The sequence below is a fragment of the Rattus norvegicus genome, chromosome 2 (assembly GCF_021556685.1).
Source record: "Rattus norvegicus strain SHRSP/BbbUtx chromosome 2, alternate assembly SHRSP_T2T, whole genome shotgun sequence".
NCBI classification, from domain to species: domain Eukaryota; kingdom Metazoa; phylum Chordata; class Mammalia; order Rodentia; family Muridae; genus Rattus; species Rattus norvegicus.
The window spans coordinates 49,785,798-49,857,886 of NC_141535.1; the positions used below are offsets into that span (position 1 = coordinate 49,785,798).

Below are 72,089 nucleotides of genomic sequence, written 5' to 3' on the forward strand. Positions count from 1 at the left end.
ACACAATCAAACAGATGAAGGAATTAAAAATGGAAATAGAAGCAATCAAGAAAGAACACATGGAAACAACCCTGGATATAGAAAACCAAAAGAAGAGACAAGGAGCTGTAGATACAAGCTTCACCAACAGAATACAAGAGATGGAAGAGAGAATCTCAGGAGCAGAAGATTCCATAGAAATCATTGACTCAACTGTCAAAGATAATGTAAAGCGGAAAAAGCTACTGGTCCAAAACATACAGGAAATCCAGGACTCAATGAGAAGATCAAACCTAAGGATAATAGGTATAGAAGAGAGTGAAGACTCCCAGCTCAAAGGACCAGTAAATATCTTCAACAAAATCATAGAAGAAAACTTCCCTAACCTAAAAAAAGAGATACCCATAGGCATACAAGAAGCCTACAGAACTCCAAATAGATTGGACCAGAAAAGAAACACCTCCCGTCACATAATTGTCAAAACACCAAACGCACAAAATAAAGAAAGAATATTAAAAGCAGTAAGGGAAAAAGGTCAAGTAACATATAAAGGGAGACCTATCAGAATCACACCAGACTTCTCGCCAGAAACTATGAAGGCCAGAAGATCCTGGACTGATGTCATACAGACCCTAAGAGAACACAAATGCCAGCCCAGGTTACTGTATCCAGCAAAACTCGCAATTAACATTGATGGAGAAACCAAGATATTCCATGACAAAACCAAATTTACACAATATCTTTCTACAAATCCAGCACTACAAAGGATAATAAATGGTAAAGCCCAACATAAGGAGGCAAGCTATACCCTAGAAGAAGCAAGAAACTAATCGTCTTGGCAACAAAACAAAGAGAATGAAAGCACACAAACATAACCTCACATCCAAATATGAATAGAAAGGGAAACAATAATCACTATTCCTTAATATCTCTCAATATCAATGGCCTCAACTCCCCAATAAAAAGACATAGATTAACAAACTGGATACGCAACGAGGACCCTGCATTCTGCTGCCTACAGGAAACACACCTCAGAGACAAAGACAGACACTACCTCAGAGTGAAAGGCTGGAAAACAACTTTCCAAGCAAATGGTCAGAAGAAGCAAGCTGGAGTAGCCATTCTGGTATCAAATAAAATCAATTTCCAATTAAAGGTCATCAAAAAAGATAAGGAAGGACACTTCATATTCATCAAAGGAAAAATCCACCAAGATGAACTCTCAATCCTAAATATCTATGCCCCAAATACAAGGGCACCTACATACGTAAAAGAAACCTTACTAAAGCTCAAAACACACATTGCACCTCACACAATAATAGTGGGAGACTTCAACACCCCACTCTCATCAATGGACAGATCATGGAAACAGAAATTAAACAGTGATGTCGACAGACTAAGAGAAGTCATGAGCCAAATGGACTTAACGGATATTTATAGAACATTCTATCCTAAAGCAAAAGGATATACCTTCTTCTCAGCTCCTCATGGTACTTTCTCCAAAATTGACCATATAATTGGTCAAAAAACGGGCCTCAACAGGTACAGAAAGATAGAAATAATCCCATGCGTGCTATCGGACCACCACGGCCTAAAACTGGTCTTCAATAACAATAAGGGAAGAATGCCCACATATACGTGGAAATTGAACAATGCTCTACTCAATGATAACCTGGTCAAGGAAGAAATAAAGAAAGAAATTAAAAACTTTTTAGAATTTAATGAAAATGAAGATACAACATACTCAAACTTATGGGACACAATGAAAGCTGTGCTAAGAGGAAAACTCATAGCGCTGAGTGCCTGCAGAAAGAAACAGGAAAGAGCATATGTCAGCAGCTTGACAGCACACCTAAAAGCTCTAGAACAAAAAGAAGCAAATACACCCAGGAGGAGTAGAAGGCAGGAAATAATCAAACTCAGAGCTGAAATCAACCAAGTAGAAACAAAAAGGACCATAGAAAGAATCAACAGGACCAAAAGTTGGTTCTTTGAGAAAATCAACAAGATAGATAAACCCTTAGCCAGACTAACGAGAGGACACAGAGAGTGCGTCCAAATTAACAAAATCAGAAATGAAAAGGGAGACATAACTACAGATTCAGAGGAAATTCAAAAAATCATCAGATCTTACTATAAAAACCTATATTCAACAAAATTTGAAAATCTTCAGGAAATGGACAATTTCCTAGACAGATACCAGGTATCAAAGTTAAATCAGGAACAGATAAACCTGTTAAACAACCCCATAACTCCTAAGGAAATAGAAGCAGTCATTAAAGGTCTCCCAACCAAAAAGAGCCCAGGTCCAGATGGGTTTAGTGCAGAATTCTATCAAACCTTCATAGAAGACCTCATACCAATATTATCCAAACTATTCCACAAAATTGAAACAGATGGAGCCCTACCGAATTCCTTCTACGAATCTACAATTACTCTTATACCTAAACCACACAAAGACACAACAAAGAAAGAGAACTTCAGACCAATTTCCCTTATGAATATCGACGCAAAAATACTCAATAAAATTCTGGCAAACCGAATTCAAGAGCACATCAAAACAATCATCCACCATGATCAAGTAGGCTTCATCCCAGGCATGCAGGGATGGTTTAATATACGGAAAACCATCAACGTGATCCATTATATAAACAAACTGAAAGAACAGAACCACATGATCATTTCATTAGATGCTGAGAAAGCATTTGACAAAATTCAACACCCCTTCATGATAAAAGTCCTGGAAAGAATAGGAATTCAAGGCCCATACCTAAACATAGTAAAAGCCATATACAGCAAACCAGTTGCTAACATTAAACTAAATGGAGAGAAACTTGAAGCAATCCCACTAAAATCAGGGACTAGACAAGGCTGCCCACTCTCTCCCTACTTATTCAATATAGTTCTTGAAGTTCTAGCCAGAGCAATCAGACAACAAAAGGAGATCAAAGGGATACAGATCGGAAAAGAAGAGGTCAAAATATCACTATTTGCAGATGATATGATAGTATATTTAAGTGATCCCAAAAGTTCCACCAGAGAACTACTAAAGCTGATAAACAACTTCAGCAAAGTGGCTGGGTATAAAATTAACTCAAATAAATCAGTTGCCTTCCTCTATACAAAAGAGAAACAAGCCGAGAAAGAAATTAGGGAAACGACACCCTTCATAATAGACCCAAGTAATATAAAGTACCTCGGTGTGACTTTAACCAAGCAAGTAAAAGATCTGTACAATAAGAACTTCAAGACACTGAAGAAAGAAATTGAAGAAGACCTCAGAAGATGGAAAGATCTCCCATGCTCATGGATTGGCAGGATTAATATAGTAAAAATGGCCATTTTACCAAAAGCAATCTACAGATTCAATGCAATCCCCATCAAAATACCAATCCAATTCTTCAAAGAGTTAGACAGAACAATTTGCAAATTCATCTGGAATAACAAAAAACCCAGGATAGCTAAAGCTATCCTCAACAATAAAAGGACTTCAGGGGGAATCACTATCCCTGAACTCAAGCAGTATTACAGAGCAATAGTGATAAAAACTGCATGGTATTGGTACAGAGACAGACAGATAGACCAATGGAATAGAATTGAAGACCCAGAAATGAACCCACACACCTATGGTCACTTGATTTTTGACAAAGGAGCCAAAACCATCCAATGGAAAAAAGATAGCATTTTCAGCAAATGGTGCTGGTTCAACTGGAGGGCAACATGTAGAAGAATGCAGATCGATCCATGCTTATCACCCTGTACAAAGCTTAAGTCGAAGTGGATCAAGGACCTCCACATCAAACCAGACACACTCAAACTAATAGAAGAAAAACTAGGGAAGCATTTGGAACACATGGGCACTGGAAAAAATTTCCTGAACAAAACACCAATGGCTTATGCTCTAAGATCAAGAATTGACAAATGGGATCTCATAAAACTGCAAAGCTTCTGTAAGGCAAAGGACACTGTGGTTAGGACAAAACGGCAACCAACAGATTGGGAAAAGATCTTTACCAACCCTACAACAGATAGAGGCCTTATATCCAAAATATACAAAGAACTCAAGAAGTTAGACCGCAGGGAAACAAATAACCCTATTAAAAAATGGGGTTCAGAGCTAAACAAAGAATTCACAGCTGAGGAATGCCGAATGGCTGAGAAACACCTAAAGAAATGTTCAACATCTTTAGTCATAAGGGAAATGCAAATCAAAACAACCCTGAGATTTCACCTCACACCAGTGAGAATGGCTAAGATCAAAAACTCAGGTGACAGCAGATGCTGGCGAAGATGTGGAGAAAGAGGAACACTCCTCCATTGTTGGTGGGATTGCAGACTGGTAAAACCATTCTGGAAATCAGTCTGGAGGTTCCTCAGAAAATTGGACATTGAACTGCCTGAGGATCCAGCTATACCTCTCTTGGGCATATACCCAAAAGATGCCTCAACATATAAAAGAGACACGTGCTCCACTATGTTCATCGCAGCCTTATTTATAATAGCCAGAAAATGGAAAGAACCCAGATGCCCTTCAACAGAGGAATGGATACAGAAAATGTGGTACATCTACACAATGGAATACTACTCAGCTATCAAAAACAACGAGTTTATGAAATTCGTAGGCAAATGGTTGGAACTGGAAAATATCATCCTGAGTGAACTAACCCAATCACAGAAAGACATACATGGTATGCACTCATTGATAAGTGGCTATTAGCCCAAATGCTTGAATTACCCTAGATCCCTAGAACAAACGAAACTCAAGACGGATGATCAAAATGTGAATGCTTCACTCCTTCTTTAAATGAGGAAAAAGAATACCCTTGGCAGGGAAGGGAGAGGCAAAGATTAAAACAGAGACTGAAGGAACACCCATTCAGAGCCTGTCCCACATTTGGCCCATACATATACAGCCACCCAATTGGACTAGATGGATGAAGCAAAGAAGTGCAGACCGACAGGAGCCGGATGTAGATCGCTCCTGAGAGACACAGCCAGAATACAGCAAATACAGAGGCGAATGCCAGCAGCAAACCACTGAACTGAGAATAGGTCCCCTATTGAAGGAATCAGAGAAAGAACTGGAAGAGCTTGAAGGGGCTCGAGACCCCAAAAGTACAACAATGCCAAGCAACCAGAGCTTCCAGGGACTAAGCCACTACCTAAAGACTATACATGGACTGACCCTGGACTCTGACCCCATAGGTAGCAATGAATATCCTAGTAAGAGCACCAGTGGAAGGGGAAGCCCTGGGTCCTGCTAAGACTGAACCCCCAGTGAACTAGTCTATGGGGGGAGGGCGGCAATGGTGGGAGGGTTGGGAGGAGAACACCCATAAGGAAGGGGAGGGGGGAGGGGGATGTTTGCCCGGAAACCGGGAAAGGGAATAACACTCGAAATGTATATAAGAAATACTCAAGTTAATAAAAAAAAAAAAAAAAAAAAAAAAAAAAAAAAAGAATATTAAAAGCAGTAAGGGAAAAAGGTCAAGTAACATATAAAGGCAGACCTATCAGAATCACAACAGACATCTTACCAGAGACTGTGAAGGCCAGAAGATCCTGGACATCTGTCCAGACCCTAAGAGAACACAAATGCCAGCCCAGGTTACTGTATCCAGCAAAACTCTCAATTAACATAGATGGAGAAACCAAGATATTCCATGACAAAACCAAATTTACACAATATCTTTCTACAAATCCAGTGCTACAAAGGATAATAAATGGTAAAGCCCAACATAAGGAGGCAAGCTACACCCTAGAAAAAGCAAGAAACTAATCGTCTTGGCAACAAAACAAAGAGAAGAAAAAGCACACAAACATAATCTCACATCCTAATATGAATATAACAGGAAGCAATAATCACTATACCTTAATATCTCTCAACATCAATGGTCACAACTCCCCAATAAAAAGACATAGATTAACAAACTGGATACGCAATGAGGATCCTGCATTCTGCTGCCTATAGGAAACACACCTCAGAGACAAAGACAGACACCACCTCAGAGTGAAAGGCTGTAAGAAAACTTTCTAAGCAAATGATCTGGAGAAACAAGCTGGAGTAGCCATTCTAATATCGGTTTTCAACTAAAAGTCATCAAAAAAGGTAAGGAAGGACACTTCATATTCAACAAACGAAAAATCATAATTATCTATGCTCCAAATACTAGGGCAACTACATATGTAAAAGAAACCATATTAAACCTCAAAGCACACATTGCACCTCACAAAATAATAGTAGGAGATTTCAACACCCCATACTCATCAATGGACAGATCATGAAAAAAAAATTAAACAGAGACATAGACAGACTAAGAGAAGTCATGAACCAAATGGACTTAACAGATATTTATAGAACATTCTATCCTAAAACATAAGGATATACCTTCTTCTCACAACCTCAAGGTACTTTCTCCAAAATTGACCATATAATTGGTCATAAAACAGGCATCAACAGATACAGAAAGACAGAAATAATCGATGCTTCCTATCAGAACACCACGGGCTAAAGCTGGTCTTCAATAACAATAAGGGAAGAACGCCCACATATATGAGGAAGTTGAACAATGCTCTACCCAATGATAACCTGGTCAAGGATGAAATAAAGAAAGAAATTAAAGACTTCTTAGAATTTAATGAAAATGAAGGTACAACAGACCCAAACTTATAGGACACAATGAAAGCTGTGCTAAAAGGAAAACTCATAGCGCTGAGTGCCTGCAGAAAGAAACAGGAGAGAGCATATGTCAGCAGCTTGACAGCACACCTAAAAGCTCTAGAACAAAAAGAAGCAAATACACCCAGGAGGAATAGAAAGCAGGAAATAATCAAACTCTGAGTTGAAATCAACCAAGTAGAAACAAAAAGTACCATAGAAAGAATCAACAGAACCAAAAGTTGGTTCTTTGAGAAAATCAACAAGATAGATAAACCCTTAGCCAGACTAACGAGAGGAAACAGAGAGTGTGTCCAAATTAACAAAATCAGAAATAAAAAGGGAGACATAACTTCAGAATCAGGGAAAACTCAAAAAATCATTAGATCCTACTACAAAAGTCTATATTCAAAAAACTTGAAAATCTGCAAGAAATGGACAATTTCCTAGACAGATAACAGTTACCGAACTTAAATCAGGAACAGATAAACCATTTAAACAACCCCATAACTCCTAAAGAAATAGAAGTAGTCATTAAAGGTCTCCCAACCAAAAGGAGCCAAGGTCCAGACGGGTTCAGTGCATAATTCTAGCAGACCTTCATAGAAGACCTCATACCAATACTATCCAAACTATTCCACAAAATTGAAACAGATGGATCACTACCGAATTCCTTCTATGAAGCCACAATTACTCTTATACCTAAACCACACAAAGACCCAACAAAGAAAGAGAACTTCAGACCAATTTCCCTTATGAATATCGACGTAAAAATGCTCAATAAAATTCTGGCAAACTGAATCCAAGAGCACATCAAAACAATCATCCACCATGATCAAGTAGGCTTCATCCCACGCATGCAGGGATGGTTTAATATAAGGAAAACCATCAACTTAATCCATTATATAAACAAACTGAAAGATAAAAAACACATGACCATTTCATTAGATGCTGAGAAAGCATTTGACAAAATTCAACACCCCTTCATGATAAAAGTCCTGGAAAGAATAGGAATTCAAGGCCCATACCTAAACATAGTAAAAGCCATATACAGCAAACCAGTAGCTAACATTAAACTACATGAAGAGAAACTAAGCAATCCCATTAAAATAAGGGACTAGACAAGGCTGCCCACTCTCTCCCTACTTATTCAATATAGTTCTTGAAGTTCTAGCCAGAGCAATCAGACAACAAAAGGAAATCAAGAAGATACAGATTGCAAAAGAAGAAGTCAAAATATCACTATTTGCAGATGATATGATAGTATATTTAAGTGATCCCAAAAGTTCCACCAGAGTACTACTAAACCTGATAAACAACTTCAGCAAAGTGGCTGGGTATAAAATTAAATCAATAAATCAGTAGCCTTCCTCTACACAAAAGAGAAACAAGCCGAGAAAGAAATTAGGGAAACGACACCCTTCATAATAGACACAAATAATATAAAGTACCTCGGTGTTACTTTAACCAAGCAAGTAAAAGAACTGTATGATAAGAACTTCAAGCCTCTGAAGAAAGAAATTGAAGAAGACCTCAGAAGATGGAAAGATCTCCCATGCTCATGGATTGGCAGGATCAATGTAGTAAAAATGGCCATTTTACCAAAAGCGATCTACAGATTCAATGCAATCCCCTTCAAAATACCAATCCAATACTTCGGAGAGTTAGACAGAAAATTTTCAAATTCATCTGGAATAACAAAAAACCCAGGAGAGCTAAAACTATCCTCAACAATAAAAGGATTTCAGGGGGAAATCACTATCCCTGAACTTAAGCAGTATTACAGAGCAATAGTGATAAAAACTGCATGGTATTGGTACAGAGACAGACAGATAGACCAGTGAAATAGAATTGAAGACCCAGAAATGAACCAACATACCTATGGTCGCTTGATTTTTGACAAAGGAGCCAAAACCATCCAATGGAAAAAAGACAGCATTTTCAGCAAATGGTGCTGGTTCAACTGGAGTTCAACATGTAGAAGAATGCAGATCGATCCATGCTTATCACCCTGTACAAAGCTTAAGTCCAAGTGGATCAAGGACCTCCACATCAAACCAGATACACTCAAACTAATAGAAGAAAAATGGGGAAGCATCTGGAACACATAGGCACTGGAGAAAATTTCCTGAACAAAACACCAATGGCATATGCTCTAAGATCAAGAATCGACAAATGGGATCTCATAAAATTGCAAAGCTTCTTTAAGGCAAAGGACACTGTGGTTAGGACAAAACGGCAACCAACAGATTGGGAAAAGATCTTTACCAACCTACAAATGATCTAAGGCTTACATCCAAAATATACAAAGAATTCAAAAGTTAGACCACAAGGAGACAAATAACCCTATTAAAAATGGGGTTCATGGAAGAGCTTGAAGGGGCTCGAGACTCCATATGTACAACAATGCCAAGCAACCAGAGCTTCCAGGGACTAAGCCACTACCTAAAGACTATACATGGACTGACCCTGGACTCTGACCTCATAGGTAGCAATGAATATACTAGTAAGAGCACCAGTGGAAGGGGAAGCCCTGGGTCCTGCTAAGACTGAACCCCCAGTGAACTAGATTGTTGGGGGGAGGGTGACAAGGGGGGGAGGATGGTGAGGGGAACACCCATAAAGAAGGGGAGGGGGGAGGAGGTGTTTGCCCGGAAACTGGGAAAGGGAATAACACTGGAAATGTATATAAGAAATACTCAAGTTAATAAAAAAAATGGGGTTCAGAGCTAAACAAAGAATTCACAGCTGAGGAATGCTGAATGGCTGAGAAACACCTAAAGAAATTTTCAACATCTTTAGTCATAAGGGAAAATGCAAATCAAAACAACCCTGAGATTTCACCTCACACCAGTGAGAATGGCTAAGATCAAAAACTCAGGTGACAGCAAATGCTGGCGAGGATGTGGAGAAAGAAGAACACTCCTCTATTGTTGATGGGATTGCAGACTGGTACAACCATTCTGGAAATCAATCTTGAGGTTCCTCAGAAAATTGGACATTGAACTACCTGAGGACCCAGCTATACCTCTCTTGAGCATATACCCAAAAGATCCCCCAACATATAACAAAGACACGTGCTCCACTATGTTCATAGCAGCCTTATTTATAATAGCCAGAAGCTGGAAAGAACCCAGATGCCCTTCAACAGAGGAATGGATACAGAAAATGTGGTACATCTACACAATGGAATACTACTCAGCTATCAAAAACAATGACTTCATGAAATTCATAGGCAAATGGACGGAACTTGAGAATATCATCCTGAGTGAGGTAATCCAATCACAGAAAAACACACATGGTATGCACTCACTGATAAGTGGCTATTAGCCCAAATGCTTGAATTACCCTAGATGCACAGAACACATGAAACTTAAGAAGGATGACCAAAATGTGAATGCTTCACTCCTTCTTTAAAAGGGGAACAGGAATACCTTTGGGAGGGAATAAGGAGGCAAAGTTTAGAACAGAGGCTGAAGGAACACCCATTCAGAGCCTGCCCTACATGTGGCCCATACAGATACAGCCACCCAATTAGATAAGATGGATGAAGCAAAGAAGTGCAGGCCGACAGGAACCGGATGTAGATCTCTCCTGAGAGACACAGCCAGAATATGGCAAATACATAAGCGAATGTCAGCAGCAAACCACTGAACTGAGAACAGGACCCCCATTGAAGGATTCAGAGAAAGGACTGAAAGAGCTAAAGGGTCTTGAGACCCCATATGAACAACAATGCCAAGCAACCAGAGCTTCCAGGAACTAAGCCACTACCCAAAGCATATACATGGACTGAACCTGGGCTCCAACCTCATAGGTAGCAGTGAATATCCTAGTAAGAGGACCAGTGGAAGGTGAAGCCCTTGGTCCTGCCAAGGCTGGATCCCCAGTGAACAGGATTCTTGAGGGGAGGCCAGTAATGGGGGGAGGATGGGGAGGGGAACACCCATAAAGAAGGGGAGGGGAAGGTTTAGTGGGATGTTGGCCTGGAAACTGGGAAAGGGAATAACATTTGAAATGTAAATAAGAAATACCCAATTTAATAAAGATGGAAAAATATTTTAAAAAAGCAAAAATATAGAAAGTGGAGGGAACAACGAATGTGGGGAGACAGATGTGTTAAGTGAGAAAATATATAGTTTCCCCTCCCAAATATTCAGAAATTAACAATGATATTCCAAAAAGTAAATAAATAAATAAATAAAGGTGTGCAGCACGAATAAATAAAAGAAAAGAAAAAGGAAATGGTCAACTAATATGAAGTTGTAGGCAACTAACCCAAGGGTAAGAACCCAATATAGTTTATGTATGAAGAGCATTTATAAAATTATATAAAATGAGCATAAGTATTAATTCATCTAAAAGAAATGTTAGAATAGGAAAATTAGTATATGCCAATCCAGACTGTGCAAGCAATAGAAAATCAAAAACATTTATAGCTAGAGCAATACCTTCAATATAGTTGCGTTCCTTAATACAGTTACAAAATTAGAGCGGAGAGGGAAAACACAGAATCATTATCATTCTTGAGGGGTGAAAAACTCACTAAAAGAAAATCACCATGATTAACAATGTTTAAACAAACATTACATCTTCTACGCAGTCTCAGGACACTTTCGCATCTTATGCTGTAGACATTTACCTGTATATCTGATGAAACTTCCTTTTTATCTTCCTGATTGATCCTTAGCCTTCACACATGCAGTTTCTGCCTCTTTTCAGCCCTATGTGAAATAAAGCTTTCAACATCTATCTTCTCACACTTACCAAAAAATATTGGAAGGAATGGAAATCTGCAGCTGGTACGGGTGAGGGGTGAGAACCATCTCGAGGTGGTGCCAGAGACCTGGGGAGGCTCCCAGGAGACAGTGCATCTGACCTTAGCTGAGATGCAGAGCACTGGGGAAATGGAACCTGAAGAGGCCACCTTCTAGAGCCAGGCAGGACCATCAGTGGAGGATAAAGACACAACCCAGCCACAAAACTTTCCACCCAGAATTTGTCCTGTTCACATGAAATGCAACGGAGCAGACTGAGGGGATGGCCAACTAATAACTGGCTTAACCTGAGACCCATTCCATGGGCAAGCACCAATTCCTGACACTATTGATGATACTCTGTTATGCTTGCCCACAGGAGCCTAGCATACCTGTCCTGGGAGAGGCTCTGCCCAGCTGCTGACTGAGATGGATACAGAGTATCCTCCCCCACCCCCAGCCAAATATTGGATTGAGCTCTGGGACGCTAAGGGAAGAGTTAAAGGAAGGATTAAGGGTCCTGAAGTAGAGAGGAATTACACATGAATACAGAGTAAACTACCTTGACTTTTGAGGGCTCTCAGAGACTGAGCCACCAACCAAAGAGCATACATAGGTTGGACCTAAGCCTCCGGACACATATGCGGCAGATGTGCAGCTTGGTCTTTATGTTGGTCCGGAAACAGCCTGAGCAAGAGCTGTCCCTAAAGCTGTTGCCTCTCTGTGGAATCCTTTCTCCTAACTGAGCTGCCTTGTCTGGCCTCAGTGGCCAGGCCTAACCCTGCAGAGACTTGATTCATCAGGGTTGGAGGATAACCAGGAGAGCCTCCATCCTCTCAGAGGAGAAACTGGGGGATGGGATAGGAAGGATTGACTACCGGGATGCAAATTAATTAATTAATTAATTAATTAATTAGGGAAAAAAGAAAAGAAAATTTCAGCCAGAAATTGTGGTACATATCTTTAATCCCAGCATGCAGAAGGCAGAGACAGGCAGATCTCTTCAAGTTTGAGGCCAACTTGGTCTTCAAAGCTAATTCAGGCACTACAGAGAGAAATTCTGTCTCAAAAGTGCGTGCGTGTGTGTGTGTGTGTGTGTGTGTGTGTGTGTGTGTGTGTGTGTGTGTTTGGTGGGGAACTGATTAATCTTTTGAAACTATTGTGAGCCACCAAGATTAGACAGCCTAGCATTTCTATTTGTACTATTAGATTTCATTGTCACTTACCTTAATGGGCCTGCCTTAAAGACACACCTATAGCTCTTACACCATGCCGTTGTGCACAAAGCAAACTACAATGAAGAGATTCTATATGATATTTCTGTTTGTTTGTTTGTTTGTTTGTTTGTTTTTCCTTGTACAGACCCCAAGAAGGGCAAATTATGGAAGGCAGTTTTCATGATTTTTCTCCTATCAGAAATCTAGGATGCAAAACAATATACCATCTCATTCCCCAAGTCTTTAGACTAGCCCAACGTCATTTTACAACATGCAAAAGTGCCTGGGTCCTCATCTGAATTTCTACGGCCCATTGATCTGTTTGAATTTATTGTGGTGTTCAAACGTGCTGCTTTTTTTCGGGGCCTTTCACTGAGGGTTTTTTTTAATGATACACAGGATATGGGATATTACCTTCCGATGAAACATCAGATTCCAGCCCAGCGTCAACAAAACCGAGCACACTGCTAACCTCTCCAACAGTTTTACAACATGCCACACTTTTTCTCCCTCCTAAATTTTTGCCTAGACTCTTGTAATTATTGGATAAGTACCTCTCCCTGCTCACTTTTCCTTTGACAGCTTACTTCTAGCCTCTGGGAGTTGAATGTCTAAGTGGCCTGTCTGCTTGGATTGTGGAATCTTTCGACTTCTTGAATTTAGCCAAAATTCGGACAGCCATAGGTGTGAGAAAAAGAAAAATGTCTTTGGCAAGTTCTAGCCTTCCAAACCATCTAAAAGTACTAAAAGGAGCAAGAGGCTCTGGGAGAGTCTACCCTCCCTCAACCACCTAAAGGGTTAAAGACATAACAGGCCCTGATACTTCAGCCACTCTTCATGAACCATGGTAACTGGACGCAGTGAACGCATGGTTATCAGAGTAGAGCCTCACAGAATCACTACACTCAATAAATGTCCAATAACAATGGTGAAGACTTAGATGGACTATATTTAAAATATTTCCCCCTAATTCCCCTCCTAAATCTGGCTTCCATCTTTGCCTCTTTATGGTATCCAATGACCTCCATTCAGCCAAGTTCAAAGGCATTTTCTCGGCCCTTATCTTCCTTGATCTCTCTGATGTGTGGGGCACAGCTTTTCATACCTGCCCCTTTGAAGGCTTCTGGCTTCAGTTCCTGAGACGTTTCTATTGTCTTTTATTTCTCCTCATCGACACCCAGATCTCTTCCCTTATTTCCCACATTTAGCAATGTCCTTCTCTCTTCTTTATGCCTTTCCTGTCACTTTTCTTCCAACAGAGCTTTGGTGAAATGTTATATCAGTTGTGTCTCCCTGATTTTTTTATTCAACACAGATCCTTTTGTTTTGACTGTCATGTAAGAGAATAACTTCCAGATTCCCCTCCCCCAACACTCATCTATTCCTTTTGGTATAGTGTAGAGACATGAAGAGCAAATCTAAATTTAAGTACAGAGATTCAGGATAGAGCTTATACATATATGTGTACTTGTCACTTTCCTGCCCTCCATGTCGTTGAAAGGTGTTCTCTCTGTGTGTTTCTCTCTCTCTCTCCCTCTCTCTCCCCCCCCCCACTTCCCTTCATAACATCTATTCAGACCTACACATCACAAAAGGAAATGCTCCATGAAGGCAAGAACTTTTTTGTGCATTTTTATTTAAATAGTATATGGGAGAATGAATGACACATCGCAAGCACTAGCTAGTTAAATGCACTGGGAAATGAACAAGGAAGTAAACAGACACAGGATTGGTCAAGAATCAATCAGATTCAGAGCATTAGCTTTACCATCAACCTCAGTGCTCTAGTCTAACATTCATGTACCCAGAATAAGTCTATATGGATACAATGAATAAGCAGCACCCACCAGACTTCATGTTGAAAGAAAGTAAAGATTCACTTTGCCTTTACATTTTAAGCTGGATACTTTAACCTGGAAACTAACTCCATGCCCTTATTCACAGCATTTGTTATCCGCAGTGTTACTCCACCATAACTTTTGTGGCCCCTCATAGCCCGATTTATTAGTGCTGTGCCATGGTGGACAAAGACAATTGGAAAGAAAACAGAGTGAAGAGGGAGCACATTCCCGATTTCAAGATCCAAGTCAGTCAAGAATAACCATGCCACTTCTAAGTTTCCCTTGGCAAGAATCTAGCCATGGAAGCCACCCAGATCCAAGGGCCTAGATGTGCTGCCAAGCCATATGCCTAAGAATGGAGAGAATGGAGAGGCGGCTCTGGGTGGAAACTCCTTGCTGGGCAAGTGTAAAGATGCGAGTTCAGATACTTTTATAAAACACGTTTACAAAAGACAGACCCAGTCAGCAGTTGTCTGTAACTCCAAGGCTGAGAGTGCCGAGGTGAGGAGAGCAGATGCCCGAACCTCGTTGGCCAGCTAACCTATAGTGAGAGACCCTGTCTCAGAATGTAAGGTGAAAGGAGACATGGGAAGTCACACAACGCTGATTTCTAGCCTTTATAAGCACGCTTGTAAGTGTCGATGAACACATACATGCATAGGTGAATAATATATGAAGATCACATGCACACACATGAACACACACACACACACACACACACACACACACACACACACCAAAAATGAGAGCATCTGGTTCTCAACTACCAGTCTAAATAGACATTTTCAGGTCCTCCAAAACAATCCCTCTTTTTTGATTTTTGGGTTTTTGCTTTTTGATTTTGTTTGTTTTGCTTTTTTTAATGCTGACATGATTCATCTTGATGGCTAAATCCATAAACACCTAAGGGACAGATCTTTAGGCTTTTATTTTACTTATTTTTCTTATTGTTGCAAACAAATATCTGATAATAAGCAATTTGAGAGCGCAAGGATTTATTTGGGTTGATAGTTTTACTGAGGAGGGGGAAGACATGGCTGCAGGAGGGGCAGGCAGAAGCAGAAGGCAGCCTTGTCAAATTACACTGGCACTCAAGAAGCAGAAACTTAACAGGAAGTTAACAGGCCTGACTATATGGCCTCAGGGCTCACCCTCAGTGACTCACTTTTTCCAAAATGGCTCCTTCCACTAAAGGTTCCACAATCCTCTAAAGCAAAGCCGCCAGACCAGGACTAGGTGTTCAGTCAAACAAGCCTACGAAGGACATTTTACATTATAGCATGTTCCATAGGTCTTGAGCAAAGGTTGAAAGCACTATTATGAGTGAGATTAGCTCTATTTTGTGACCTGGAGTTGCGGACTGAATGAGCAGGTGTATTCGTCAATCTCTGCTTCCTGATTGGACGCTGCCTCACACTCCCACTCGGGCCGACCTAGTCTTCCTTACCGCGGTAGCACATTCCTTAAAGTGGATTTAAACTCTTTCACATGTAAGTTGTTGTCAAGAATTTTGTCGCAATATGAAATGTAACCAGCACACATATCAATGACAACAGACACAAACCATCAATACATACCTCTTAACTTCCCATCTATAGTCTGACGAATAGCCACATTTATATCAAAAGCCAAGAGAATTTTCCAGATGATAATCGCCACGTTGAACTTACTATATCAAACCAGGATCAAGTTCCATCTAGCATTAATAATACTTGGTACACGTTGAGTCCTCGACACTTCCATAACTTTGCAAGGTGAGGTGTTTCTAAAGCCTGCTGTCTCAGACACTTTAAGAAGAACAATCAGCACACACGTGCCTGTCCCCACAAGAGTTCCTAATCAGAAACACTTAAATTTCATTATTTATGATTACTTTTTCCTTAATGCAATGAGCTTTCAGATCAATGTTTGATGAAGGAATTAAAGAGACACACATACATACACATCTCTGTATGTACATATGTGTGCATGATGGCATTATTATAAAAACATTTCAAAACTTATATAAAATATGTTAGATGCAAATATACACAAATCATATAATAAATATGTGTATATAATGTATTTATATATTAACTAACACACACATATATATACATATATATATATGATGGATTTAACTTAAAAACAAAACAAAGGGGTTTAAAATTGTTCAGTAGTTAAAAGAAGTTTTGGCAAATTTGGTTTCTATCATGGAAGCAATTCACAACTACAGTTCTAGTTCTAAGTGATCTAATATCCTCCTCTGGCTTTTATGGGCACCAGTCATGCATGTGGTATATTGAAATACATAAGTTCATGCACCTATGCATACATACTTACATACATACATACCATAAGTGTAAATACTCATACATAAAATAAAAACAAATATTTATAATAACCTCTAGCATTAACCCAATAATAAGCGCAAGTAAATTTTCACAAACACCAGTTTCCTATAGTCCATCTGTACAAAGACATTTTAAGGTTGCAGTTGTCAGGCTGCATTCTGAGCCTCCCTGAGAAGATTTTCTAGGTGTCTATAAGGAAAAAAAACAAAAAAAACAAAAAACAAACAAAAAAAACCAAAACCCTGTTAGCACATGCCTATTTTAGAGGTGCTGGGTTTTGTTAGTTTCATTGTTTGTTTTGTGACAGGGTTCGTTTGTAGCTCTGCCTGGCCTAGCCCCTGATGTATACCCGAAACTAATCTCAAACTTGCTTGCCTTCTCCTCCCTCTGCCTCCTGTATGCTGAATTAGAGGTATGTACAGCCAGGCCCAACCTGAGACCAAAACTCTTATCACAATAATTCTCTGACACCATTTGCCATTTCTGACTTGCATTTTTTCACAAGCAGGCACAGGTTTGAGAAGCTGGTGTGAGAGTGCCACAGACAGGAAGCAGAAACGGCTAGACCAATTCAGACACCGTCTAGGGACCAGACATGTTGAGATTTACAGAACCAGAAAATGAGGCATCTCTCTCTTTGCCTTTTTCTTTATCACAAGCAAGAGCCATTTTGTTATTAAAAAGTTGTTTATGATAACATGTGGTGAGTTCTTAAAAATAAAATAATAGTATGTGTAAGTTTGCCTTTTAAGTTTATCGTCCAAAAAACGAACATAAATGTGACTCTGCTTGAATTTTTGTCTCTTACTCTGTGTGGTGGCCTTGAAATCAAGAAATGCTAAGATCTACTGCTTTAAGGAGATAATTGTAGGTTTGTTTCTGCTGCTTGTAGTACCTGCCCACCATCCCAATAGCATCTTCCTTGATACCTAGATTTACAGAGATTGGACATCACTACAAACACCCATAGATAATACCCTCTGAACTAATGCAGTCCTAACACACTGGAGTCACAAAGGACAACATATCACTTCTCTGATGCACTGTGTATGGAAGAGAGACGAGGGGCCTGAGGGCTGTGTTGAGAAATAGGTGCCCAGGTTCCCCAGGAACCAGGCCCTGAGTGTTCTCATATCGCAACTGCTGCCTGGAAACTGCTTTGTAGAGAGTGTTAGGTCGTGGCAGAAACAACGACGCTCTACCCGTACTACCAGAGAAACCAACCTTTGTCTTAATATTCCTCGTTTTAAAAGACCTAAAAGAGGTTTTGGTCTGCAGAGTCTCCCCAGAAGATTTAGATTGAACAAACTAAACAACATACAGGCCATGCTCCAGTCTACAAAGTTACAGACTGCAGTCTAATCCCACACGTATCTTTGCCCCGAGAAACCTGTAACCAGGCTGCCACCGTATACGTCACAAAGGCATATATTTATCCACAGGACTGACTGCATTTAGTATACCCCTAGTGCTAAGGACACACGAATAAACAGCATCCCTCAAATGCTGGTACACAACCGAAGCGACCTCCTCCACGAAAGGTTTATAAGCCGCATCCCGCAGCTCTGTGTCTAAACCGCTGTAGTTTGCCTGGCTGTACTTTCTTGAAATATTAGTTAAATCCCTAGATTCGTGTTAAAATTCTAAAAGCTGTGGGAAATTATTTCCAGAACATTTTTTTTCCTTTCATGAAGCATCTACATCTAAAATAAATTCGAATTCTACCATTTTGCACGTTTACTTTCACTTGCGGGCCTAGCATACTGACTGGGCCTAGATATGATCAAAACCACTCTAGATTGTTTCGGCCTCGAAACACCGTCTATAAAGAACTGCTAGTTGAAATCACTCCAAGACCTTTTCTGCACATGATACTCAAGGACCTTTTCCATTACTGTTAATGAGACGTACTAGTCTCCGTTCCTGGGTTTATAGAACTGAAATGCAAGCCTTCGATGGCAATATACTATACTTCATGCAATTGTTCCAATCTGGCAAAAGGGAGGCGTTTGCCCATGTGCAAAAATGCAAGAACGACTACTGAGACTGAAGTTGTAAAAAAAAAAAAAATTAAGACTATGGGATAAGATAAAACAGCAAATATACTTTAACACATCACACCCCAGAATTCTAAGCAGGAAGCGCCAAAGTATTTTCATTTATTGTGAAGAAAAATGAGTGATTTCAGAATTTTCTAACATGTTTTATTCTCTAGAAATTGATAATTCATATTTTGTTCCTCTGATATTTTTAAGAACCAGCACTTAAAACTTGGTGAAAGTAAATGGTCCTATCTTACAAAGAAAGACACTTCTATTGTTTGGTGAATTAACATTTAAATGTTATTTCAGTTCCTTGGTCACTTTCCTTCAGTTCTGTCTTTGTAAAAAGCAACCTCCCATGGCTAAAATTCTTAGACACCTGAAATAAAATGTTAAAATAAATTTGGGCTACATGTGACATTTTTATTAAAATGATGTTTTAGCCTCTGAGCCCAAAATGTTTTCCCCTATTAATATTCAAAACTAAACTGTTCTGAGGTATGTTTGTCTATTTTCTTTTAAAAAATCAAAATTTTTACCTTCTTTTTTTGTAATAATTCCACCAGAAATCAACTATAGATTTGCTTTTGTTAAATATATTTCAGTGGCCATGATGGGGACAGTGAGTGGGATATAAAGTGAATAAGTAAAATATAAAATAAAATTTAAAAATATGTCAAAGTAAACTTCTTTATTTAAAATGTTAACAGTTATTCCAATGACTCGCTGTTAAAAAAAAATCTTTCACGAAAACATATTTCTACTGTTTTAACTGCTCTATAGGCAATAATTTCAACAAAACAGAAGCATTTAAATTAACTGACAATGAAATTTAGATTATCAAAAGTTACCTACCAACTAGCACCTACGTAATTAATATTTTGCAAATCTTTCTTTTGCATTGAGCAAAGACTACTTTGCTGTTTTGTGTTATAGACATCTATGGTAAGGATGATAAAACATACTTAGAACTATGAATTTAAAAAAAATATTAGGGAAAAATAAACTCATTCAAGGCCCTTAAAACTGAATTCCCACCATGCTTCACCTTATCATATTCAGTGGTCTGTCTGCTATTATCTCTATATACCTGCTAAGTTTAACAAGCTTCAAGCAACACGTTGTATTCGTGACAGGTCCATGTAAACAATCACCTTCATCCATGAGAAAAAGAAAAGTTGGGGCCAAGTGACTGTTAGAGATTATTTTGTGAAGAAACAAAGGGCATTTACTTTAAAACCTCCCTACAGAAAGTGGTACATTTCATGAAACTGAAACACTGAACTTGCCCCAGTCTATCTAGTTTCATGGTGCGCCGTTCTTATGCAGAAGACAGACTGGAAAAAGCTTGTATTTGCTGTTCCACCAAAACAGTGAGACAGTGTTTGTCTCAACACTGCTTTTAACAACAATCCAGGATTCCAATTACTCTCGCCTACACTTATGATTGGTTTACAAACAGAGGCAGTAATAATAATATTCATTCTCTCTCTCTCCCTCCCTCTCTCCCTCCCTCCCTTCCCTCCCTCCCTCTTCTCTCCTTTCCTTCCTTCTCCCTCTTCCCCCTTCATCCACTCTATCCTCTTCTCTCTCCCTCACCCTTTCTTCCTCTCTTCTCTCACCAAGAACAGAGAATAGTATGAGGCAACTAGAACCCTTTCTCCTCTTTTTATGAAACAGGAAAACAAGTCCAAGAGAATGACTAAAATTATAATTAGCTCAATCGCGTCCAATTAATTTGAAATACAAGCCACACAATGTTTATCAGTCCCCAAGATTGGTTGTTTGTTATCCCAAAAAAGAATTGTAAGATCTGATTCTTGGGTTCTCCTGTTCCCAAGCACAGGACAACTCCAACCTCTCTGATGGAAGCCAGTGAAGAAAGACCAAGGTTTCCATGGTTTGGCCAGTGAAGTAGTCACGAAAACACTCCCAAATCAGGACAGTGACCCTCGTTTATGCTAGCAGTGGATAAAGGGCATCAGCCAAGCAGGGACACCCTGTCCAAGATGGTGACGCATTCTTCTGGGTACATTTTGAAAGGAAAGAAGAGTAGCTTATTATTGAACTAAATGTTTTTATTGATCGCCCTTGAGCTAGTGCCCACTGACCCCGCAAACCATAAATGGCTGTAGCACAGAATAGTCATTTCCAGGCAGCTCTCAGAGATACTGGATTCTCCCACCGCTCTCTCCCACAGTCCCTCGGATCCTCTGCCTCCTGGGTATTCTGAAACAAGGAAAAGCGGAGGCTGGGTTTCCCCAAGGTTCTATCCAGGCTGCCTAGAAGCCATGCGCACTCACACGCACGTGGCACAGCCACCCAGTATGAGGACCAGATCAGCTCAGAGCTGGAGGACACCCCCACCCAGCGCTGGTGGCATAAAGCAGCCAGGGCGCGGGCCGCAAAGACAAATGAATGTTTTGCAGCATTCTCCATTAAACAATAAAGCAAGCTAATAAAGTCTCAGGTGCTGTGTTTGCTGTGCGGTCTGCGCAGTGGCCCGGGCCCAGGGAGCCGAGTGCAGTGGGCCGGGGAGCGCCTCTTCGGCTGATCCCAGAGAAAGATAAGGAGCCGCCTAGCCACCAGCTCTGTCTAGACTCGCGACCTCACAAGTCAAGCGCCTTGTTTGGATTAGCCCTCCAGATCTGCCAACCTGATCAACTCCTGAATGAGAAGGGCCCAGAAACACCCCCTTTTCCTCTTCTGGGCTACGACGATTGTCGCTCCTTTAAGGGATCAAGGGCTGACTTGCCCGCGGGAGTGGTGGGGCTGGTTAGACCAGTGCGAGGACACCCCCCCCCCCAAGTCCCAGCACTCCTCACAACTAGCTGGTCCCCAGCACACTGTAAACGCACCCGTGGCAAGACCACTAGAGACGCATCAAGAAATAAGTAGCCGACCCAGTTAATTCCACAAATTACATCACTCAAAAAATGATGGTGAACTTTCTGATCAATAAAATCGAAAAGGATCCCAGTCGAGAAATAGGCAACACTCTGAGTAAGTGAAATTTCCCACCAGTCTCCTAAAAGGGGTGCCAGTGTGTTTTCTCACCCTGCCTGATCAAAAGCAGTCACTACTCACATCTGTCTCATAAAATTGGGTGTCCTTTTTGGAAGCAAAACAAAGCAGCATTTCTTTTCATAAGTCGTGTATGTATACCTGCTTCACGGTTTTGCAGAGGTATAACAGAATTTTTTTTTATTTTTTTATTTTATTTATTTATTTATTTATTTATTTTTGTAGGAACAAGGAGTCCTAAGTGGTGTTCTGAGCTCTGAGCGGAGACTCTATTATTGAAGGATCAGATACTGACTTCTCGGAGCCAAAGTCTGAAGCGTCATAAAATTAAAGAATGTGTTTGTAACAATGCTCACAACAACCGGCCCTCCCCCTCCTCTGAGGCCTGTGAACCAACTTCTCTGTCTACACTTCAGAAGTCTCTAGAGAGGTGTGGAGAGACCCTCCATCATGCTTGGGACATTGTAAGCTGTGAAGTTTATGTTTGTGGCGCCTGGGCTCAAACAGCCATTCAGTGGCTTGCTTGGTTATCAAGAAAACAACAATCAGGAAAGATGGGGAAACAGATTCTCTGCCAGAGCCTTGAATTAAGTACTTTTAGCTCAAAAACACCAAGTCACGTTGTAGAAGTTACACTGCTTTTACTACAAATCTGTAACAAGAATTGAAGATCTGGAGTCATTTTCTAAAGTAACTCTTTTGCTTGTTTGTTTAAGGCAGAGAAATACTTGGTCTTCTACATGCCCAAAGAAAATCTAACTTGCTTTGTTGTGACATAATCTTTAATTGTTGGTTAGCAGAGGGGAGACGTTCAATCAATAGAACTCAAGACTAATTTGGATTATAAATCTCCATGACAAAAGTTAACTAAACTGAACTTTACAAATAAGAAAATAAACAGCTTCAACTTGGTTTACTTGTGTTAGGGATGAGATTGAAAACCCAAAGTGGCTGGGCGGTCATAAACTCTTTCAGGGGGAGTAGTAGAATGAATTAAAACGTGTTTTCACTCCTGTATTCTTAGGAAGAAAAAAAAAAGCTACATGATACCTACCCCATAGGAATCAGAAAAGTTATATATCAATGATCAATTTTGTTTGTGGTTTGTAAGTGCAAACTACTGAGGAAAGCTATACAGTGTTTCTAAGACGACTCGGACACACATTGTCTTTTGGGCTGGTATTCAAAGGGATGAAGACAGATGGGAAGGGAGGTCAACAAATAGAGTTTAACAAGCTGATAGGGTGATTAGCAAGAAAGCATCACAAGTTGGCCCTTGGATATTAAAACTCCCAGAAAAGTTGTCCATGGGCAACTGAGACACACAGCTCTGCTGAATGATAAATAGCCAGAAGTGTTATTGCAGTGGATTTAATTTAAAAGGAAACCTTAAAAATTAAGAAAAACTGTTCTCTTTGGTGAAAGAGGAACAGTAAATTGGAGAAGGTACTGTTCTGAAGAGACGGTGGCATAATAGTCCCCTCTTTGGGAGTGTAGGAGCTGAGAGGAATCCCCTGGTTTAAGATGAATATCTTAGATCGAGCTTTCAGAAGCTAGAGGAAGTGAGTCAGGGTATCCAGAATGAAGGACTATGAATGAGGAACAAGAGAGTGGCCGGACACAGATAATCACAAATACGGGGTTTCTTTGGAAGAAGGGTGCTCGAAACTGAGTCTCCAGAGGTGTGCAGTGGAAGAGAAAGAGGGAAGCAGGGTAATCTGCAAACAGGAAGATATGTCAGCCATTCAATTTAGTACACAGTCTAAGGAGACTAGAAGGGGACTCTTTCTCATTAATAATACAGGAACTCAACCCATCCATCCATCTACAGACACCAGACAACAAACACACAGAACATAGCCTGTGAAATCAAAAGGACTCATCAAGCTCTGCTACATTACTTAAGTTCAAGCTACGGACTTTGGAACACACTGACTTCTACATATGTGAGATATAACAACGAGAGAGAGAGAGAGAGAGAGAGAGAGAGAGAGAGAGAGACTTTTAGTCTCAGAAATCAGGGCCTAGATGGAAGATAAACAAAGATGTGTGTCTTGCCCCAGTCCCTCCATTGCATGAATAGTCTCAAGTTGTAGTTCTTGGTTCTGTCCTAAGGCACATGAGACCACCACAGGCTATTGGTGGGGAAAGGGACTTCAGTGTCCTTTACACCTCCATGGGCTTGCATAATCAAGTAACTTTGTAAGCTCCACTCCAGATTCACATTGTGCCTGCCAACCTTGAGTATGCTCTTACTTGGTAGTTTTTCTACATGGTGAGAAAAGGAGAAAACAAAAGGCAGAAGAATTTATACAGCAGCCAAGAAACTGAGAAAATCACGTCTAGTGGTGGGAAATTAGAGACAGAGACAGGAGAAAAAAGATATGGGGAGAGAAAAGAAAGAAAAGATGGTGGGGGACAGCCTTTCATGGAAGAAGATCTGTAGGAGATAAGACAGAACTCCTGTTTTTTTTTTCCCAGCGAACAACTACAAGCCATTATTACCACCCGCCAAATTATTACCCCTCTGTCAAGAATTAGACACAACAATCAAAGTAATCAAGGGCATGTCTAATGCACTGAACATTTCCAATGCAAAGTTTGTTTTCTTTCTGCCCTCGCGGTAGAGCCTGTAATTAACCCGTTATGTAGAACGATGGCAAACAAAAGCCTAATTGAGGCTCGCTTCACGACTAGCGCAGGTTTGGAGAGGGTGAAAGCAGACTTAAGAGCTGCGGGCCTCGGGCATCGCAGGGTCTCCAGCTCAGCCTCCAGCCTCCGCCCTGATCTGAGTCAGGGGCTACAGAGGGTAATGCGCCACGTTACACACGGTTAGGGTACTTAGCTCTCGTATTTATTAAGTTGTCAGATACTGAAAATGGCATCATACTCGCACAGAAAAATCAGAAAGGACCTGGCATGGGGAGTGGGGGTCTGAGGGGAAAGAGAATACGTAATGGTCCTGACCCTGAAGACGCAAAACCAGAACTCAGTTTGAGTCAGGATTTTGTGTCCGTCCCTGGGTTCTGTCGCCCGCAGGTGAGCCTTTGCTAATCGCGGCGTGGGTGGCAGTGTCTGATCCAGAGCACAGGTCCGCTCTGACGACTACTGCCTGTGGGGCGCCTGCAACGCACAGAGCGGGGTCTCTCTCTCCAAAACAAGGCGGTTCCCAAACAAAACGCTCTCCGCGCCTCTGGCAAGCCAGCTACTTTTCTCAAGGGGTTGAAATTAGAGATGGGAGGGGAGGAGCAGTGGGGGGTGGGGAAGTGGAAGAGGTAAGAAAATGCAGACACCTACAGTTCTGAGAACTGCTGAGAGAAGCCTTTCCTCTCTCAACCCTTCCTACCTTCTGCTGCGCAAATTAAGCGGCATTTCTCAATCAGCCACCACTAGTCTACAATGGTCATCCTTCATGTCTAGGCAGAAAGCTTCTTCAGCAAGAGTCTATGTTTGAAACGTGGGTAATTTTAACGATCTTAAGCTGCGACTTCGGTATAAAGCAATTGGCGTTAGGAAAATAGCGATTCCAATCAAAACCCATTCTCAGAGACCTTCCTTTGGGATAGATGTAGGGGTGGGGGTAGAGCAGAAAGACGGGGAGAGAAAGAAAGGGGGCGGAAGAGAAAACTGCATCTCCTTTCAAAAAACCTGTAACATTATCACAGCTGAGAGCTAAAGGGCCTCTTCCGACCAACTTTCATCCAACTATTGAAATCGAAACTTGCAAACCCGACCTGAACGACTTGCAACACAATATCACACCTAGTATACTGTGTGTCATTTTATCCCAATTCGCATGCAAATCCTTCATTTTAAACATGTCAACGGCTTGCTAATAGACATAGAAAAGAGGGACCCTGAATCATCGCGTTTATTTAATTATCTATGCCAAACGTTTATTAGTGAAATAGTCCTGAAGATATAATTCTACATATGGCGCTTTGATTTCACATAATATTTAAAGAAAAAAAAGACAAAACACATAAAATTAGACATATAATTCAAAGACCACGGTACAACCTTTATCTTTTTTTTTACTTCAGCAAACAAAAAGAAATGTCAAATGACATGAAAAGTGGCAAGTCTCCTGACAATAAATAATAAATTACTTTATAATTTTTGCAATGCAAGAGCAAACAAAAAAAAAGTTTCCTTTTTTCCTCTTTATTTCCAGAAAGAGCGAAAACAGTCATTTTAACCAATAACTATACACATCTTTGGGGGAAAAGTTCTTGGACAGACACGAGTCAAACACAATCCCGAGACGCTTGTGGCAAAATAGAGGTAACCTTGTTGCAATGCTTTATAAGTTGGTTTTTAAATATAAATTCAAAAACCTTTAAAGTCCCTTCAGACTTCTTGATAGAGGATGGATCTCAAAAAAAAAATATGTAAAGAAAAATAAAGGAAAGAAAATAATGGGAGAAGAGGCAAAGGTAAAAGAGAAACCAGGTACAGGGCATGCTAAAGAGACCCAGAATTTCACTTAACCCCTTGTCAAGGTCAACTAAAAACATCGCAAACCAATGCAGCCAATGCAGCCCCGCCTTCCTGAAAGGACTCTTTCAGCCACTGAGGCTGGTTTCTTCCGCTCTATGCTGGAGCTCCTGTTTGGCAAGGCAATGACCAATATAGAAACAGCACCATTCAGAATAGGATGGACTAGGAAATTCTCTATTTCTGCTTTTCCTCTAGATGTGCAGTGAAATGAAAATGCGCAGTTTTGAGATCCTTGAATATAAATCCTCTACGTTTTAAAAACGTCTCTCTCTCTCTCTCTTTTTTTTTCCTTTTTCTTTTTCAGTCCTCCTAAGGTCATTGAATAGCATATGTTGGGCTTAGGGTTTTGTTTGTTTTTAATTCTAGTAAAATCCCATGATTGTCTTCACAGTGTTGCTACCATATCACCTTGTCATTAAAACAGACTTCGTGCATTTCATGGAGCATTCGTTTCTTGATTCAGTTTTCATTGACTGGGTCGTTAAATACTTTTATTCCGGAGTTCAACGTCATTTCCCACGTTCTCCAACAGGGGAAAAACAAAACAAAACAAAACATCTGAATGAATGTTCCTCATGCCTCTATAGGACTGGCTACCATGCTGTTGGGTGTATCTGGGAGCTGAGAGGACATCGATGCTACTTCACTGCCAGTGGAATTAGAGCCTGGTCCTCCTTCTGAAAAATTGACCTGTATGGAAGGTTGAGAAGTAAACAAAGGGGACTTCAATAGTGTCTGGAGAGATACAAAGTATTACATTGTGTCTACACGCCTAAGTTCCTATGTGTACACGGATAGACCAACAGAGATATTCCTGCCTGCCATAGAATTTGAACAGGCTTTAAGGCAAACCTGTGAGAAGCACTTGAAAAGAAATTCTCTCCATTTCTCCAACTTCCTAAAGAGCTCTCTTTTAACCGGAGTCCAATTCCCAACATTGTGTCCCATTAAATTATTTAAGAGCAAATGTGTTTCCCACTGTAAAGTGGCATCACAACTCTCCTGTGAAGGCTTGAAATAAAATTATCCTGCTGCCTACGTGTAGCCCTGGGAGGAAGAAAGTTCTCTAGGCCAGAAATTCAATGTAGGCTCCCTGGAACAATGATTAACTCTTTAGTGGAATCACTGTGTGGTCTCAGTGCCTTGCCTCCTTCTCCCCTTTCCACAAGGAGACCAACACTTTCTTCATCTCTTTATAAATATGGTGTGACCATAAATTGTCCCCTACCCATAACCAGACCTCACACCCCTGCCTCAGATTCCACTTCACTGTTCTCACCTGACACTGGAGTTCCAGAAATCCTCTCCTCTTCCCCTTTCTATTATTTAAAATTTACCTACACAATGCTTCTTATGGAGAACTTATTTTATTTAAAGTAAAACTTTCCCTCTGGTTCCAGATTCTAGCACCTTTTCTACTCTATTGAACCTTCCCCTTGAGAGGTCAAGGGACTTCTCAAATTTGCCTGCTCACTAGACTGGCCCATTTACAGACACAGCCCGGAACCAAGTCCTTTTAACCACTTGCCTCTGGTCAATCACCCTTATAACTGTTGAGAGAAAGCAAATGCCCTCAGGCCACAGGAGATGGGGTGGGGGAAACCTAGTCTCAACTGATGCATTAGCTTTGTTTCTAAAGAAAGGAGTGTTTTTTAGGATACAGCTTCGTGGTTAATAAAACAGTGTCTATGGGGCTGATTATACTTTAAGGGGGAAGGAAAAAACCTTAAGCATATATACCACGTCCAAAGGTATGTATGTATCTATCTTTAAACTTTTGTTTATCTTAACCTCTTATAGGTGAAATGAATTAATTCTCTGCTATAGATAAATGTGTTAGATACTTTAGTGCTAAGACATGTTTTCATAAGTTAAATATACATTGTTTCAGATTGGCAATGCTCATGTCCCTTTTGGTATACATGCCACGTTGTACACAATTGTGTCATACCTAAACTCATTTGCTTAAAAGTATTTTAAAAGTCCTATAATTTAGATTAATATATACTTTGAAAGAAACAGAGCAACAATAAATATCAACCAAACTATTTAAATAACCATTCTTGTTGTTGACATATAAGAAAATTTTGTTCAGGCAAATGGTTGCTGCTTGTGGATAACAACCTTCTATCTTATCACACGGATGTCACTACAGTCACTTTTACTTGAACCATTCACTAGATACAGGCAAAGAAATAAACTTACTGATGGCTGATCCAAATGCCAAGGTGGTCTCTGAAGTCCTTGTAATTTATAACAGCCTAAAATGTGTGACATTGCCACTGTTGTTTGTACCTCTGCACACATAACTACTTAGGCACCCTGAAGTTCAACCCACAAGATTTGCGTCTTTTGTAGAAAGCTCACACTATACTGCATAGTTAAATTTTGATGATTTTAAACAAGGATTCACAAGAGATTTCCTTTCCTTACATTTCCCTCCCTCCTCTTCACCACCACTTCCTGCTGCTTTCTCCCCCCCCCCACCCCAACCCTGGTACCCTGGAGCACCCCCCCCCCACCACCAGGGGACTTTTCAGTGCTTGACAGTTAAAGCGGAATTCTCCCTTCTGTTGGGGATCCAGCCTTCTCCATTTGGGAGCTGACACTTACCAGTTGCTGAAAAGCAGGCTGATCTATGTCACTTTGCAAGGCGAAGTCACTCAGTACTTTCCAGGGCGGCTGGTAACTTTGCACCTCAACTGGGTTAGCCTGTAAACCACCATCATGTCTCTCCGGACTAGCAGCCACCATGGGAGTTCCTGTCATCCCCTGGATATTCTGTGAATAACCCCCACATCCCAACATGTTAATGAGCAAACTCCCTCCCTTCATTGTCCGTTCCGTGCTAAGTAAATATACCCAAGTATTATCTTATCTATACAGTTGCCCTGTATTGACTCAGTTAATCTGCTGCACCTATGGATATTAGAGTTTAGTTTTGTTTTTCTACTTCTGTGTGGAGGATTGTTAGATCGGGTGAGATCTTATTAAAACAATTCTGCTGCAATTATCATCTTTTGCTTCACCTTCACAGCTCACCCCGCCCCCAAACCCCCTCCATCTGCTTTAAGATGCCACAGCCTCTCAGAAGTAGAAAACTGAGGCCCAGTCAGGCCTCCCTTCAGTCTCCTGATGCTAGTTTTCTAGTTTGAGTTAGCCAAAGTTTTCCCCTAAGCGCTCCTCCTTGCAGAGCCAGATCCCACCCCAGAGGTTTCTGGGTCTGGCTACTTCAGTGCTATTATGCACTAACTTAGAAAGTACCCTTGCTCAGTCTTGGCCTGCCTGCCAAGTTTAATGACAACGTATTTTTTTTATGGCATTTAAAAATAGGGCTGAAGTAGTAAAACAAGGAAAGGAGAAAGAAACCCTTTACCGTAACATAAGCAAGAGGTGAGGGAGGGGGAGGAAGGGGAGAGTTGTCACCTAACATAATGGTACCAAAGGCTGGAAGGAAGCTTGGGGCTCCACCTGGAAGAGTGGATTGTCTGCATGGGCACCTTGAAGGGCTCTCCCAAATGCAACAATGGAGGCAGGCCTCACTAAGAGTTGGGGTGGGACCAGAGTGCTGGATGGATGGTAAGCACATTGAATCCGTGTTCTAGACCAGCATTCAAGATGTTGTCCCTCACCATATGGACCGCTCTAATGATGTCAGTGCTTGCAAAACCTGAGTGGAGCTCACTGCCACTTGCCCTAGGAGGGAGCCACTAGGTCCTTTAGGTTCCAGGTGTAGATGATGTTGAGAACCATGTTCTCTTTTGGAACCAGCAATGGATGGTGGCCCCACTCAGATCTGCAGTTTCTAACCAGCCAACTCTCAGCCTTCTTGTGGACAGTACCCGCTACACATCTGGGGCTAGGTAAAGTGAGAGGACCTCCTTGTTTGGGCTCCTGCTTGTGATCCACAGAGAACCAATCCGCCAGTTCACAGGGATGCCCGCTGGCCAGGCCTCCCAAGGTCTCTTATGGTCCCTTCCTTGCTTGGCCTGGGGGCTACTCACAGTTTTGTCGTTGGGTTGCTGCTGCTGGAGCTGCTTCATCATGATGCTGCGTTTCTTGTCCTTGCACCTCTTGTTTTGAAACCAGACCCGGATGACTCGGGGACTGAGGCCGGTCATCTCCACTAGTTGCTCCTTCATGAGCGCATCTGGCCGAGGGTTGGCTGCGTAGCAGGTCCGCAAGGTGTGCAGCTGCTTTTCGTTGAGCACAGTCCGCACTCGGGTGGTCTTCTCGGGCTGTTTGTGGACGTGCGGCCGCAGAGCTGGCTGCCTAGCGGAGATGGGCTCGGCTACGGGGCAAAGGGAGTCCGTGAGCAAGCAAAGCCACTCCCGCCGCCACCAGCCCACTCCATTGCCTATCCAACCCTAGCTCAGCTCAGCGCACCTACCAGAATCTGCGCAGGGGCATAAAGAGGGAGAAGATATCTTGCTCCTTAATCAATAGAAGACAATGCAGAAAGTAATGGAGGAGAGAAGAGATGCGGGCCCCTGCCCCTACTCATTCACTACAGAATTAGCCAAAGGAAGTCTGTCTTAGCTGGTTTCTCTTTTTTTCCACCAGTACATTCTCTCCCTCCTCCCCTTTCCTCATAACTAGAAGAAGGTCACAGATTATACCGAGCACCCCCACCTCCAGGCTCGGCTTTCCCTTCTGGGTAAAAGTCATAGAGGGTACCTGAAAATAAAACGCAGAACACCCCAGTGACAGCTAGAGACACGACAGGGCCCGGGAAGTCTGCGACCGAAAGCCAGATAATTCTGCCAGAAAGCCTTGAACTTCAGATCCAGGGGGCAGTCATATTTAGAAGCTAAAGAAATGTTGGATTCCAGCAATCCGAATGGTCCCCAGTCTTTCTTAGTACTAAATCAACAATGTGGGATGTTCCTGAGACCCGCTGACCCCAAGCAAAGGAAAACTGAAACTCTGTTGAACTGTCTGCGCTTGAGATAAAAGATGACTGGAGATTGTCCTTCCCTTCCCTCCCAGTATTTCGTTCGGCCTCTTCTGCAGTTTCCCACCCTTAGCTTTACCCCTTCTCGGTTAGTTAGAAATCACTCAGAAAAGAATTCTCAGAGCAACTAGAAAGAGGTGAGTGGGGGTTGGGGGAAAGCTGTGATTTTCTCGCCTCTGGTATTTAGTAGGGGCTGATGACTTAATACTGAATGGAGGGAGGGAGGGATATCTGCTTCTGACTGGAAGGCAGGTAGGAAACAATGTTCTGCTGTCTGACGGTCTTGGTTTTAGCCAACCTTTATGTTTCCAGTTTCCTTTATGGGCAACTAGTCCTCTGATCTGCACGGTACAAATCCCACACCTTCCACGACCCCCTGGGGTCAGGCCAAACACCTACGGGTCAATTTAGAGCTACAGCTACAGGCTTGGAGATGAAATTCTCACCAAATCAGGTAGAATGAATGGCTTAAAGAGGCAGGCTCCTTTTTAAAAGGCAATTACTGCAGATTAGGCTGTTGACAGTTTTAAGTTACAGCCCTGTGCAGCGCCTGCAGTTACTGACATTGTATCTTTTAGGGACCTGTTTTTTGACAAAAGCATAAAAATAAATTTTAAAACGCGTTTGGATTGGAAAGTTAAGTCTCAGGGAGGGGCGGGGGGAAGACGTGGGAAGCTAAATGCCTTGGGGCCGCTTAAGCTTCCTTCACTGGGCTAGGGAGGAAACTCCTCGAGACCTAGGGCTCCACCCCTTTAATTAGGCGGCAGCTAGGAGAAAACCTGGCAGAGAGCTGAAGCCCATTTTCAGTAAGCGTTGGGTTGGAGGCCAAAGTAAAGCTGACAGTACAGTTTGGACTTGTGTATACATGTGTGCACAAGTGGGGTATGCTGTGTACCTGTATATAGACAGACATTTAGATGTGTGGTTATGCAGTCAAGGCAGATGATGAGTGTATGAAAATTTGCTAGAAAGGCAAAGAGCACGAATTGTTTACTACGGGCCACTTTTCGAACCACCTTGTGACCCCCAGGTTGCAGGAAGGAAAGGTTATGATTTAGCCCCGCCTGCCTTTTCTCAGCCTCTGGGTGGAAAAGTACCTGCCATTTGCAGAGGCCGCGCTGGATGCAAGGGACTGAGAGGGTCTCCAGCTCCTAGGCTGGCCCTCTCCACTACATCGTGGTCCGCGCGGCAGAAAAGCCCATCCTCCCGCAGCGCGAATTCGTCTCCCGGGATGAGCTGTCGGCTGCATGCTACACAGCGGAAACATTCGATGTGGTACACCTTAGAGCGGGCGCGCATCACGAAGTCGTTCTTGCTGAAGCCTATGCTGCACTTGGCGCATTTGATCCCGTACAACCTGAATGGACCGGCCCCGGCATGAGAAGAGAAGCACAAAAAAAAAAAAAAAAAAAAAAAAAAAAAAAAAAAAAAAAAAAAAAAAGAGAGAGAGAGAGAGAGAGAGAGAGAGAGAGAGAGAGAGAGAGAGAGAGAGGGTGACTTCAGGCAGGTTCTGGCCCAAGATGGCCAGGGACCCAGGCCACAAACCTGACCTGCCTGGAAAAAAAAACAGCAGTAGTAAAGTTGGGCAGAGTATAGAAACAACCCAACCCCCTTTCTCCGACCCTCCCTCCCCCCTTCTCTTCCTCTCCCCCTTCTTCCTTAACCTTCCCCTTTAACAAGGGGAACCTTTATGGGGAACCTCTGTGTCTGTCTCAGTTGGTACCTCTTAGTTCAGGCACCCAGACCAAACCAAGGAAAATTTGTTGGTGGATTCTAAACCTGGAAGCAGCCCCTGGTAACCAGTCTCAGGATTATTCTCACAAATACTAGCGGGGAGGGAGGGACTCAAGGGACATTGAGTAGCTCTATGCTTTCCATTCTCTGTCCCTCAATTTCTGCTACTCAAAGCATTGCTGAAAAGGCACCACCAGCAGTAGCAGCAGCAACAACAGCAGAGGTTGGGAAAGGGACACTGTCAGTCATCCCATACCGTCTACGAACACACACACACAATTCCAGATTGGAAGAACAAAACGAAGCTTCAGAGGGTTCTCTGCAGCAAAGGCCTTTCAGTATTTATTCAGCGAAAGATTTTCCACAGGTCAACTTGTTAATGGAAAGTTCTCTCTCCATTCTACCTCTTTTTATTTTAAAGCCCAGCTTTTTTGCCTTCCTCCAATCATTCCCCTTCAGGCTTCTGAAGCATGAACCTCTATTTCAGTTGGCCTGGGGGCCAAGGCTAGCATGACAAATGGGGAAATAAAACAAAACAAAACAAAAAAGGACCAAACAAACAAACGAACAACAACAACAACAACAACAACAAAACAACACACCACCAACCCTCACTGCTGAAAGCTTCCTCACTGCTAGCCTTTTCTTACCACGGCTCAGGCTTATAGGTTCATCTACTGCTGCTTTGCCTGACTCCCACCATAGCTATCAGTGATTCCAACACAGAGAGTGAAGGGGACAGGACAAGATCCTCACAAAGGAGGGAGAATATTGCCTTCCAAATGGGAGATCTTAAAATAAAAATGACCACTCTGCCTTGCCTTTACAACTAAGCTCCTCCAAAGGGGTTGTGCGTAAGTGAGTGAGTGCTTGCATAAGCAAACACACACACACACACACACACACACACACACACACACACACACACACACACACAGAGAGAGAGAGAGAGAGAGAGAGAGAGAGAGAGAGAGAGAGAGAGGAGAAAACTAACAGCAACTGAGTTACTTCATCTGCAAATCGACATGTCCTGAATGAGGCAATTCTGTATACTGAGGAGACCAGTATCTGCAGAGGAGCACAGATGCTTCTGGAGTTTCAAAGTGGGCTCTCCCTCTCCAGTGTCCTGAGTGTACACACCAGCCAAGTAAACAATGAGAGGAGCATATTTGTCAGAGGTCAGAAGACAGATCTGAAGATTTTTTTTTCTTCCTTCTGTCTCTCCAAGGCAAGATCATGATCCATTTTATAGAAGGAAGACTTACTTTGCCCCATTCCCAAACCAGTCATGAAATCCCTCCCCTTTCCTGGATCCCACTTCCTCCCATTCTCCTCAAGGCATCAAGACAAAACAAACAAACAAGCAAAACCCTCCCTAGTATATTGTTTATTTTTACTCATGATAATACTATCATGAGTATACCCTTCTATGATTAAAAAAACAACAACAACTTGGTGGCATTATTCTAGCAGGACGTTTTTTTTTCCTTAGAAAAAAAAAACGGTGGCCATATTTTAAATCTTAACTAAACTTTAATGGAAGTTCAGAGCCCTTCATAGGTTACAAAAGCCGGTCACTTACTAGTAGTCACTTCCGAATTTAAAATCAGCTACATTTCTGCTATCACCAGCCTAACAGGGAAGGGGAACAGTATCTTGCTTCGTGTTAGAACAAACACAATTTCTTTTAGAAATTCAACCAAGCTTTCTAAGATAGAAAGTGAAGTTTCCGATATACACACTTAGATCAGAAAAAATTGAAATTAGAAAGAAAAAAAAAAGCATACAACAAAAGCAAGCTCAGTCCCTCTGTGGTTTTGGTCTTGTCCGTTCGGGTGATTCCCCCATTTTATCAGTTACTAGATTTTAATGTGAGAAAGGAAGCTGTTCAATTACCTAAATATACCAATTGTTCACAGACAGATAGATGATGGGCAATTTGATCTGCTCTGTCTAATTCATCAGCACAGATAAGATAAGAAAGAAAAGACAGTTAGATATCACCAAAGGGTTAATATTTAAAAAGATTAAATTTCCGGTGGGTTTTTTTTTTTTTTTTTGGTAAGGAACATTTTATTTTGGTTTTAAAATTTTCTACCAAGGAAGACTCACCCCAAAAGGGAGCAATGGTTGTTCTTGTTCTTCAAAAATCCATTGGTGAAACTTTTGTCTGTTTATTTGGAACCTCCGAAATAATTTAAGTAAGTGATAAAACAGGAGGAAAAATAAGGTGCTAACTGCACAGCGAAATTAGAATTTTGAAAGTTTAAAACCCTACACTTATTTGCCTTCATTTTGTTGTTGTCCTTAGAAGGGAAGTTGAAAGAGGAAAATAATTCTTTTTGCAGGAAAAATTCAAAGAGTAATTAACAAACCTTATCAAGAGAAATGTATGAAACACAATGACACCCCATCCCCAGAGATATAAAATGAACAACAGTTTAATTTTTAAAACATTTTTTGCACAGTGGCCGCTCTAAAACAAACATCCCCCCCCCCCGAAAAAAAGAAAAACCAACAAAGGCACATCAAATAATAAACAAGGAGAGCCAGGAAATCTCAGAAAATAACCCTGTAAAAATGGCATACCTGATATAATCTCTTTTACAGTAGGTTTTCCCGTCCCTAACAAAGCAGGTACAGCTTTCGTCCAAATACTGATTACACTCCGCACATTTCAAACATGCCGCATGCCATTCCAAATCCGGAGAAACCCTCAGAATATACTGATCGTGAATTTGATTACCGCAACCAACACATAGGGAAATCAGACGTTTTTCTGAAATGAAAATAAATACATGATTGACTAACCGTTTACTTCCTACGGAGATAAACACACTTTTAGTGTCGCTCTTATGGGGTGTACTCTGGAAGAATTTTTTTCTTTCCTTTTTTTTTCCCTTCCCTTAAAGAGTATTGCATTTTGGGATGGTAATTGGAGTGTGCCATCAAATCCTTGACTCCCTTTTTTAAAAAGAGGGAGGTGGAATATATGTAAAATGCAGATTTGAATACTCTACATTGTAAGCTTAGCATGCAATCAAACCCGCTCATTTTGTGTTTTCTCCCCTCCTCCCTCTTTGCTATAATCATTAGGCAAGATTATGGATAAGTCAAGTCAAAGGAAAGGTTTTGACTAGAAGCGTTAAACCAGCGCTGGGATGTCTATATTTTCCATGAAGCACGTTCTTCAATAGCACACGGGAATGGATATTGTTAAAAGAGTAGACATCAATACAGTCGTCACTCGCTCTCTTTTGCAAGTCGAATGCTAATTCCTATCTGCCGGTGTGGTTTGTGCAGGCAGACCTTTGCTACATAATAACCTTCTCCGAGAGCTGCGGATTCCGGAGGAGGAAGGAAATCACCGCTAAGCACCGGCGACAAGAGTTTGGGAGGGCTCACAGCGTTCAAACACAAGGTATGATCAGTTTCCCGAAGATCGGAATTCACACCAAACATGCAAGCTGCAAGCGTGACAAGAGGAAAAAAGAAACACACACACACACACACACACACACACACACACCACCACCACCACCACCACCACCACCACCACCACCACCACCACCACCACCAAAAACAACAACAAAAAGAACCACCTTTTCTTCACTCTCTCCAGGCAGTGACTACAAATCCAAAGAGCCCTGGCATCAGCTTGAGAGAGGAGCCCCCACACCACAACAGCACACCGAGCCCCACAAGGTTAAACCGCCTCTTACTTTTTGGTGGATCGCCCATGTCTCCCATATCTGTAAGAGGGAGTAATGTCCACAGTGAAATGGTGGTTGGACAATTGGTGAACAGCCCACAGAGAGGATGCTGGTGCTGTGGCTAGGTGGCAAATAGTGGCCCCTGGGGTTGCCAAGGCTGGGGGAAAGCGCTGCCCGGCTGCGCCGCGCCCTCGCGGATCTAGGAGTCCGATTTAAGCCGGCGGAGTTGGCGGAGCTGAGGCGCAGCGGCGGCGGACTCGCGCGGCTCGGGGCACCTCTCTTCCTTATCTCTTACTCAAACTTCTCAGCTCCAACTCAGCTCCATCGCCATTGGTCTGACGCAGCGCGCGGGGACGTCAGGCGAGCGCCGCGCCCATTGGCTGCGGGGCGCGCGGCGCAGCTGTTCTGATTATCATATTTCAGCCCCGGCGCCGCCGAGCGCCACTGCCCGCTCCGCGAGCCCGCAGGAGAGGATTAAGCCTCCCGAGGCCACAGCGCTCCCCGGGCGCCCGGTGGCCCGGGTCCCGGGCCGCCGCCTCCTTGTCCACGGCCCCTTCCCGCGCCTTCCCGGACGCGCCGTGTCGTGTCGCGGGGCTCCAGCGCCGCGGGCTCCCTGTGTCCCCGCGGTCCTCTGACTGCGCTGAGCTAGGGGCTCCCTTTTCTGCCTCCGATGGCGAGTAGCTGGTGGGTAGGTTCTTCCTGTGAACCGGATCCTTCCCGGGCTCCAGGAAAAGGTGGAGGGAACTTGGAACCGGCCGCTTTCTTCCACTGGCTTCCACGCTGGCGCACAGCCCTGGGCTCGGCCAACTTCGCTGCCTGCGGGAAGGGTGCATCTCCTGGAGCTAGCACCGCGCTGCGCGCTGGGGGACCAACCCGGAGTGGGACGGTTAGACCCAGAGGAAATATTTTTTTTATGACTTCGTTTTGTGTTTTTGGTTTGGTTTGGTTTGGTTTTGCCTTTTTTTTTTTTTTTTGGTTTTGTTTTGTTTGTTTTTGTTTTTTCCTTGCTATCCTGTTGACCCCGTCACTCCCCAATCTGAACTCTCCAAAAAGACTTGGGGTGGGAGGAAAGGGGCGCTTGTCACCCTAGCGGACAATCGGGTTGGAAACGCAAAGGTCAAACGAAAAGGTAAAACGAATTAACTCCGAGACCGGCTCCTTTCCTTCCGACCTGTGAGGTCTGCTGTTCAATTTTAAGTCTAGCATGAAAGTGTTCTAGTCTAGAGGTACAGTGCAAGTGCAGTACCCTAAAGTTTACACGGGGATCCAGGTCTGTCTACGGGTCTCTTGTCCACTCCTTTTTAAAAACAAAGGTGCACTCCGCCCTTAGACGGTTTTGATCATTGTAAGTGCAACTTTAAAATACCCTCTAGAGACTTTTAAATCTTTTAGTTTGAAGGCGTGAGCAGGGAGGGTCTGTTGCAAAAGAAGAGTGGGGCGCCTACTCCCCACTACTGAGGTTAGCTTTCTAATTTGTTTCCTCTGGGGAAGCCATCTCGAAGAGATGTTGGCTGCATCTCACCAGTAACTTTTGCCAATAATTTCTTTCGTGATTCCCCAAATCTACCGTCTTTCTGAGGCAGTTATTAGGGGGCACACGGAATTCCCACACTTCTCCCAGAGCTTCTACACCAGTCATTTCTTATCTAGAGAGACTATTTCATGAAAGAGAGAGAGAGAGAGAGAGAGAGAGAGAGAGAGAGAGAGAGAGCACAAACAGAAATGTAGAAGGCTTCAACTTAATTTTTTGTTGCCTCCTAGAACACCCGGGGGTTAGGGAACTCCTTTCTTTGTATCTATCACCAGATCTAACCCTTAATAAAACCTGTGAACCCTACCTAGGCCACAGAGGCTCAATTAAAGCCTGTGACTTTTCAGAGTACACACAGAAAGAAAGAGGTTGAGAAGTAGGAGTAGGTTTTTGCCCCTTACCCGGTAGGATATTTCCCAACAGCTCCGTTTCGTCTTGTTTTGCTTTTTTGTCTTTTAAGATGGCAGACAGGACCTCTTCCCTTCCTTTTTTTTTTTTTTTTTTTTAATTAGAAATTATCTCGAAGTGAGCAAGCAGGATGGAAAGTTGTATCGACCTAGGTTAAGTTTACCAGTTGTGTTTTTGTTTCCTTTCAGTCCTGGTTTCTGCCCTCTGATATCCTATGCGTGGAATCTTTTGTCAAGCTGCTTTTGCAGAGGCCAGCGAAGCAAGTTTGCCTTGTACATGGGCATGCTACCCTTCTATATAGCCAAGCAGGCCACAGTTTAAAAACAACAAAAAAGAACACCAACGGTAAATAGGGGATCTGAACCAATTCTGTTCTGTTCTGCCATTTTTAAGACGTGGCATTTAAGAAAAGCATGGAATCTAATGACTTGAGACCCACAAAGGATCCTCACTAGTCATCCTTCAAACATACACAGGCACTCACATAAACAATCAGTCGTTTTTTAATTCAAACGATACATTATTATGAAGAATTGTTGGTGATAGCAATTCCACATAGAGAATACAGCATACAGTTTGGGAACAAACTTTCACCGAGAGCAGTTCTTTCATAGTGTTCCGGGACACGTTTTCCTTTTCTTAGTTCAGGACACTGTAGTGAACAAGCATTTTCCTGATTCTTAACCTGATACAAGACAGGATCCATGCATAAAATATTTCACTCATAGGGAGACATTGGAGAGAACTCAGTGATAAGATCCCATGATGAATGTGCTCTGAAGGTCGGTGTGTTTGTAATTATACAATTTGCATAAAAATAGAAGTTTCTGCAGCAGGCCACCGCTGTCTCCTCTTACCTTATGACCGCAGATTTTTTTTCCTCCTCCCCGAGTTGATTACTGTGTGTGTGTTTAACACATTAAGCCTATCTGTGAAGTTGTCAGTGTTTTTATAGAATACATAAAACTGATTACATAAAAGTGATTAGCAATATTTTTTTTCCTGAGCACTTGATTACAGGAGCGACCTCTTGTGTTCAGTGAGGGATTAGACACTCTCCTGTCAAAAATTGGACTCCTTGTGACCTTTGTGTGCTGGCAGGTCAAATATATGTCCTTCAAAACAGCAGGGGTGTGATTCAGTCGTCTGAGCTCCTTCGTTTTGAAAATGAAATAATGAGTGAAATGCAGAGATGTTCTCTTCGTCCTCCCTCCCTGTTTAAGAATCCAGTGTCTTCATACAATAGAGATAACACTAAGATTATTTAATAAGTTCCTCTTGACTCTGTAGATTTTACCCACAAGTCTTGCAACACACTTCCTGGAGTGTAGTAGTTACACCTAAGCTCTCCCGTTAGTCCATTTAAGATGGTTTTGTTTGTCTGCTCCTGTTTCCTTTTTTGTGCTTTAATTAAAACGGCAACATCCCGTATCTACCTTATATCTAAAGTCAGACACAGATTCCCGAACATCATGAAGTCACACTATTTTCAAAAACATTTAATATGTTCTAGTTACAATTGGAAAGTAAAATCATATTTACAACTTACGTATTCTCTAATGTCTAGCAGATATGAGAGCCCTAAATGTTTCTTTGAAAAATCTGTATAATGAGAAAATTAAATATAAATCCACACAAATCATATTGAGCAGAAAAGGGGGGGCTTCCTTTGGTTAATTTTCCTTGAGCTGTGAATATATTCATGTATTTATTCCCCGTAACCAGAATTTGGTATGAACTAGAAGAACAACTAGGCTTCCACTTTTAATGAGTAATCTATTCAGATGGAAAAATGTAATCAGAGAATATATTCCCCTCACCTTCATAAACACATAATTTAGAGGTCAGAATGAAACATGGACAAGTTCATTCAGCTATGAAAAGGACAAAGAATGCATGTGTGCTCTTTTCTACTCTTCCTGAACAGTGTCTAATCCTGTGGAAAAAGGCTATATGAACCATTGGCATCTTTGATCATGTCCAAAGATCAGTCAAAACAACATGCTCTTAAAGGGAGTCAGGATTAGCACTTATGTTCCACGGGGAACTGGATGTAGAGCTAATTTATTTCTCTTCCAGTTTTCTGTGACTTGTTGGGGATCTGGGGAGAGACTTCTCTGATTTCACAGGGATGGAGGGAGAGAGAGAGAGAGAGAGAGAGAGAGAGAGAGAGAGAGAGAGAGAGATCTTCCCACATCCCCACAGATCATGTCGGAAATTATTACCCCTTTATCCGTCCCATTTTTATTTTGCTAAGGAAAAAAAAAAGCAACGATAGTAAAGGTAGCTGTTAACAATACCAAACCCTGGTTGTGATTCCCACCTTATCGCCTAGGACTCCTACTGAGAATGTAGTTGTGTTGAGTGCCAATTACTTTATTAACCTGTTAAAACAATCCGAGTGAATTAGCCAGAACTTTCGTCTCCGGGCAGAGGCTCCTAGCCTGCATTTCTAGGTTCAGGTGGTTGTTTCTGTCATCAGCCTTCCTTCCTTTCTCCGGATTCTTTGCCAGCCAGCTCCGAAGGCAGTGATCATGTGCGGTCTGCTGCTCGGCTCTCAGCCGGGATAGAATTGCACATTCCCGGCAGCGGCGAAGCCGCAAACCTCAGGTCAGTCCTGAGACTGAGGATCCGAAGCTTGATTGTTGTGAGGAGCTGGGTCAACTGAGGACAGAGTTTTGCCACCTCCTTTACAAACCGTGCTTCTGGAGGTATTTGCTATTTTCTCTTATTCGGGGAACAACCCTTTTCAAAGGAAATCCTTCCCTTCTGCTCGTAACTACCAAATGATCACGATTGACTTCTGCCCGGGACCCTAGGTTGGAACCAGAGTTCACGATACACTAAGAAGCTTGGCCCAAGTCGGCCAAGAAACCTACAGTTGATAAAACTTTCCCCAAGTATGTATGCATGTATATATATATATATATGTATATATATATGTGTATATATATATATATATATATATATATATATATATATATATCCTTCAGCTAGTGGATAGAGAGGAGAGGGAACCTACGTAGTAAGAAGCTGTGGGCTCCTTAGTCGGGTTGTAATCTACTAGATCTGCTCCAAAGCTTGCAAATTACACCCACCTTGCAGCCCCAGCTCTGGGAGAGCCCAGGAGCAAAGCGACCCCATTTAGCCAAGGGAATTCATCAAATCCAGCTGATGGTTCTTTCAGAAAGCCGGGCCACTTTTCCTCTTCTGCAGTCTATCTAAGTCTCAGCTCTGAATTTAGAGCCTCTGTGTTGTTTTACCTTAGCCCCGGGAGGTTTGCAGCTAGGAGGAGCTGGGGGAGGGGGGAGGATACCTCACTGGTCAAAGAGGCAGGCGTGGGAGGAGTTGAAAATTACCGGCCGGAGCCTGAGAGGGAGTTGGCAAGCTGGAAATCTACCAGGATTGAATAAACGCAACCTTCCCTTGAGTTTCTATATCAGTGTCGGCAAGAAGGCCTCCTAGGGCTGGGGTTTTTGGGTGGGCTATGGAGGTGATGTCAAGAGTTACTTCTATGTCCTTTGAATTAAGCTGTCAGCCAAAGCCTGTTGTGGCTGGTGGCATAGTTGAGGTTCCTGAATGTGGTTGCTGTTTTAAAGGGGCACCACCAGAAGATTGTGAGCGCCTGAAGGAGTTTTGGGGCAGGACAAAGATCTTCATATCCTAAAAAAAAAGCTTAATCCTTTTGAGGAATGAGATTGTCGGGACAATTTTTAAGTTTCCTGTGTGTTGCGCCTCCGTGGAAGTTAGTGAAAGAGTGAAACATCTCTTGTTGAGAATCTTCTATGCCTCTAGATCCACGCTGATAAACTCATCGCTTTGAGATTTCACGCAGAAAGAAGGATTCGCCCTGCCCCCTCCATCCCCCCACCCCCACCCCCAACCCCATCCGCCGTATAGGGAAAAGAAAGGCGGCTGCAGGAGACTGCTCCTTTAGAAAACAACTTCACTTAATCAAATGGACTGAGTTACTAACAGGCTCCAGAAGGGCGAATGGTGCCCTTCCCTCTGAGGCACACTAGGATTGGTCTCTCTACATAGATACCATTTTGTCCAAAACAGGAATTTCTGTCTTTGGATCCTTCTAAGGCTACATACAAAGCCTTGGGGATCAGCTTTTGTAAAGATCGCCTACTACCTATGTTCTAGACAGAATTTAAGCCTGGCCTCCTTGCAGGGAAGAGAAAGTCCTAAGTGGAGACTGGATCCCCAATACCACCAGGTCCTTGAATCCTCCCAGGATCCCAGGCCTCCTCTTGGCTTAATTTGCAAGTTGCCAATCTACAATTCCCCCAATCACCAATGTTAATTCCTGTTAGAATAATGGAGAAAATGGGAGTCCTGTATCTACCAGTGGAGCATAGCCACTGAGATGGCTATGGCAGGGAATTAACTTGCTTGGTCTCTGGGTTGTGGGCCAAGAGATGCTGACCAAAGTGAACTTAATTGGGCTATTCTAGAATTTGAAGGGAAATGTCTAAATGGGGCATGAAGATGTCCCTGCTTCCAGTATGGGCTGTCAACTGGGAGACCTTCGAAAATCCTAGGCACGGAAAAAAGTAGAAAAAGAAGCATAAGCCCTTGCAGTGTGAGCTCATAGGTGCTGCCCTCTGGGTAGGCTGAAGGTTGGTTACAAACCTATGTTGCATAACCCAGCTTTCCCCAACATGAGCCCATGTGTGGAAATGAATGAGCTGAGACAGCATTTTAGCTGCTTCCCATTCACCTTTCCCACCATCTCTGGGGGCTCTGCTTTACCTGGGGGGTCCACTTTCAAAAAAACAAAACCAGGATATGTCTTGGTAGCAGCTTTTGGAAACACTACACAGTACATTAATAGCAACGGAACATTTACATGAATAGCTGAGTCCTAACTTTTTCACTCCAATTGTTGGTGTCCCAAAGTAGTAGTACTAGTTGCATCTTTCTCAGATTTGTATTGTTCAAATTTATTAAGCAAACATTTTCTTTAGGGAAGGAGCACTGTATGCATCCCCATGCTCAGCGGTCAGGGTGCATGGATGTTGTGCGGGTGGGTATACATGGCCTGGTTATCCAGACAGCTGGCACATTGTTGATTTAAGAATTCATCAGCCAAGAGGCAATACTTACCATGTTGTCAGTTTTCTGTTACCATATCTGATACACCTCTATAAAATTCACTCCAGAAAACAAACAAACAAACAACAAAAAAACAAAAAACAATTTTAATTAGGAAAGATTCAAAAAAATGTCTGTTGAAGCTTTATTTGGTTCTATTTATAGATTGTATGTACCTTGCAATCTAATAGTAAAGGTATCAGAAGTATGCAGCATTTCCTTTAAGTGTAATTATGAAGTAATTATATGCTAATGATAGTGCCATTTTACTTTAGAAGATAGTTCCATAGAGAGAAAAAAGAATTCAAGTGCTCTTTCTAATATGCATAACCTTCTTCTTCCCAGAAACTAATTGGCAGGCTCAAAAATTATATTCAAAAATGCTTTCATGGAGAAAATAGAACAATATTTGAAACTTCATTAACCCAGGTCTAATCAAATAACATGATCTAAAACTAGATGTTAGCAGTCAAGGCTACAAGGAAATACACACGTTTGTTTATGCATAAAATTTCACACCGTAAAGTTGTGTACTAAGTGAGTGTGTTGCTACTTCAGAAATCTTTAATTATATCAGCAAGAGCTTTAAAAAAAAAGAATAAATTCTAAATGAGGCCTAAAGGCTAACTATAAATTTAGCTTTTGAGACAATATCACATAATCATTCAAATATAAATGTTATAATAAAATTAATACAACACTAGATTTTATCACTTCATAACATAAGAAATTGACATAAAATAAAACGAAGCATTGTGAATAGATTTGCTTTCTATAATGCCTAATAGATATGTGACCATTATTAAAATACAGTGATAATGGAAAGACTGAAGCAATTCGTTTCAATCACTATTATCAGAGGGTTCCGTCTAGCTAGAAGAACACCACACTGAGCAGTGATGGCCTATGCCTTTAATCCCAGCGCTAAGGAGGCAGAGGCAGGCGGATCTCTGTGTTCAAATCCAGCCCTGTCTACAAAAGCCAAGACTGGGCTACAGAGCAAGTTCCTACACAGTGAGTCGTACACAGAGGAACACCTACTGTCTCAAGAAACAAACAAAAGTGTTGAAATGTTACATGATGTGTGTTCTTAGTTGATGGAGGTTAACTTGAGGTTTTGCTGTATGTTATGAATCTCTGCTTTTGTGCTCTCTTGTTGTCTTGCTCTTATCTTTCCTCCCTCCTCCCCATTCCTTTCCCCCATCTCTCTCTCTCTATGTGCTTATGGCTCTACTTCTCTTCTCTTCTCTTCTCTTCTCTTCTCTTCTCTTCTCTTCTCTTCTCTTCTCTTCTCTCCTTTCCTCTCCTCTCCTCTCCTCCCTCCTCCCTTCCCCTCCTCTTCTCTCTCTCTCTCTCTCTCTCTCTCTCTCTGTCTGTCTCTTTCTCTCTGCCTCTACTGCCCTCTTAACTCCCTTCCCCATGCCCTGCATAAATTCTACTCTATAGAAAAATAAAAGTCCAGCCTTTTCCTAGAGATTATGATCATCCCCAAAGAACCCTACAGGCAGAACTGTATCAATGTTGGAGGTTACGTCATTATCCATAAGTAGTCTACAGAACCACTAGCATTTAAACAAACACCAGAGCTTACTTCAGAATATAATATGGTCTCAGGTTTTGGCCTGGCCTGGTCAAGGGACTTACTACTGCAGAGTCTTCCATTTATATGTTATAGGATTCATTGGTGATCACGACAAGCACCATATGTAATCTCACTGGTTTTCAATTTTCACACAGTGTACGTAAAAGTATAATTGAGATCATGTTGATCCTAACGCCTTGTTTCTTGCATTTCTTGAAGTGAGGATTAACTACCCAAGTTACTCAAGCCATGGAAGCTCTGTATGTGTAACTTTGGCTCCTCTTCAATAGTGCAAATCCATTTCATTTGAAGCTGCTCTCTGTGAGGAAGGAGCACGACCATCTTTTTAACATGGAAGAAAACCGGGTGGAAAAAAGAAAGCAAACTTTAAAATCTAGTGCTGGAGGAAGAATTGAGTTTTGGTGAAGGTATCAGCCACTGAAAGGAAGGATGAGAGTAGATTTATAGCTAAGATGAGAAAAGTGTTTTGTTTTGTGGAGAGAACGAGAAAGATTTTTGCAGGAAAGAACCCTCAGGTACATGTCAAAAAGAACAAAGAAACGGATGGGCCTTGTTGACCCAGCTTCTGGCACAGTATGTCCTTAAGAGAGAAACTCAGATCTGGGACAGATTATACATGGAGGTTGAAGAAAAAAAAAGATACAGCAGAATTTATAATCATTTTCATTTGATGCTTAAAACGTTAAAAGCCAAAGATTAGGACTCCTTTTATAGGAAGTAGACTATTTGGGGGGAAATTTTAAAAACTTTTATTGTAGATGTAAATGTGTTACACTTGCATCTTTATGAATGACATCCACTGTTGGTATGAGGTATAATCGCTAAAAATATAAACAAGAAGAACTAGAAATGCCATAAGGTAGAGTTTTATGATATTTTATGTACCTAGACTGAACTAACAATAGGATTCAGAAAGAGAAAAGGCCAGATGTGAAAAGGAATTTGGAAAAAAAATGACTTCAAAGTTTCCCGGAGTTTTTATTAGCCTTTGCCCTTTGTGCAGATTGGATTATAGCACAAAGTGTAATTCAAATATTTGGCACTCCTTATTTAAACCACAACAAAAGGGGAAAGGTGTTGTGAAAACACTGTTCTCATCCAAATTATGCAAAGCAACTTGAAGAGCTGCCAGCAGCCATGTTATATTAGCAGTTCCAGTGCCCTGAGAAGAACAGGCTCGCAAACCACAAAGGAGGAACATTTTATACACCTGTAACTTGGGGAACAGTTGGGGTGTCTGGCGTCTTAGAAAGGTGGGTGCCATACAGTTGTTCTTGTGGAATATTTTCTGCATGTAGTAAGCTCAGAACACCTGCACATGTACAGAAATAGACTAGGAGGCAACAGCGCTCCATAAAAGGTCACACCCACCCAGAACGTAGCAAGATTTGATCAGTGTCTGCTGTGGAGAAGAAATATGAGACTAACAGCACCAGTGGCAACAGCCACAGCACAGCCGCCACAGAAGACGATTGACTGACAATTAATCATAGTGAAAGACCAAGCAAAAGAGATAAACACTTCTTCTCCCAAGCCTGAGTTCTTTATTCACAGGTTTCACAAATACCTTTAAAGCACAACTAGGCTGACCAAGATCAAGTCATTAAAAAAAAAAAAAAGTAGAGGTTGAGACTATCTAATGGTGGGTAGAGAACGTATAAGGATCTTTTAAATATTAAAACATGGTGATAATTCGCATTTCAACAGTGCAAATACTCCTGAATAATACAAAGCAATTGAAATCGCATTCTCTGCCATGTTCATGGCATGCACTTTGGACTAATACCAGTTTATGAATATTATTGGTTGCTATTAGCCTGTGGCTCTCTGGGGCTGTTCTAATGTATTTTCCCCTGTGCTTCTAGATTTAGCACTCTGCCTCATTTTATAATCTCTCCTCATTGAGATAATTTGTGTAAGCAAACACTGGATACATGGCTGTCTTTGGAGGACTGAATAGGCAGACTCTAAAATGTGTAGTTTAGAGTACTTTCTGCAAGGGCACCCAGACAGAAAGAGTAACTCCTCTGTCTGTCCAGTCACCTCAGTTCCCTTTAAGAATGACTTACCTCTTGGACAGTCAGAGAGAGTCTGGTTTCCAAGGGGTTTGTTTGGGGGTTTTTAAATCCGATACCAAAGCTGTGTAGGTGATTTCTTCTTTCAGTTCTTTTACTATTTATATGATTCCGGAAGCTTCGAAAACTAGTGTACCAATGAAAAGGAAGAGGGCCATTGAGACGGCTTAGTATACATGTGGACTTGATGTTAAGCCTATGACCTGAGCTTGGACCCAAATGGTGGATGGAACCTAAAGGGACCTACTGCCATTTGCCTACATTTGCCGAGATGTCACCGGCTGATTTAAGCAAGTATTCTCTTGAGCACATACACCCCGTTCTGTCTTCCCTGGCCCCTTGGTCCTGTTGGATCAGGCATCAGTACTATTCATATCCCAGTTCTTGACAGCCCCTGAGTACCACCATCCCTGCAAGCTAATGCCAGCAGTTGACCTTTACACAGCCATATTTGCTCTATCTTTAACTGCACGGAGTGCTGATGTTTCTGTGAGGCACTGGGAAGGGGGAGAGAAATCATTTAAATTTGATAGGATAAAAAACAAGGTTTATTTCTCTACATGAGATCTGAATTTAGATCTTGAAAGCTCCTGACCAGAAAAACCATTGGTCAGGCTTATCGTAGCGCATATCTGTCATATCTGTTTTGTTTTGTTTTTTTTCCCTTCCAGGTAGAGTATTTCTGTGTAGCCCTGGCTGTCCTGAAACTCTGTAGACCAGGCTGGTCTCCAATTCAGAGATCTACCTGCCTCTGCCTCTTGGGTGCTGGGATTTAAGTGTGTGCCACTCCCACCCACTGGGCCTGTAGAATCTTTCTACAACACATCCCAGTGAGGGAAACAAAAAGCACTTTGAAATGCAGAATTAAGTGTGAAATACTTGGGGTAAGGAAGGTGGAACAAGAGACAAGTGCTAGACATAGCAAGGCCTTTTCTTTATATTCTGATCAGAGGCCCACAGCTGGAATAAATTTCATAAACTTCTGTGTCTGCTATAAATACTCTACATTAGATTTCCCCCCCAATTAGAAAGTTTAATTTAAAAAACAAAATTGAAAGACTAATTCAAGGAAAGCCCCTCCCTTCCCCTTTAAGGTTCATTATGTGGTCACTAAATACCCATCATCCCCAGCCTTCCTCTTCAATGCTAATGGAGTCCTGCTTACCTATCAATTATGATGCTAAACTTAAATGTCTCTCTAGAATTAGGAGGGGCTGATAGATGTCCAAAAGATAGCTTCTAGTTCTTTTTATTATTATTATTTCCAATTATACTGTTTTTACTTTTGATAACTTCTTTTATTTCTTGAGATTATAATATTATATCATTTGCCCTTTCTTTTTCAGCCCTCTGAACCCTTCCCTCCTATATACCCCTACGTGCTTTCTCTCAAATCCAAGGCCTCTCTTTTCATTACTTCTCATTTCATGAACATATGTATATGTACATGCCTATATGTTCCTTACTACAACCTACTTAGCCTGTATAATGTTACTTCTTGTTTGTTTTGTTTTGTTTTTGAGACACAGTCTCTCACAGTGTCATGGAATATAGTCTGTAGACAATGCTGTCTTTCACCTGACAGAGATCTGCCCAACTCTACCTCACAAGTGCTAAAATTAAAAGTGTCCTCCCTCACACTTTGCTGGGCGGCTAGCTTCTTCTTGAAGGCCACTAAAAAAAAATCTCTGAAGTATTTTTGTCATCTCTTTTTTTTTTTTCTCTTCAGCTTACTTTTTTTTTAATTTAATTTTATTTTTTTTTATTAACTTGAGTATTTCTTATATACATTTCAAGTGTTATTCCCTTTCGCGGTTTCCGGGCAAACATCCCCCTCCCCCCTCCCCTTCCTTATGGGTGTCCCCCTCCCAACCCTCCCCCCATTGCCGCCCTCCCCCCATAGTCTAGTTCACTGGGGGTTCAGTCTTAGCAGGACCCAGGGCTTCCCCTTCCACTGGTGCTCTTACTAGGATATTCATTGCTACCTATGGGGTCAGAGTCCAGGGTCAGTCCATGTATAGTATTTAGGTAGTGGCTTAGTCCCTGGAAGCTCTGGTTGCTTGACATTGTTGTACTTTTGGGGTCGCGAGCCCCTTCAAGCTCTTCCAGTTCTTTCTCTGATTCCTTCGACAGGAGACCTATTCTCAGTTCAGTGGTTTGCTGCTGGCATTCGCCTCTGTATTTGCTGTATTCTGGCTGTGTCTCTCAGGAGCGATCTACATCTGGCTCCTGTCGGTCTGCACTTCTTTGCTTCATCCATCTTGTCCAATTGGGTTGCTGTATATGTATGGGCCACATGTGGGGCAGGCTCTGAATGGGTGTTCCTTCAGTCTCTGTTTTAATCTTTGCCTCTCCCTTCCCTGCCAAGGGTATTCTTTTTCCTCATTTAAAGAAGGAGTGAAGCATTCACATTTTGATCATCCCTCTTGAGTTTCGTTTGTTCTAGGGATCTAGGGTAATTCAAGCATTTGGGCTAATAGCCACTTATCAATGAGTACATACCATGTATGTCTTTCTGTGATTGGGTTAGCTCACTCAGGATGATATTTTCCAGTTCCAACCATTTGCCTACGAATTTCATAAACTCGTTGTTTTTGATAGCTGAGTAATATTCCATTGTGTAGATGTACCATATTTTCTGTATCCATTCCTCTGTTGAAGGGCATCTGGGTTCTTTCCATTTTCTGGCTATTATAAATAAGGCTGCGATGAACATAGTGGAGCACGTGTCTCTTTTATATGTTGAGGCATCTTTTGGGTATATGCCCAAGAGAGGTATAGCTGGATCCTCAGGCAGTTCAATGTCCAATTTTCTGAGGAACCTCCAGACTGATTTCCAGAATGGTTTTACCAGTCTGCAATCCCACCAACAATGGAGGAGTGTTCCTCTTTCTCCACCTCCTCGCCAGCATCTGCTGTCACCTGAGTTTTTGATCTTAGCCATTCTCACTGGTGTGAGGTGAAATCTCAGGGTTGTTTTGATTTGCATTTCCCTTATGACTAAAGATGTTGAACATTTCTTTAGGTGTTTCTCAGCCATTCGGCATTCCTCAGCTGTGAATTCTTTGTTTAGCTCTGAACCCCATTTTTTAATAGGGTTATTTGTTTCCCTGCGGTCTAACTTCTTGAGTTCTTTGTATATTTTGGATATAAGGCCTCTATCTGTTGTAGGATTGGTAAAGATCTTTTCCCAATCTGTTGGTTGCCGTTTTGTCCTAACCACAGTGTCCTTTGCCTTACAGAAGCTTTGCAGTTTTATGAGATCCCATTTGTCGATTCTTGATCTTAGAGCATAAGCCATTGGTGTTTTGTTCAGGAAATTTTTTCCAGTGCCCATGTGTTCCAGATGCTTCCCTAGTTTTTCTTCTATTAGTTTGAGTGTGTCTGGTTTGATGTGGAGGTCCTTGATCCACTTGGACTTAAGCTTTGTACAGGGTGATAAGGATGGATCGATCTGCATTCTTCTACATGTTGCCTTCCAGTTGAACCAGCACCATTTGCTGAAAATGCTATCTTTTTTCCATTGGATGGTTTTGGCTCCTTTGTCAAAAATCAAGTGACCATAGGTGTGTGGGTTCATTTCTGGGTCTTCAATTCTATTCCATTGGTCTATCTGTCTGTCTCTGTACCAATACCATGCAGTTTTTATCACTATTGCTCTGTAATACTGCTTGAGTTCAGGGATAGTGATTCCCCCTGAAGTTCTTTTATTGTTGAGGATAGCTTTAGCTATCCTGGGTTTTTTGTTATTCCAGATGAATTTGCAAATTGTTCTGTCTAACTCTTTGAAGAATTGGATTGGTATTTTGATGGGGATTGCATTGAATCTGTAGATTGCTTTTGGTAAAATGGCCATTTTTACTAAATTAATCCTGCCAATCCATGAGCATGGGAGATCTTTCCATCTTCTGAGGTCTTCTTCAATTTCTTTCCTCAGTGTCTTGAAGTTCTTATTGTACAGATCTTTTACTTGCTTGGTTAAAGTCACACCGAGGTACTTTATATTATTTGGGTCTATGATGAAGGGTGTCGTTTCCCTAATTTCTTTCTCGGCTTGTTTCTCTTTTGTATAGAGGAAGGCAACTGATTTATTTGATTTAATTTTATACCCAGCCACTTTGCTGAAGTTGTTTATCAGCTTTAGTAGTTCTCTGGTGGAACTTTTGGGATCACTTAAATATACTATCATGTCATCTGCAAATAGTGATATTTTGACCTCTTCTTTTCCGATCTGTATCCCCTTGATCTACTTTTGTTGTCTGATTGCTCTGGCTAGAACTTCAAGAACTAAATTGAATAAGTAGGGAGAGAGTGGGCAGCCTTGTCTAGTCCCTGATTTTAGTGGGATTGCTTCAAGTTTCTCTCCATTTAGTTTAATGTTAGCAACTGGTTTGCTGTATATGGCTTTTACTATGTTTAGGTATGGGCCTTGAATTCCTATTCTTTCCAGGACTTTTATCATGAAGGGGTGTTGAATTTTGTCAAATGCTTTCTCAGCATCTAATGAAATGATCATGTGGTTCTGTTCTTTCAGTTTGTTTATATAATGGATCACGTTGATGGTTTTCCGTATATTAAACCATCCCTGCATGCCTGGGATGAAGCCTACTTGATCATGGTGGATGATTGGTTTGATGTGCTCTTGAATTCCGTTTGCCAGAATTTTATTGAGTATTTTTGCATCGATATTCATAAGGGAAATTGGTCTGAAGTTCTCTTTCTTTGTTGTGTCTTTGTGTGGTTTAGGTATAAGAGTAATTGTGGCTTCGTAGAAGGAATTCGGTAGTGCTCCATCTGTTTCAATTTTGTGGAATAGTTTGGATAATATTGGTATGAGGTCTTCTATGAAGGTTTGATAGAATTCTGCACTAAACCCGTCTGGACCTGGGCTCTTTTTGGTTGGGAGACCTTTAATGACTGCTTCTATTTCCTTAGGAGTTATGGGGTTGTTTAACTGGTTTATCTGTTCCTGATTTAATTTCGATACCTGGTATCTGTCTAGGAAATTGTCCATTTCCTGAAGATTTTCAAGTTTTGTTGAATATAGGTTTTTATAGTAAGATCTGATGATTTTTTGAATTTCCTCTGAATCTGTAGTTATGTCTCCCTTTTCATTTCTGATTTTTTTAATTTGGACGCACTCTCTGTGTCCTCTCGTTAGTCTGGCTAGGGGTTTATCTATCTTGTTGATTTTCTCAAAGAATCAACTTTTGGTTCTGTTGATTCTTTCTATGGTCCTTTTTGTTTCTACTTGGTTGATTTCAGCTCTGAGTTTGATTATTTCCTGCCTTCTACTCCTCCTGGGTGTATTTGCTTCTTTTTGTTCTAGAGCTTTTAGGTGTGCTGTCAAGCTGCTGACATATGCTCTTTCCTGTTTCTTTCTGCAGGCACTCAGAGCTATGAGTTTTCCTCTTAGCACAGCTTTCATTGTGTCCCATAAGTTTGGGTATGTTGTATCTTAATTTTCATTAAATTCTAAAAAGTTTTTAATTTCTTTCTTTATTTCTTCCTTGACCAGGTTATCATTGAGTAGAGCATTGTTCAACTTCCATGTATATGTGTGCATTTTTCCCTTATTGTTATTGAAGACCAGTTTTAGGCCGTGGTGGTCCGATAGCACGCATGGGATTATTTCTATCTTTCTGTGCCGGTTGAGGCCCATTTTTTGACCAATTATATGGTCAATTTTGGAGAAAGTACCATGAGGAGCTGAGAAGAACGTATATCCTTTTGCTTTAGGATAGAATGTTCTATAAATATCCGTTAAGTCCATTTGGCTCATGACTTCTCTTAGTCTGTCGACATCACTGTTTAATTTCTGTTTTCATGATCTGTCCATTGATGAGAGTGGTGTGTTGAAATCTCCCACTATTATTGTGTGAGGTGCAATGTGTGTTTTGAGCTTTAGTAAGGTTTCTTTTACGTATGTAGGTGCCCTTGTATTTGGGGCATAGATATTTAGGATTGAGAGTTTATCTTGGTGGATTTTTCCTTTGATGAATAGGAAGTGTCCTTCCTTATCTTTTTTGATGACTTTTAGTTGGAAATTGATTTTATTTGATATTAGAATGGCTACTCCAGCTTGCTTCTTCTGACCATTTGCTTGGAAAGTTGTTTTCCAGCCTTTCACTCTGAGGTAGTGTCTGTCTTTGTCTCTGAGGTGTGTTTCCTGTAGGCAGCAGAATGCAGGGTCCTCGTTGCGTATCCAGTTTGTTAATCTATGTCTTTTTATTGGGGAGTTGAGGCCATTGATATTGAGAGATATTAAGGAATAGTGATTATTGCTTCCCGTTATATTCATATTTGGATGTGAGGTTCTGTTTGTGTGCTTTCATTCTCTTTGTTTTGTTGCCAAGACGATTAGTTTCTTGCTTCTTCTAGGGTATAGCTTGCCTCCTTATGTTGGGCTTTACCATTTATTATCCTTTGTAGTGCTGGATTTGTGGAAAGATATTGTGTAAATTTGGTTTTGTCATGGAATATCTTGTTTTTCTCCATCAATGTTAATTGAGAGTTTTGCTGGATACAGTAACCTGGGCTGGCATTTGTGTTCTCTTAGGGTCTGTATGACATCAGTCCAGGATCTTCTGGCCTTCATAGTTTCTGGCGAGAAGTCTGGTGTGATTCTGATAGGTCTCCCTTTATATGTTACTTGACCTTTTTCCCTTACTGCTTTTAATATTCTTTCTTTATTTTGTGCGTTTGGTGTTTTGACAATTATGTGACGGGAGGAGTTTCTTTTCTGGTCCAATCTATTTGGAGTTCTGTAGGCTTCTTGTATGTCTATGGGTATCTCTTTTTTTAGGTTAGGGAAGTTTTCTTCTATGATTTTGTTGAAGATATTTACTGGTCCTTTGAGCTGGGAGTCTTCACTCTCTTCTATACCTATTATCCTTAGGTTTGATCTTGTCATTGAGTCCTGGATTTCCTGTATGTTTTGGACCAGTAGCTTTTTCTGCTTTACATTATCTTTGACAGTTGAGTCAATGATTTCTATGGAATGTTCTGCTCCTGAGATTCTCTCTTCCATCTCTTGTATTCTGTTGGTGAAGCTTGTATCTACAGCTCCTTGTCTCTTCTTTTGGTTTTCTATATCCAGGGTTGTTTCCATGTGTTCTTTCTTGATTGCTTCTATGTCCATTTTTAATTCCTTCAACTGTTTGATTGTGTTTTCCTGGAATTCTTTCAGGGATTTTTGTGTCTCCTCTCTATGGGCTTCTACTTGTTTATTTATGTTTTCCTGGAATTCTTTCAGGGATTTTTGTGTCTCCTCTCTATGGGCTTCTACTTGTTTATTTATGTTTTCCTGGAATTCTTTCAGGGATTTTTCTGATTCTTTCAGGGATTTTTGCGATTCCTCTCTGTAGGCTTCTACTTGTTCTCTAAGGGAGTTCTTCACGTCTTTCTTGAAGTCCTCCAGCATCATGATCAAAAATGATTTTGGAACTAGATCTTGCTTTTCTGGTGTGTTTGGATATTCCATGTTTGTTTTGATTGGAGAATTGGGCTCCGATGGTGCCATGTAGTCTTGGTTTCTGTTGCTTGGGTTCCTGCGCTTGCCTCTCGCCATCAGATTATCTCTAGTGTTACTTTGTTCTGCTATTTCTGACAGTGGCTAGACTGTCCTATAAGCCTGTGTGTCAGGAGTGCTGTAGACCTGTTTTCCTCTCTTTCAGTCAGTTATGGGGACAGAGTGTTCTGCTTTCCGGCGTGTGGTTTTTCCTCTCTACAGGTCTTCAGCTGTTCCTGTGGGCCTGTGTCTTGAGTTCACCAGGCAGCTTTCTTGCAGCAGAAAAGTTGGTCTTACCTGTGGTCCCGAGGCTCAAGTTCATTCGTGGGGTGCTACCCACGGGCTCTCTGCAGCGGCAGCAACCAGGAAGACCTGTGCCGCCGTTTCCGGGAGCTTCAGTGCACCAGGGTTCCAGATGGTCTTTGGCTTTTTCCTCTGGCGTCCGAGATGTGTGTGCAGAGAGCAGTCTCTTCTGGTTTCCCAGGCTTGACTGCCTCTCTGAAGGTTCAGCTCTCCCTCCCACGGGATTTGGGTGCAGAGAACTGTTTATCCGGTCTGTTTCCTTCTGGTTCTGGTGGTGTCTCAGGCACAGGGGTCCTGCCGCTCCTGGGCCCTCCCCCACGGGAGCCCAGAGTCCTTATACAGTTTCCTCTTGGGCCAGGGATGTGGGCAGGGGTGAGCAGTGTTGGTGGTCTCTTCTGCTCTGCAGCCTCAGGAGTGCCCACCTGACCAGGCCATTTTTGTCATCTCTTAAAAGGATTTTTTTTTTCCTGAGGTCACATAGCCCAGGATAATCTTTGTCTATGAACTCAAAACCAACTGATTTTGAATCTTTTCAATGCTTGCCTTCTTCCCCCAATTGATTGTAAAAGTGAAAGTCAAAAGTGAAATCCCCCCTTAACTACCCTAGAATCTTGTCTGTCACACCGAGTAGATACTGTTGGATCCTTTCTCTGTGCCTATACACACAACCCCAATGTGTGAGCTTTATGTATGTATATGTAATAAAATAGGTAATTAGGTATTTATAGATATGCATGTATATCTCTATATTCATTTTAAATCAAATAATAAAATCCAAAGCATTCTGGAAAAGCTGTTAGTACCTTTCTACCCAAATCCACTGAGTACCTACTTAAAGCTGGACAACATGGGCTTATTACTCATAGAACCAATAAACACAGCATCACCTGGAACATTGTAGTGTGTCTTGGTAACAGAATGTTAGAAAAATCTAGAAAATTCGTGATTTCTTTGGGTTATTTACAGAAAAGTTCTGAGAAATATAGATTTTTTTTTTAACGTGGTGTAGATGCTGTCAAGAATTTGGCATAGTTTTAGGGATGAGTCACTCAGTCTCTTTCTAAAAGGAGGAGTGAGTACAAGAAAAATAAATCTGTAGATGGAAAGGAAGCAGTTGTGCCTTGAAATAGCTGGGAGAGAGAGAGAGAGAGAGAGAGAGAGAGAGAGAGAGAGAGAGAGAGAGAGAGAGAGAGACAGAGAGAGAGACAGAGAGAGACCTGGTGTTTCTGTGGTTTGTACAATGCCCTTGTTTCTGTCCTTCGCTTAGACAAAATTATGAAGTGGTCGAGTGTGTGTGTGTGTGTGTGTGTGTGTGTGTGTGTGTGTGTGTGTGTGTTACATACAGCCAGAATTATCTTGTCTTGTTCTGTTTTGTTCAACAAGAGATGACTGGTCTCGCTGTGAGAGCCTGGCTAGCTCCTCTGATAGTACACAGGCCCAGCTGGAAGACTTGGTGCCGTTCCCGTGTTAGCGGCTGCTTTTTTCTTTCTTCTAGATGACCCCTCTGTTGAAAGAAAAGGGAAGATACAACTGAAATTATACAGTACATTATACTGTGAATAGAGGAGTTATAAGCTATCCTTTAAAGACATTATTATCTATGCAAGGAATAATGTAGCTTATAATTTCAGATTTTTATTAAACACATTTGAGTGCTAAGAAATGCCCTATGGTGGTGAGGTTCCTACATTGGTAGACATGTATGTGAGTATATGTTCAGGTACATGTACAGTTATAACACAACATAGGACACATGTTTAATATATATATGAATATGTGCAACTCTATGTGCATACGCAGATACAAAATAAGTTGTAAATATACATTCAGTACATTGTTCTTAAAAGAAGCCATCCTTTACTAATATGTCCTGAATCAATGCTAAGTTAGAACTCTTAAGATTTATCGTGGTTGGTCTTTGTTTCAAAATTGTATAAAAAACAGCTAGCTGCTGCTGCTAATATCAACATTTTTTCTAAAAATATGTTCAGTATGTTGTATCCTTCTAAATATTTATCTTCCAAAATAATCTCAATAAGCTATATTTTGAAAATCTTATTGGGTGGGCAAATAAATAGTTCCAACTGAAGGAACGTGCACCAAGGCTCGCCTCTTCCTTAGGACGTACAAAGATTCTCTTCCTAACTAGGGCAGTGAACATTCTTCGTTCAAAATCAATCTTGCCTCTAACTTTTTCCCCCCACTTTAAATTTGGCAAAAGAGATTCAATCAGCCGGCCTTGCTGCTCCTCTACAAAATACAGGGCCTTTCTAAACCCATCCAGAGCTCCCTATGGAAAAATAGGCCCTGCTCAACCTTACTACTACTTTCACTAGTGTACAAGTCTCCTTTACAGTGTAACTACAGGATTAGCTGAAAGGCAAAGTGGGTTGCTAGCTAGGATTAAACAGGAGCGTTGCAATGTCTCCTATATAATCGAAAAGTTTGAAAATGAAAACTATCCGCTCCTATTGAATCTCACTATCCAAGAAGGTCATCGTCTGTGTCTTGTTTTCTTTTTTTTTTTTTTTTTGCTTGTTCGTTTTGATTTTTTTCTTCTGTCTTATGTGGCACAAAGGTGTAATGTAGGCAAGATGTTATCCCTTCTTTCTGTCACTCTGGGATGATGCTGTAGATTCTAGAACATAGGATGTTCATTTTATTTTGAGGCCTTGATGGAGGTAAGTAGTCACCACTGATCAGCTTAGCAGCCAAAAGGGGGACAAAGTCATTGTATTATTTCCTGATCTTTGTTCCTGACAGACGTCCCACCCACTCGCCTTGGAGTCTATAATCTGAGATGTTGCTTTATATCCAAGTTACCCAGTCAACCAAAAGGAAAAGAGAGTGGGTGAAGTTTAAAAAGGGACAGGGAAGAAACAAATGGCTTTGGAGCACCCTCTACTTCTTGCTTACTTTCTTTAAACGTGGGGCACTGTGGTCCAGTTGCTGGTGAACCCTACGCATACACTAACCAGCCCTGAATTTTATGAGGACTTGAGTTCGGGAGCTGGTGCTGAATGAACGTAACTAATGTATGACAGTGGGGGGAGTCCGCTCAGCTCCAGTTCATTCATTTTGTTTGGTCCCTGCTGCTATTGGCCAATAAGGTTCAGTCATTTTTTCTCAGATGATGCCTTTGGTAAGGTAAGACAGACTTATATCAGCTAATAGTTGCTTTTCCTATTTCAGTTATGAAAACAACTTCAATAAAAGCAATCACTCAGGTGTCCAGGTTTCATAAAGAAAGAAAGTCAACTTCTAGAAGTTAATGTATGTTCAGTTAAACAACATGGTTTAGACATAAATAAATCCGAATTTCTTTTTGCATCATGTTTTTCTACCACGGAAACCATGTATTCAACAAACCCATGGATCCAACTAACCAAAGACAGAAAATATTTGAAAAATAATAGTGTGTATTTTCCAGGGTTAATCTCAATTGTCAACTTGATTGATTAATAGGCAACCCAGGTGTCGATGAGACACGCTTTTAGGTCTGTCTGTAAGACTACCTTCTCGGGAGTTTAGCGAAAGTTGGAGAACTTACTGTGAAATGTATGTAGTACCATCCTTAGGCAACTGGACTAAATAAAAAGGAAATAAGGAGAAACCCACCTAGTACTACTACTCTCATCTCTGCCCTCTTGTAAATAGAGTGGCTATGATCTCCACATGATACGGAACTGCATTCCTCTGAACTGTGAGATAAAATAAATTTTTGTTAAGTTACTTTTTTGACAGGTGTTTGGTCACGACAAGAAGAGTGACACACAGACAATTGATACCAAGTTTGAGACCATTGCTGTTGGCTACCTGACTAAGTAGTTTAAGGCTTCTGGATTGGTTTACAAAACTGAATTTGGGCCTGTAGAAGCCTGTGATATTCTGAATCAGGATGATTGCCATAGACTCATGTTTAAGTGCTTGTTTCCTACAGAAGCAAATGCCAGCAGCAAACCACTGAACTGAGAACAGGACCTCTGTTGGAGAAATTAGAGGAAGGATTGAAAGAGCTGAAGGGGCTTGCAACCTCATAAGAACAACAGTGCCATCCAACCAGAGCTCCAGGGACTAAACCACTCCCCAAAGACTATAAATGGACTGACCCATATCTCCAACTGCATATGTAGAAGAGGATGGCCTTGTTGGGTACCAGTGGAAGGCGAAGCCCTTGGTCCTGCCAAGGTTGGAGCCCCCCAGTGTAGTAGAATATGGGGGACTTGTAAGGGGGTGTGGATGGGGAGGGGGAGGAGTTAGGGGCTGATAGACAGAAAACCGGGAAAGGGAATAACATTTGAAATGTAAATAAGAAATACTCAATTTAAAAAAAAAGGAAAAAAATAAATAAAAAAAAGAAACGATTAGGAAGTATGGCTTTGTTGAAGGAAGTGTGTTACCAGAAGCGGGGTGGGTGTTTGAGGTTTCAAAAGTTCACACAAGGCTAAATGACAATTCTCTCTCTCTCTCTCTCCCTCTCTCTCTCTCTCTCTCTCTCTCTCTCTCTCACACACACACACACACACACACACACACACACACACCCTTCTTCCCTCCCTCTTTGCTCTCTATCTCTCACTTTTCCTTTCTCTCTCCCTGTACTTCCCCCTTCCCCCCCTCTTGCTTGTGGATCAGATCAATGCTCTCAGCTACTGCCCTAGCACCAAAACTACCTTACTGTCACCATGCTCACCGCTAAGATGATTATGTAACAACCCTCTGAAACTGTAAGCAATACCCCAAATAAACTATAATTTGCCTTGTCTATGATGTCTCTTCAAATTGAAAGAACGCTGACTACGACAAAGCCTTACAGACAGGAGCCTAGCATGGAGGCCCTACCAGCAGCTGACTGAGACAGATAAGGACACTTACATCCAACCATTGGATTAAAGTTGGAGACCCCCCATGGTAATTAGGGGAAGGATTGAAGAAGCTGTAATGGAGAGCAACTCCATAGGAAGACTAGGCACTCTCAACTAACCCAGGTACCCCGGAGCTACCAGAGACTGAACCACCAACCAGGAGCATACACAGGCTGCTCCAAGACCCCTGACACATACACAGTAGAGGATTCCCTGGTCTGGCCTCAGTAGAAGACAGCACCTAATCCTCTAGAGAATTGAGGCAGGCCCCAAGGAGTAGGGAGGCCTGGTGGGGGTGAGGAGTATCCTCTCAGAATAGTGGGAGGAGGAATGGGATGAGGAACTGTGGGAGGGGAGATTGGAGAGGGGGACAATGGATGAATTGTAAACAAAAATTATAAAAATGTTTAAAACCAGTAATTTAATATAAGTAATATTTATAATGTAGAAGCAGATAGATCTCTGTGAATTCAAGGCCAATCTGGTTTACCTACCGAATTCCAGGCCACCAAAGGGTTGTAGAGTGAGACACTGTCTCAAAACAAAACAAAGAGCAGGCTCTTCTGGAGGGAGTGCAGATGCAGAAGATGAAGACTACAAGTGTAGATGGTGAAGTTCCCTGCTTAAAAGCTCCCATTCAGAATGAGGAATTTGTGGAACTCAGTTTAGAGGTTATTCTTGTTACATACCATCAAAGACTATGATTGTGTTTGTCCTGGGAATTTGAATAAGGGTAAGTTGAAAACAAAACAAAACAAAACCAACGGACTAAATTGCTTGGTATTATCTACATGATGTTGCTTTTGCAGACATACTTGCAAGAGGAAAAGTGAGGGGGTCATGGAGCCTTGCAACATTGTTTCAGAAAACATTGTTTCAGTTTACAGCCTGATCAGACTGCATTCGTGGAATTCTTGCTTGAACTATAAAGGAAGTTGTGGAAATGAGGCCTAATACTCCAAAATACTGCAGATATCAGAAACACTGGGTGCATTCTAAGGCCAAGGGGCCTAGATAATACCACTAGATTCTGGGCACGGGTTTCTGTCTTGTTTCAATCTAACCTTTCCTTGCTGGAACTCAGTCTTTCCTTTAGGCATGGGACTGTTCAGAGTATATTAGAAACCTGAAGGATTTTTAAAAAAGTCACAGGGCCCATGGTTAAAAGACCGCCTGGGTGTTAGTAGTAGAAGACTCTGAATTTAGAGTATTGAACAGTGCTGAAAGTGTTGAGGCTAAGGGGCTTTTGAAGTCAAAACGGATGCCTATTTTTGTTATGAGAAGGCCCTAAGTCAATTGGGACTAGAGGTGGAATATCACGGTTTAACGTGTTGTGTTTGGAAATCGTGTGGTTAAGTGGTTGGTTTGTGATGGCTACTTTCACCTGTTAACTGGAATATATTAATAACTATGTAAAACCAGGTTTCTCCTGGTCAGACTCAGGCCCACTTGACTTCTTTTTTCTTTTTTTTTTTTTTTTTTTTTTTTTTTTTCGGAGCTGGGGACCGAACCCAGGGCCTTGTGGTTGCTAGGCAAGCGCTCTACTACTGAGCCAAATCCCCAACCCCCCCACATGACTTTTCAAGGTAGACTCTTTAGTAACAAGAATATAACAATGGGTTAAAACCACTACTTGTTTGTGAATATATTTTCTCTGTGCTTTGGAATTCTGCTGGACTAAAAGTGAACTGTAGAAATGACAAATGCTGCCTTCCAGATTAAAGGCCCAAGAGTGTCCCATGGGGCAGAAGGCTAATTATTTAGGTGTGCAGATGCCCTGGTTTAGGTAGAGACGTGGTGGCACCCTGAGGGTAAGGTCTCACACATGTCTATCCTCTGGAATGAACCCACCCTGTCAGAAGAAATTCGGGGAGGGGGGTGGTGGAGGGGAGGCCAAAACCATGGCTTTCATGTTCTCTTAGCACTCAGAAATAACTTCTTGATGCCAAGAACAAGGGTTGTGATCTTGATAAAATAAAACTTGTACTGAAAATAAAAAAAATAAATAGATAAATAAATAAATATCTAGATTGGTAATAAGGTATGTTCTTGTGAGACTTAATGGAGGAAGGAAGACCCGTCATGGAGGTAGGCAGCATCCTGTGGACCAAGGTCCTGGATAGAATGAAAAGTAAAAAGAGAGGAAGCCAGTTGATACTGGAATTCTTCTTTCTGTACTTCCTGGTCAGTGCTACAGACCAAGCTACTCCTGTTCGCATGCCTTCCTGCTGTGGCGAACCTCATTCCTCTTAATGGAGAGCCAAAAGTAAAACCTTTAATTCTTAGGCTGCTTTTTGTCAGGCAGTTGGTCACAGTGACAAGTGACTTAATATAGGATAACTATTTGCATACAATTTACATTGTATTACTTATTATATGTAATCTGGAGATGACTTAAAGCATGTCAGAGGATGTCAGCAGATTATATGCAAATGCTCAAATAAAATATCATTTTATTTGAATGGGCTGAACATCTCAGGACTTTGGCATAAAGGTTTGAAGGAAGCCGTGGTATTGGTTCTTAATGGATAATGAATACCCATATATTAATATATATGCTTGATGTGAAAAAGAAAGTATTTGATATAAAAGTGATTTATAAATACAATGCAGATTGGTCTGTAGGGACAGACGAGACTCTGCTATTGATACAGTTTATTGTTATAATTTTACTGTTGTTGTCATTATTAATAATAGAGTCAGTAAGGGCATTAAGAAGGGTAAAATGCATAAGTTAGCCAGACATGGTAGGACATTCACTCCTTTAATCCCAGGGCCCAGGAAACAGAAGGAGGCCTATCTCTATGAATTCCATACTAGCCTAGACTTGGATCACAATAGCTTCTTTGCTGTGTTATCAGTGTCCTCTCTAGGGTGATTAAATGTGTGTTTAATTCTCCCCAGGAAAAATGATACATCAGATAGCTACAAAACCTTATGAAGAAGAAATGCAATTAAGTATTTAATTTCTAGTTAATCACCTGCTGATGATTTCTTCTCTGTAGAAATATACAGGTTCACTATTTTCTTAGGGCTGCTAGGAAAATAATACTATTATGTACTATTATATTAATTATATTATATATAACAGGTATAATATGTTATAGCACTAATACAAACCAACGCAGAGTTTTTAATGTATGTGCTTTTTCTAAATGCTCCCTGCAATGCTGGCTAGTTTTACTTTAACTCAACACAGCTAGACTCATTTTGGAAAAGAAAACCTCAACTAAGAAAACACAAACACTAGACTGGCCCTTGGTGTGTTTCCTTCATTGATATTAGATATGAGAGAGCTCAGCTCACTTTGGGCAGTGCCATCTCTTGGCTGGTGGTCCCGGCATTATAACAGAGCTGACTAAAGAATCCGCAGGGAGTAAGTCAATTAGCAGCATCCCTTCATGTTTTCTCCATTGGTTTCTGCATCCAGGTTCTTGCTTCAAGTTTCTGTCCCGATTTCCCTGGGTGATGGACTACAAGATGTCAGAAAAAAGATACCCTTTTCTCCGCAAGTTTCTTTTGGCTGTGTTGTTTTATCACAGCAATAGAAACCCTAGCTAAGACAATTACTATGTAATACAATGTTGCACCATAATAATGTGTATTCTTTTCCAGTTATACTACATTTAAACATGAAGTTAAATAGGAGTTAAATTTCTTGTCAAAGAACCATCAGACATATTAATTAAAGACCCATGTTTAATTCCTCAGATAACTACAATTATTTACAATTATGTTCAAATGTTTAGCTCACCTTGAAAATAGAATTCATACAAACGTGTGCACTCGAAGCATGTTATAATTTACTATAAGCACCAGAAAGCCTGTTGAAGGCATCTCAAGTTAGTTCGTCCAAGTGCCAAGCACAGACAAGAGGAACATGAATCTGGCCTCTTCTTAACATGTCTGTAGAGGTGGGAATCTATCTTACAATTAAAGACAGGAGCTAAAATTATAACCTGAATGCGCTTATTCAACTGGTTTTATATTTTTTCTACAACCCATTGATTTGAGGCATTTTTATTATGCAGTATTTAGAGACTGAGGTCGGTTCTTTGTTTCAGCGAGAATGCAGAAGGGACACTATTGTGTCTCTGAATGTGAAGCTGTGTCATTTCCAGGAGTGCTAATGTGCACTGGGTCATTCTCAGGCCTCTTTTCTCTGTTATGACATTAATAAATGACATGGAAGAGAGAACAGAGCTAAGAGTTGAGGTAGAAAAAAATGCAAGGAAAATCAACTTTAATTCATGTAAGAAATCACAAGCCCACTTGGTAGGGAAATTGTGGCTTTATTTCACCATCTTTTGTTATACACTCCATGAACAAAAATTAATCTGTAGGATTTGCTATTTGTGAAGTAAGAGACATATTCATGATTTGTATCAAACAATAACAAATTTGAGGGGACTGGTGGGGAGATTAGAGAGTTGTGGAACATCTTTTCACCTAATGTATTTTATTCAATGAGCTACGAATACATACAATGTTAAGTATAGAACAGAAGTATCTTTGCATTAGTAACTCTGTCCCAGTTCTTATGTGGGCACAATTAAATTAAACTATCTATCTATTATTTTTTATCTTTTTTAAGTTTTATTTTTCTTGGATATTTTATGAATTTAAATTTCAAGTGTTATCCCCTTTTCCCCCTCTCTCCAGTACCCAGTCCTCCCTCCCCCTGCTTCTATGAGGATGCTCCCACTCCCACCATATCTATCTATTTTTTGAAATAACTAAAAGTCAAATGGCTTTCAATGTGAAAATTTTCTACATAGCCTCTAAGCCCACAGTGACCAAGTCTTGACTGCTGAAGTCAATGAGGCCTTGGAATCCTGGACCCCCTAGTCCTTCTGGTGCCCGTCCATCATTCAGTGTTTTCCCAATGAAGAAAACATTTCTTTCTTCTTTACTTTCTTTTCTTTCTCCCCAATTCTGTGATGCTGGAGATTGATCCAAACACCTCACGCATAGTAAACCGGTGCTGTACCACTGGGCTACAGATTGGATTTTTATTGGAGACACTTCATGAAGTGTGTGCTCTTTTTGTCTTGGCTAATTAGAATAGGTGACAAATTGATTCTTCCACTCTTCGGAGTTATTTCTGTAGCAATTTATAAACACCGTCTTTTTGTGTGTAAATATGATCAACCACTGTTACTTACCTTTTGTTGTTTGACAAATGAGGAAGATCCTTTTTTTTATTGTAAGAGCAGCTATATTACCACTCAACTTAAAAAAGAAGAGATTAAACTTGACTTACTGATAGACAACCGATATGGGTTTAAATGATCTCATGTTTAGTTTCTCTTTAGAGTACCTCAAAATACTGTTAAGGTTCAAGTATCTGAGTCCTAAGTAAATAGTTATAAAAAGATACTCCATGTTGAACCACATTGGATACTGACCGCACACAGATGCCAAAGGCTTAGATAGGGAATTGTTTAAGAGGGGGTTAATATGGAAGTGTGGTGAGGAACGGACAGGATTAGCCAAACACTAGGGCTAGAAGCAGTGGGAGTTGTTGGTACTTAGGGTCTGGGGTCCTGAAGCTGCTGTAAGAATGGCTTTAAAGCTGGAACGCATCAACAGGACTGCAGACTGAGAAGGGACAGAGGAAAGCAATATGGAGAACGGAATGCTTATTGCTGCTATACTTATAGACTTACTGGTTTGAAACTACATTAATTTGCCATCCCAGAAATATGCAGATTAAAAAGTCCAAACTGAAGAAAAAAATCAGAAGCATGGAATACTTTCTGGAAGCTCAAGATGGTGAACTCATTGCTTTGTCTTTTCCAAACCCTAGTGCATGGTCCTTGATTGCTGACCACGGCCTCAGTCACAGGGCTGAAAACTGTGCTTCAATCATCACCTGTCTGGTTCCCACTGTGTCCTTCCTGTTCCCTCCTATAAGGACCTTTGTGATTACATGTGTCCCCATCTGGATAATCCCAGATAATCTCTTCATTTTAACATGCTTAATTTAATCCTACATATTTCAGTGTTTGGTAGCACATCCACAGACTCTGGGGATTAGCTTGTAGAGGGAGCCACATTTCCCTCTACACAGAGCAGAAGGCTCTAACTATTGAACGATGTTACTATCTGATAGAGACTAAAGCTAGAGGTTGTTTTACACAATGTATAGTGAAAAGGGGCAGCTTTTAATCTCTTTCCCTTCCCTCCTTCCTTCTATCTATTTTTCTTCTTTCCCTGTCTTTCTGTCTGTCCATCTCCTCCCTTCTTTCCTTCCTTTTCCTTCCCTCCTTCCTTTCCCTTCCTTCCTTTCTTCTTTCCTTCCCTCCTTCCTTTCCCTTCCTTCCTTTCTTCCTTTCCCTTCCTTCCTTTCTTCCTTCCCCTTCTTCCTTCCTTCCTTCTTTCTTTCCTTTCTCTTCCTTCATTTCTTTCTTACCTTTTTTTGAGACTATCTCTAGATAACAAAGGCTGAGAGACTATCTCTAGATAACAAAGGCTGACTTTAAACTCAAGGATACTCCTGGTTCATCTTCCCAAGAGCTGGAAATTATAGGTGTGTGTATCACCATGATTGACAGGAATTGATTTTTGAAAATTGCTTTGCTTTTTCAATGAAGGCAAACAAATTAAACTGATATTCTGGTTAATTTTTACATATTATAAATTGTTATTATATACATATATTATATATTTATGTTATATATAACAAACTAAAACTGTTTTGATACATTTGTATCTTATGTCTTATTTATTGAGACATTTTACTAGATAACAGTGATATATATATATGTGTGTGTATAAGTCTTTATATTTTTAATATCTTCTAAATTTTCAATGTCTCAAGCTATATTCTTTTTAACTTCACAGCAAAAATTCTATGACATTTTCCATAAAGAAGCTCACTTAGAAAAGAAAATTTCTAAAATTTGTTGTGTTATTTTGATTTTTCCACTGATTTTCAGGTTTTATTTCAGAACAAGGAAGTTTGTGTTACTCATGTTTTAAAAATAATGAAAGAGAAAGGTAAGATGAGTTATTTTCCTTAGGTAGTGTAACTGATAAGTGAGTATGTCAGATATCATTTCCTTGTTTGCTCTTCCAAATCCTTTTTTCCTTGGGGCTTTGTCTTGTTTCCACCAATGGAGCATATCAGCAGGACTCTTAAAGGGTTAGAAGAAAGGAACGGAGCTTTCTTTTTTCTTGCCAAGGGCCAACCTCACTCCTTTCTTGTCTTGCTCATTTCTCTGGATCTGGAGTTGGTGCTGGCTTCCCTCTACTGTCATTGGATTGTGGTAACGATCTCTCAAATCCTATTAGCAGTGCTGTTTCTTTCTTAAAATTTACTTCCTCTAATTCCTGTATGACCTTTCTCTTTCTCCTGTTTAAAGTTACAGATCATTAAGTAAATTTAGTTGCCTGAGTTGGTAACATACCTTTAATCCTACTTCTTGGAGGGCAGATTGCTGTGAGTTTGAGATGAACCTGCTATACAATTAGCCCCAGGCAGCTAGGGCTATGTGATAAGACCCTATAAACAAACAAGCATACTGTATTGCAACAGAAACAAAGAAGAGGACATCAGATCGCCCTGTTCTAGCATTGCTGGCACCTAAGAGCCATCCAGTGAGGGTGCTGAGAACTGAATTCGATTTTTGGGAAGAGGAGTAAGTGCTTTTAACCACAGACTCCCCCCCAGCCCTACCCTCACTTTCACTTGCTTTAATCTACCATCTCAGAAAATGATCTTTTCATTAAATTATTTACAGATGAACTACTCTGAGTGTGCCACTCTTCTTACTTTTTGGAAAGCTAGCTACAATATAATTATAAAGATATTTAACAATAGAGCCTGTTTTTTTACTATATTGTCCTAATTAATAAAAATACAGTCTTCAAGTAAATAAATTTATAACTTGAAATTATTCAGTTGCCTCTAATCAATGACTTTTACACTTGCTTTTAGTTGCTGATCACTGAATTAAGTAAATATCGTAATTTCAAATATGTACATGGTATAATATAGGTTTTGTATAATGGGTAAACTCTGTAATAAACTTAATTATCAAACTAATATTTTGCCTGGTTATTATTCGCCATTGGCGAGCTTTGTTCATAGCATCTGCCCTGTCGGGCTTTGATGACATGCTTTGCAGTGAGTTTGAATCTGATTCACTAACACAGGAAAAAATGTTGTTCCACAGAGAAGTGAAGTCTTATATACCACGATATACAAGATACATTTCTTCTTTTCTGGACTTCTTTTCACCATTTCCAAAGTGTTGCTGATGCCTGTTTCCTTGACAACAAGATGAGAACTGAAACGAAAGAGTGCGTGTAAGGAATATACACAAAGCGATTGTAGGTCTGTGGAGGAAATAGCAGAGCAACCTTATCTTCTTTTGTGCACATAGATGCTAATGCTAATGTATGAACATCACCCTGAAGGTGGTTTCCATGGTGCCAGGTGGGTAAGTGGGGAGGTACATGAGGCACACAGTACTATCCTGTTGTAATTCTATCTCTGTATCTTTTCTGCTCAAATCTTTTTCCTCAGTTATTCTTTTCAAAATTAAAAAATGTGTGTGTGTGTGTGTGTGTGTGTGTGTGTGTGTGTGTGCACGTGCGTGCACATGACCTGAAAGGCAACTTTTGGAAGTCCATTCCTTCTCTCCATTGTAGATTCTGGGGATGAGACTCAGGCAGTCGGGTTTCTGTGGCATGAATCTATTCAGCCACGTCTCTCCAACAGGTCTCACAGCTATTGTGTGTCACGCACACTCGCCGTCTAGCACACAGTAAGAAAACTAAGCAAGCTCATTTGGGATATACAGTTAAGCATAGTATAATAGTCTCCAGTGGTCCTTGATGGTGGCAAGAGCACATAATTCCAAATGTATTATGGCGACCAGGTATTGTGATGCATGGCCCATCACAGGACCTGGGTGGTTGAGACTGAAGTATGACATATGAAAGGCCAGCCTAGGATACATACTGCGACCCTGTCTCAAATCAAAACGGATTACAAGGGGATAATGTTCAGTTAGCCCTTAAATCTGAGGTACTCGCTAGAGACCATGTGTATTAAATGATCTGTAAGCCTGAGAACAGCAGTGCTGGTTAAGGCCTTGTGGCCCAAAACTGAAGACATAACTCCCACTCAAAAAGACGTGTCTGCTATCCACAAAATATAACAATGCTTCTTCCCAAAGAAGAAGGTATCAAGTGAGATCCATTGCTAAGAGACCATTTGGTATTCTGAAGGGACAATATCTTATTAGCTGCTCAGATTTGGTCCCTGTGGCTAGGAAGGTGGAATTCAGCAGCAGCAGCAGCAGCAGCAGCAGCAGCAGCAGCAGCAGCAGCAGCAGCAGCAGCAGCAGCAGCAGTTACCCTTTCAACCTCTGTGAGTTCGAACCCACACTGATTATCCTAGTAACCACTACCCCTGATATTCTGACTCCCCAGTCCGTGCTCTCTTGTCCCAATGTTATGGGGGTTGGTAACCAGTGTTGGCTTTTAAGCTGGACAAACTATTCTATCCATCAGGTGACTGTTGTCTATCCCGTGGTGGGAACTGTGTATGTTAATACTTGCAGAAGAGGATTGGGCCTAGTGGGGAAATGGCTACTGTCATAATAAGACCTCAGTGGAGATCGTGTATGACATTTTCAAGAAATTGTTTTAAAATGAGCAAAACAATAGCAACAACAAAAAGAAATCAAAATGAAAACATATACTCTACTCATATGAATGAACCATTTCTGAAAAAAGGAGAATGACTTGTAATTCAGCTCAGTGGTAGAGAGACCTTCTTCCATAAGTTAGCTTGTGTAAGTCTGACCTCGAGTATGCACAGATCAGGAACAAAATACTAGCAATACAAGCAAAAGTTTATTTATAAAACATCTTATTCTGGCTGATATAGGAAGAGAAACATGAGGAGTCAGAGTCAGAATAAACGTAAAAATCATATCTTATCACAGTCAACAAATACTTAAGTTTAATATAGTTTTATATTTTTAAAATATTCATATTTTAAAAGACTGTCCACATGACAATATGCAACACTCTTTTGGGAGATCAAGTGTATTGCACTCCATTGCTTGCCTAATAAGAAGAAAGTTGTGCTACTTCAAACTCTCCCAATGGAAGATTTGCTTAAGTTTCTGCTCAAATAGTGGTTGTCTGGGAGTTTTGAAAATAGCCTTTGATTAAAAATTTTCATTTGCTCAAGATTGCTCAAGGTCTATGCTTATAATCAACATTAGCCCCTTAGGAATGATGATTTCCTGTGTTCTGCAGTTAATTACTTATATTATGTACAGGTAAACTTTAAAGGCAATAAATACAAATGAATACAGATGCATTTGAGATGTTCTTAGGCCTAGTCTAATGACTTTAGGAACCATTACTCATCATTTATGCCCTTCTTTTTGGATTTCATTCTTGTTTGGCTTTTAAAAAGTGGGCACTAATTAGTTTAGAAAATATTTGTGTTGTAAGGAAACCAATCTCTAAACTTGAATATTTTCTTGGTTGACATTACTGAGCTTTGTGTAAAATGATACCGCATTTTCTCACCCTTAACAGGCTGATGTAATGCTTTCCAATTTGCTGTGTGCTTCTTTTTCATTGTAAAAGTTATGGTTTCACAGAGAATTATTACAGAAGGCATGTTAATTATTTATACACATATATTATTTTATTTCTCTACTTTTTAAAGCCTCTGCACATGGGTCTCTTAAAAAAAAAAACTCTTAGTTTGACAGTTGGCAACTAGTCAACACTGAACCTACTTCCTGCAAAAGGACATTATTTTGCATGTCCTTGGAGACTGGATAATTAATGTGTAGTGCTTTACTTAAAACTGTAATTAAGTTTAAATTAAAATTCTTTGGGTTTTTAACAGAGAAGGAAGTATTTTGGTGCCCCTTTCACTTAAATGTAATATTTGCCAGCCTGTCTGGGCCAAACCACCTCCATTTATAGATTCTTATATTGTTGTTTTAATGTTGGCACTTGGTCTGGGAACTGTAAGAAAACTGTTATGGTTCTTCCTTCCTTCCATTACAGCCCTTTCAGTTCAGTTTTTGGTCATGATGATATCAAACAATCCAACCACCTGTTGTCATTCACTATCTGTCACTGTTATCATCACCGCAGAAAGGCACTCCTTCATCTTTCCTAGAAGCTTCAGTTATAAGCACTATGAAGTAAGAAACGCCTCCAGGAGACTTTATTCATGTTTCCCAAGGACTTAAGTTGATTTGCAGATACTCTGTGAAGTTTTGCCTCATGGTCTCGAAGATTCCTACAGGTTCACCCATGCACTCAGCAGTTGAAAGAGCAAAGGCACTCGTTTTTTTCCATCTTAAGAACACTTGGCACCTCCTTCGTTGAATTCCATTGCCATGTTCTGAACTCAGAACGTCTTAATTAATTTCCACAGATGATGGAATCTATTGCCATTTTATTCTCAACGTTTTCTTCCATGTCCATTTCTCAGGATTAGGAGTTGTAAGTTATAATTCATGTAATGTTATTCTTACCCACGAGCTTATTTGTAACCTCAGAACTTGCTTTGTAACAACAGGCTAGCCTCAAACTTTTGATGATTCTTTCATGGTTGGTGACTTGTAGTATCTGAACAACAGACCAAGTTGTAAAGCCAGAAAGCCTTAGACATAAACAACTCACACTATTGAACTAGTGTGTTCAATAATACCTCAAAGTAGATGACTTGTTAGCCATGAGCAGGATTTATGGTCATCATTTCTGGAATAAATGGGGCAAACAACTAATTTAAAAATCTAGTCTTGGCTGAACCCCCAGTGAACTAGATTGTTGGGGGGAGGGCAGCAATGGGGGGAGGATGGGGAGGGGAACACCCATAAGGAAGAGGAGGGGGGAGGGAGATGTTTGCCCGGAAACCGGGAAAGGGAATAACACTGGAAATGTATACA

At 41.1% G+C, this 72,089-nt stretch overlaps 1 protein-coding gene across 1 annotated transcript; it reads right to left on the reverse strand.

The window, feature by feature from the left end:
* Window positions 1–26,919: 26,919 nt before the first annotated feature.
* Window positions 26,920–36,794, reverse strand: Isl1 (ISL LIM homeobox 1). Its single transcript, NM_017339.3, has 6 exons — window positions 36,762–36,794; window positions 35,629–35,818; window positions 32,403–32,662; window positions 30,356–30,642; window positions 28,965–29,132; window positions 26,920–27,041 (listed from the first exon to the last, which is right to left on the reverse strand). Exons 1-6 carry the CDS (start codon window positions 36,787–36,789, stop codon window positions 26,925–26,927), a joined length of 1,050 nt encoding a protein of 349 aa, NP_059035.3. The 5' UTR covers window positions 36,790–36,794; the 3' UTR covers window positions 26,920–26,924.
* Window positions 36,795–72,089: the final 35,295 nt, after the last annotated feature.

What these genes read in the sequence shown, in the direction of transcription:
- Isl1 (NM_017339.3), bottom strand. Translation starts at nt 36,789, where the DNA reads ATGGGAGACATGGGCGATCCACCAAAAA. An exon ending in CATGGGCGATCCACCAAAAA is followed by an intron (nt 35,819 to 36,761) that starts GTAAGAGGCGGT and finishes TTTTCATTTCAG; the next exon opens with AAAAACGTCTGATTTCCCTA. An exon ending in AGCCTGCTTTTCAGCAACTG is followed by an intron (nt 27,042 to 28,964) that starts GTAAGTGTCAGC and finishes CCTTCCATACAG; the next exon opens with GTCAATTTTTCAGAAGGAGG.